This window comes from Peromyscus eremicus, chromosome 4 (genome assembly GCF_949786415.1).
Source record: "Peromyscus eremicus chromosome 4, PerEre_H2_v1, whole genome shotgun sequence".
In the NCBI taxonomy this organism is placed as follows: Eukaryota; Metazoa; Chordata; class Mammalia; order Rodentia; family Cricetidae; genus Peromyscus; species Peromyscus eremicus.
In genome coordinates, this window is record NC_081419.1 from 82,660,303 (window position 1) to 82,732,391 (window position 72,089).

General features: G+C 38.7%; 1 long non-coding RNA gene across 2 annotated transcripts; it reads left to right on the forward strand.

Moving 5' to 3' along the window:
* Nucleotides 1-5,279: 5,279 nt before the first annotated feature.
* On the forward strand, nucleotides 5,280-30,594 carry LOC131908423 (uncharacterized). 2 transcript variants are annotated; one of them, XR_009378588.1, is made up of 3 exons: nucleotides 5,280-5,420; nucleotides 28,231-28,354; nucleotides 30,333-30,594. It is a non-coding gene; the product is annotated as an uncharacterized LOC131908423 (long non-coding RNA). The 2 variants fall into 2 exon arrangements; XR_009378589.1 differs by lacking the exon at nucleotides 28,231-28,354.
* The last annotated feature ends 41,495 nt before the right edge of the window (nucleotides 30,595-72,089 follow it).

Below are 72,089 nucleotides of genomic sequence, written 5' to 3' on the forward strand. Positions count from 1 at the left end.
AAAACCTCAGCATGGTCACTTAATATTGAAAAATCTGCTTAATTCTTTTTAAATGCATCAATTCAATATTTTAAATGGAAAACTATATTATAGAGGCTCTCTGAGTATACCATAACCACAGCAAATAATATAAAAACTACAGAATCAAGTTATCAGGCATGAGCCGGTTGTGGTGGCGCACGCCGGTAGGATTTGCTGAAGGAGGCGGAGGCAGGAGGATCACGAGTTCGAGGCCAGCCTGGGCTACAAATTAAAAAACAAAAACAAAAACAAAAACAGATATTGGTGAAATTATTAAGGCCACTCCACGTAGTTAAAAGGAAGATTTATTTAGTGGGTAACTTATAAATGAAGGGATAGGTAGGTCATGTGGTCTGGGGAAGGTGTATTGCAGTCCAGCGGTGTTCTCTGGAGCTCTGTTCGGTCCACCTCTACCGTCCAGGGTCCAGGAACAGAGAGAGCTGCTCATCCAGCCGTCGGCTCTCCCGGCGCCTCCCTTGGCCCCACCTTATAGGCGTGACAGTTGCCGAAGCCTCAATGGGGGTTGGAACTTCCAGATGAAAGCTGGAATGGCTACCCACTACAAGGGTGTTTATCTGTCATTATCTAGTTGGTCCCAATGTAGTTAAATGAACCTTTAAAATAGAAGAGGAAGGCTGAGAGGAAGGAAAGAGAGGGAGTGAGAGGCAGCGAAGGATGGAGGGAGAGAGAGAGACGGAGAAGAGAAAAGCAGAAGAGGATATAGAAGAAAAGCAACTGATTCAAAACATGTAAATGTCTTGGCTCTTCATTACTGGCTTTGAAAAGGTGTCAAAAATCTAGAGGGGACTTCAGCTTTCAGAGACTGGGAATGATCCCAAGATGGCATTATTGAAGAAACAGGGACCTTGTTTGGTGCTATGACTACATAGCACTGTATTTTGCCAACAACATGAATAATCATGAAAATAGTCTTCTAGAACCTAAAGAAAGGACACAGCTCTGTAGATAACTTTATTTTAACCTCTTAAGACAGACTACAGAGAAGCAATCTGATCCTACAAGATGCTGACCTAGACTGCATGCCACGAAATCAGCAATCTGAAGCTGTTGGTAAATGTGTGCTAGATTGGTAGACAGCAATGGAGAACTAACCCAATAGGCTTTTAATGATTTTTCATCAGAGGATTGATTGGAATACTTGCGTGTCAGTCTCACAGTCCCTGAGAGATTGCATTGCCTTGTTATGAATCAGGGCTATACATAGCTGTTCTGAAGGAGAAAACATGATGATTTGATCTCCGAAAAACAGACTGCAGTAGTCTTTCACCATTTGTGAGCACCCTGTGAGTTCTGCTGCTCAAAGCACAGTTTCTTCCCTCCAAGATGAAGAGGATGAACCTGTTTTCCATGGTGAATAACAGTCTGTCTACTTTATTCCCTCATGCTCTTCTCTCTTCTCTGCCCAGCTGCTTACTGGATTGACTCTCACAGACCTTTCTCAAGCTTGGCTAGGGAATTTCTTTCTCTCCAAGAGGGTCAAAGATAATGAAAACCAGAACTTTGGCATCCCTCTGGTGGCACTGTCCTTGTAGAAAAGAAAATGTGCTGTTGTGCCCATCATGAACATATTGATGGTTGTTTGAATCCAGAAAGAAGAAAGTAATTTGTTTTTATGAAATGGAAAGACATAGCAAGTTTATTATTGTAAAGGGTACCTGTGGCATTTACATCCCTTCAAACATTTGAGCCTGCACAAAAGTCATATGAGACATAGCAAGGTTTATTTTTAAAAAATATTATTTGTTTTCATTTTTGTGCTTAGTAGATGTCCTTTATCATAGCTTTAAATTTATAGAAAATAAAACAGTGGTGCAGAATGCTCCATATACTGACCCGAGGCCCACTTATAACCTCTTTTCCAGTATTTCCATTATTAACATCTTACATTAACGTGGCATTTCTCTTACAATTGACCAATAGCAGCATATTATCATTAAGTTCCATAGTTTAAGTCTTTAGTGTACAATCTTATTTATTTTGACAATGTACTATTGTATGCCCTCCACTGCAGTATAACTGAGAATGTACTAATATGTACAATATGGTCTCATTTGTAATGATATTATATAAAAATCCTTAAGTCTCCTCATATCCCATTGTCATTGAGTCCTTTCATAGTGTTTTTGTTTTTGTTTTTGTTTTTACATTATTGCATGTTCTTTTCCTAAAATGCCATGTACAATGTATGGCCTTTCTGTATTATTTTGTAATATGTTGTTATTATAATATATATATTGAAGGATACTTCATGAATTTTCACGTATAAAGAGTTAATTCATCATTATTATTAAATGTTCCATTCTATGGGGTTGTTTGTTCACTCTTTTATGGGGCAGGGTCTTATCCTATAGCCCTTGCTGGCCTTCTATGTGTTGTAGTAAATATTTTCAGGCAACATTTTGTGTGAACTATCTCTTCATTTTTCAGGAACAGGAACACACTGCTGAGGGAAAATATTCTATTTGTAGATGGTAGGAATTTAACTAGAAATGCTTCTAGCTCTCATTCAATCATAGCCTTCAGACTTTAGGGAGAAGAGAATTATCTGACTAGTAGGTAGCTGGGGTGACTACTCTGGTCTTCCTGTCTTCCTTTGTGATGATAGAGTATTTTGTGAAAAATAATTGGAGTTTGCCAGAGTAAAAAGCCAGTAGTTGGCATTTTCTTTGGGCCACCAATCAGCTCCCAAATGAAGACACAGAGACTTATTATTTAATTATTAACGCTCAACCATAACTTAGGCTTTTCCCACTAGCACTTTTAACTTAATTTAACCTGTTTCTATTAATTTACATTTTGCCTTGGGGCTTATTACCTTTGTTTCATCCTGTATGTCCTACTTTCCTGTTTCTTCCCTGTCTGTCTGGCCCCTGGCGTCTCCCTGGTGTCTATTTTTCTTTCTTCCCCAGAGCCTAAGTTTCTCCTCCTACTTACTCTCCCTGCCCGGAAGTCCCACCAAAACCTCTTCTCTTACTACTGGCCATTCAGCTTTTAATTAGACCAATCTTGTGCTTAGGCAAGGAAGGTAAAACAGCAACACATCTTTACACAATGAAACAAATGCAACACATCTTTGCATAGCTAAAGAAATATTCCAAAACAACAAGCTTCTAGCCATGTTCTAAAGCTGAGCTCTCTCTCTCTGTGTATGTCTCTGTCTCTTTCTCTCTGTCTCTTTCTGTCTCTGTCTATGTCTCTGTGTGTGTGTGTGTGTGTGTGTGTGTGTGTGTGTGTGTGTGTGTACATGTACATACAGGTATATGCATGAGCATTTGTGTGGAGGTCAGAGAGTAAAGTTGACTGTCTTCTGCATTTTCCCTCCATCTTTTGGGTGCAGATATGAGCACACATGTTCATGCATAGAAGCCAGTAAAGGACATCAGGAGTCCTGCTCAACTAATTGCCTTGAAGCATGGTCTTTCACTAAATCTGGAGCGTATGGATTTTCAGCTAGGCTGGCTGTCCAGAAAGCCCCAGCAATCCTGTCTGCCTCTACAGAGCTAAGGTTATAGGTGAACATGATAATACCTCGGTTTTTAGTAGGTGATGAGCCTCTAACTCAGGTCCTACTGCTGTACAGCAGACATTCTTATGCATTCTGTCATCTCATCAAGCCCTTTCCCATATTTTTTTTTCTTGAGACAAAGCCTCTCACTGAGCACAGAGCTCTTTAACTGGCTAGACTGACAGGCCATCAAGCCTCAAAGACTGTGCTATTTCAGCCTTCTCAGCACTGAGATTGCAGATATGTACCACAGTGCCTGGATTCCTCTCAGTGCTGGCAATCTGACTGACCTCAGCTCCTCCAGATTCCATAGCAGGAATTTTACCAAGGACCCATCTCTCCATCTCCCAACTGGACTTTGTAATAATCAGTTAGTTTATACTATGGCTTCAATATTTATATTTAGATATTTAAAAACTTTTCACAGCATTGGGAGGGAATGATATATATTGTGGGACACTCAGAAACTCCAACATAAATTCACACAAATAAACCAGAGAAGCCATCGGGCAGTGGTAGTGGGTGGTGCATGCCTTCAGTCCCAGTACTTGGAAAGCAGAGGCAGGTGGATCTCTGAGTTTGAGGCCAGCTTGGTCCACAGAGATAGTTCTAGGTCAGCCATGGCTACACAGAAAAACTCGTTTTCAAACACACACACACACAGAGAGAGAGAGAGAGAGAGAGAGAGAGAGAGAGAGAGAGAGAGAGAGAGAGAGAAAGAGAGAGAGCCCAGAGAGTCAGATCATTCACACAAACCGCTGGCAAGAAACAGAGCCTACAAATAAGATCTTAAGTGGTGAGAGTCTAAAATCTTCAGGTTTTCAAAGATATCATCCTTTCCCCAAAGATAACTTAACTACTATCTCTGAATATCCATTATTATAACTAAAGGAAAATTGGTATTGTCTTTAAAAATCACTTTGAAATTTTGGACTAGAAAATGGTTGTTTTTAGTATGCTCACTCTTTGGAAAAGCTAACACAGTGTACAAATTCTTGATATTTATATAGCTCTGGATCTTCTTAAAAGGTGGGAATAGTGTCTTAGTTTCTGAAGTTTCAGATTTTTATTCCACAGTCCCATTTGGTTCAGTGGCCACTATCATGCCTACATCACTCTTCCTTTTATACTTGGGGCACCTTCCGTATAAAACCACTTCAGAGTATTATTTCATGCAGTGTGTGCCACAGAGAGTCCTTCAGTGATAATAGGAGTAAATGCAGATACAGGAGTTCATGTGGGTTTGGGGGAGAGGGTGAAGTAAGATGAAGGAGGCTCACTTATTATAGGATTTCTCAGAGCCTTTGCTAATTTTCTGAAGAAGGAATACAAAATAAAGCATTTCTTAAAAAAATGTTTTCAACAGCCCTTCTCCCCTTCCCGCTTCTCCTTACAAAATGATCTCAGAGCCTGTCAAAAACAGTTTAGAAAATGCTGCTTCATGGTGAAATTACCATTTCTCCTGGTGGTACCGTATGTTTTCATCTCTTTTCAAAAGAGAAATGAATTGAAACTCTTAGTCATAGTGACTTTATCAAATATGCTGTAAGAGACAATGTGACCTTGATTGCCAATGCCTGTACCCCCTTCACAGACCATTGTGGACTCAGATAGTTGTGTCTCTAAGGCTATGATGAGGCGAAAGCAGCAGAGAAGGGTCCATTGTCAGGTAACAATGGGAGTAGCAGTTGGGTGGGAGACATGGGAATACAAGCCCACTTTTGATAAACCTTTGTAACTGAGAGGTCACAGCTGAGGGGGAGGAAAGGCATCTTTTACAGCCCTGCTGATATATTCAAACTTTCCTTCATTGCAGCTTCCTTCCTAAGTGAATTGTAAATTCATTTAAAGAAGCCAGTGGGCACTTTACAAGGTATTTTATTGCTTGCTGATATCACTGTCCATTTTCTGTATCTAGCATCTAAAAGCTGGCTTGATAAAGACCAGCATCAATTATCCTGCCAGTTAAGCCTTTTAAGTCCTATCTCTACTGAGCAAGGGGTTTTGAATTTTGTAAAAAGTATTTTCTTCTTTTTAAGATAAAAATTATCCAGACAATATCTGAAAGGTTCTTAAATAGGAAGCCCAATTTGAAGCAGATAAAAGGCAGACAAGGCATGCATTAGGGCTTAGACTTCAATGTCTGTGTTTAATAATTTGCAAACATATTTACTGTCAATATATAGTATTAGGCATGGTGTTGGTATCTGTTATCTGTGAGTGCTGCTAAAGGTCCATGGATGCCCTAATATATGCATAAATGCTCCCTTCCTCCATATAAATCTACCTATTCATACCTAGAACTTTGAAATTGAAAAGGTGACTAAGTTAAGTCATAGAGAAATTTTCCTGGATTGTCTGACTGGGCCCAGTGCAAATCACAGGATCCTCCTAAGAGAAAAACTGGAAGAGAAGGTGATTCAATTATGGAAGTGCAATGGTGGACTGATGCTCCTTTGAGTCCCAACCGAGAATAGAGATGGCTGTTACAAATTGAAAAGTGAACCAAATGCACCAGCTCCACTGATTCTGAATTAATCAGCTCTCACTACACCTTGACTTTAACAGGTTGTAACTGACTCCTGATTTCTAAGTTCTTGAACTTGTTACAGTAGCCACAAGAAACTAAAACAGGTCTCAAGTCAACAAACCCCTTGAGTAGAGAACGTACAGGGATGCAGGCTAGGGATGAAGACCTTCTCCAGAACATACTGTGCCATCTGAAGTCTTTGTCACTATTCTTCAGGCTCTCTTTCCCTATTGTCTAGTATTGCAGAAAATATCAATGAGACCTTAATCACACAGATAAAGAATTAACATAATGCAAAGTAGTTAGTCCTGTTTTAACAGACTAAGGATAAGGACTCAAACATTGTTTTCTTCGTGAAGGTCATAAACATCTCCAGAGGGAGACCCAAAAGACACCCGCTTAGACTTCTGGCTGTTCTCTTTGATCCCCAGAAGTCTCATGTTCCATGTATTAGCCAGATGAGTATTTAGAATGTATCCACACGATGCCACTTCTTTGTTTTAAAACTCTAAAGGTGGTCTCTATTGCCCATTGAGTCCAATCCGAGCTGTAGAGCAGGATTGATAGCTGTTGCTCTTCACAGTGTAGTAGCTGCCCTGAGTCACACCCTATGCGTGGGCTGTTCTTGATGAATGGACTAAATGGAGACCAGAGATTAATAAAATGCTCTGTTTTTCAGAGAGATGTTGGTGAACCCTTTCAATCATTAAAGGAATGGACAATTTTATCCATGGTTCATTTGACATATAACCTCTATAGTGAATAGCTGACATCATCCTGGCCCACCTGAGACATTCTAGTGAGAGAAGATAATAAACATGTAAATAAAAAAATAAACACGATGTGCTAGAGTTATAGAAGAGAAACATAGCACACCAAGATGACAGAAAGTAGCCATTGAATGGTAGACTCTCTGGAGAGATACGAATTTGATGGGCTGACATCTAAAGGATAAGAAGGGTCAGTTCTAGGTAGAAATAGAGCATAGTGGACAGAGGTGAGGACTAATTTAAAGCTTTAGTGATTGACATGTTTGTGTGAAGGGTGAGGTCTTCAGAATCGCTTAAGCAGAGTGAGGGATGAAGGTAGGATTTATTATAGAAGCAGGAAATCTCTGGGGTATTGGGCCGTTAGGATAACAGTTAAAGATTTGGGATTTTCTTTTATGAGCCATAATGATCTTTTGGAGGATTTTAAAAAAAAGAGTTATAATTCATGAATCATATCCCAAGCCGTGACTCTGGTTAACAGACAGAACATTGGTTGTAGAGGGGAAAATGGGGGGAAAAAAAGGAATGTAACTGAAGAAATTCAATTCCGGCCAAAGGAGGATGATTATGGGTTGATCAGTAGTGAGAGGAGCAAATATGGAAATCAATGGACTTTTTCTCAATGTGGTTTGGATGTAGGATCAGAAAACTTCTAGAGGGTAGGTTTATATCAAGTGGAAGCAATAGAAACAGATACTGTTTCCTAGATATCTGTATTGTGCAATAAGGGGAATATTGTTTTATTTTTTAAGACATCAAAACTTTTTAAAACTTGAGCTTTGGAAAAGGAAATTGAGTTCATTTTTTGGTGGGTTTACGTCTAAGGTATTTACTAGATATCCAAAGGGACACAGAAAGAAGAAAATTAAATGTATGTATCTGGTATTCACAGAATTAATATACATTTGATGACAAAATAATGAACATTTATTTAGACTTTTTGATTAAGTATTTAATGGGAAGAAATGTTAAATACAATTTGCTCTCATTGGATATTTTGCTATGATAACAATATGCTGATGTGAGTTACAACTTATTTTAAGGTTGTTGTGAACTTTAGACTGTGTTGGTTTTTTTTTTTTAATGTGTTTTGTGTGGTGATGATATAGTAGTATTATTCTCCAAAACAATGTGCATTCTTAGGAAAAAGAATCCAGTGAAAGATATAGCAGAGATATTATTTTTATTCTACTGCCACCTAGTGGCATGATTCAAATTTAGAAAACGAAAATAAATTCAGAATGGGTATATATGTTTTTAGAATCACGGAGCAGTGAGTCCACTAACCCTTCCTCGTTTCTCCTGGAGAAGTTGTCATTGGCAGAAAAACAGTGACTTATGCCTGTGGTTACTTGGGAGTGTGTGGTTCACTTCTGTAGCAAGGTCTATCCTCAGACATGTGTTGGATTTCCCTAAAATTATGCTTAACAATTTACTCCACTATATATGTGTGCGTGTGCATGTGCGTGCACGTGCATCTTTTTTTAACTACTTATGTGTATGCATGTGAATGTGGATGTGATTTATGTGAGTGAAAGGGCTTTCGGACTCTGAGCTTTTTGCTAGGTGTCTTTCTCACTTGGCTTATATTTTGAAACAGAGTCTGTCACTGAACCTGAATGAAGCTCTCCTATCCAGCTAGGTTAGCTGGCCAGTGAGCACCAAGTATCTTCCTGTCGTACCTTTCTACTGAGAGTTGGGGCTACAAACAAGCACCATCCTATCTGGTATTCCCCTGAGTGCTGGAAGTCCAAAGTCTCTTCCTCATGTTTGTGCAATAGATGCTTAACAACCCAGCCATCTCCTGGGGTCCCAAATTTACTTCTCTTAAACCACCACTTAGAAATATCTTGTAAGCTATTTTGTAATAGTCCTTTAAAATTCTCATAACACTCCTCAGCTCTTAAACCCAAATGGGAAATAGATTTTGTTCGTATTATAAGGAAACATTGAGAAAATGGATACAATCTAAGCAATATCTTACTGAACATGTCTCTTGAGGAAGAAGAGTTGTGACTGAGAAAATCCTAGAGGATGTGCAGATTGCTGGCTAAGAACACATTTTTTTTTGCAAGCAATGCATCCATGGTTTGATTTATAGCTACTGTTTAATAATCATGTAACCTTGAACATGTTCCTACACTGCTATGTGCTATTATCTAATCTCTATAGAAAGCCAACCATACATGGTTACAGTTGAGAGCTTTAGCAATTTTTAAAGTGTATCAGAGAATGCAGAATATCCAAGTATGACAAGGACAATAGATTAGGAGACCACCTGGCAGTGGAAAGATGGCACAATTCATTTACAGATCTATTGAGGAGTGGTGTGCCTCAATACAGAGCAAGCCACATAGAAAAAAAGAGTCAGTCAGGATGCAGGGATAGAGGATAGGCAGAGGAAAATGTGATCTTGAGTCTTTATTCTGAACTCCATTAGAAAGGACAGACAAGACAAAGAAGCAGGGGCAAGGTTGCCCAGTTTGAATAATATCTTCAGTCTCTGGGGAATAGAGGCCACCCATAAGTATTTGGTTCCTGGTTTTCAGGTGCCTGGGGCAGGGAAACTGGGCAAGGATAACATAAAGAATGAGCTTGTAAGTCAAGCCTTGTGGTAAAAGTATGTGATCCCAACTACTAGACAGCTCAGGGATCCTGAGCTACGTAGTGAGTTCAAGTCCAGGTTTAACAATGTATTGAAACTTCCACAAAACATTAAAAAGATGTTGAGGACACCATCCCTCTCGACAAGTATGTTTCTGAGGGATAGTGGTATTCTGCTGAAGAAATAAGTGAAGTTTATGTCCTTGTTTGATCTTAAAGGGTGATAAACCAAGGGCTCTTTCTGGTGCGCGTAGATAGCAAAGGCAAGTCAACCACTTGCTCCTCCCTGTCTAGATTGGCTTTACTGGAAATTACAGAAAAGCCCTTGAACTCTTGGCTTCTGAGTGGCTCTTCTCCATGTGAAACAGAGGAAATTGGAGGCCTGACTAACTACCCAACAATAGAGGGGATGCTTGAGGTTTGTGGTCCTGATTTTAGCCTTACTGTTTACATATTCTTCTCCCACTATATTTAGCTATACTGATGCAATTTTTTAAGATATAAAGTTGCATTTTGCCAAGACTGTGATTATAATAGCAGAATAGAATGAATATACAGAGAGGGCCAAGAAGGTTAAAATATATACAATGCTGTGACCAGGTAGTGAAACTGAATTTTGTTTGTTTGTTTTTGTTTATTTATTTTTTGTTTTCACATCCCAACCAAAATTTCTTCTTCATCCTCTCCTCTCAGTTCCTCCCCTTTCATCTGTTCCTCCTCTATTTCTCTTTGGATATGCAGGCAGGCCTCCCATGGATATTAGCTGGCCATGGGATGATATGTCAAGCTACAGTGGCACTAGGCACTCCTCCTTTTCTATTAAGGCTGGATGAGGCCACCCCCAAAGAGGAAGGGGTCCTAAAAGTATGCAACACAGTCAAAGACAATCCCTGTTCTCACTGTTAGAAGTCTCACAAGAAGACCAAGTTATAGACTTGTCACATATATGCAGAGGGCCTAGGTCAGTCTCGTGTAGGCTCTCTGGTTGTTGGTTCAGTTTCTTTGAGCCCTTATCAGCTCAGGTTAGTTGATTCTGTGAGTTTTCTTGTGGTTGCCTTGACCCTATTGGATCCTACAATCCTTCCTCTCATCTCTGCAGGATTCCTCAAGGTCTGTCTAATGTTTGCTTGTGGGTCTCTGCATCTGCTTCCATCAGTTGCTGGGTGAAGGGTCTCTGATGACAGTTGGGCTAGGTACCAATCTATGAGTATAGAAAAATATCATTAGGAATCATTTCATTGACATTTTTTGCCAGTCATGTTAGGTTCTATCTGAGGTCTCTGTGGTAATCCTTCATCTGGGTCCTAGCCCTTAGGGATGAGCTACCTCTCAGGGTATAGCTCTCTTGTTGGCCAAGATTAACCAGAACCTTATCCAAACCTTCCAATTCAGCATTAGATTTCTCTGATTATATCTTTAAAAATTCTTTGTTCTTAAGATTCTGGAAAGAAAATACTGGGACTTTTTTCCTCCTCAAAAGAAGGATACTGACTAGAAAGATTGCCTTCTTCAATAAGAATTATCCTCTCTATCCTGACAGCTACAATAATACAAGAGTCTGAAGAGCTCTAAATTGATACAGTGGCTTTTGACATTAAGTATATTTTAATATTTTGTGAGATATATTGTGGAGGGCCCCAAAATAGCTTGACCACACAGCAGCCATGACAGGCTTAGGGGCCTAGACACAGCTTCTGTTACAGGCTTACTGGCAGGCAACACCCAGATCCAGGAAAACCTTAAGCTGATACCACCCAGGGATACACCCAGAGGTGAGGAAGTGCCTGACATTCCAAACATTCCAATCATTAGATAAGGTGGCCAGATGCCCTTGAGTTTAGCACACATCTATTTTTTGTTTTACAGATACCCTAGACAATTGTCAGCCAATCAGGGTCCTGGACCCTGGAAATCCCTTCACCCCAACCTCTGCTATGATAAAAACTCTGCCTCACCTGAGCTTAAGGCTATCTGCTCTCACCATTGTGTTGGACAGAGGTAGTCTTTTGTGGGTCCCCGAGAGCGATCTGGGCATAATAGTATCATACTGTTTATTACAGGGAGACAAAAAACAAAGTAAAGACTAAGTAAAAACATTTAAATAATTGAAGATGGAATGATAGATATTATGTAAGTAAAGCTATACAGAGGTAAGAAGTAGAAAGAGCATCAGGAAGTTTTGAGATAATTTCAAATAAAATTCCTAAAAGAAGTGAAGAGGAATAGCTGGAAAATTTCTAAATTAATTGAAAAGTAAAAATTTACATACCTAAGAATTTCAGTAAAACGTAAGTATGAAATATGAAATAAACTATACTAATGCTAATTGTAATTAAAGTGCTTAAATTAGTAACAACTAACAGTATTTGAAAGTAGAGAGAATAAAAATAATCATATATAAAATAAGAAAACAGATAACAAACACAGCAGAGTTTTCATTGGTGATAGTGTTAATAAGAAACAACACTTTGAAAAATTAAAATTAATAAATTTATCTCTTGATTAGAATCATAACTTTGTACTCAGTGGAAATACCCTTTATTGATAAAGACAAAAATCAAGATTTCATGCATATAAGTGGGTCTCTGGGAGTCCAATTAGCGAGAATGAGGAGGGTTTATATGAGAGAGAATTGTTGAGACCAAGGTCGGATAAAGCACAGAGACAAATAGCCAAACGAACAGAAACACATGAAATATGAACCAATGGCTGAGGGGTCACCAACTGGATCAGGCCCTCTGAGTGGGTGAGACAGTTGATTGACCTGATCTGTTTGGGAGGCATCCAGGCAGTGGCACTGGGTCCTGTGCTCATTGCATGAGTCGGCTGTTTGAAACCTGGGGCCTATGCAGGGTCCCTTGGCTCAGCCTGGGAGGAGGGGACTGGACCTACCTGGACTGAGTCCACCAGGTTGATCTCAGTCTGTGGGGAAGGCTCTGCCCTGGAGGAGGTGGGAATGGGGAGTGGGCTGGGGGGAAGGTGAGGAGGGCGGGAGGGGGGAGAACAAGGGAATCCGTGGCTGATATGTAGAACTGAATTGTATTGCAAAGTAAAAATTAAAAAAAAAAAAAAAAACTTAAGGAGTTTATAACTAGCAAAGTTATCATACAAGAAATTCCGTAAGTGTTCAGCAGCTAAGCACTTAGTTAATTTCCATTTCTTAGTTAACATGAAGATGATGCAGTAAACATAGAAGCAGAAATATCTCCTCAATATACTCATTTCAATTAACATTATGCTTTTACCAGTGAGAGAAGGGCATCAAGAAGTAGAATATATGGTGTTATTTGGATAATGGCAATATACCTAAAACACTGTAACCATGGATAGATGTCATTATGCATTGTCAGAATTTCTAGAATACATAAAACCACATTCGCACATTAAGAATATTCCTAATAAAGAGATTCATGGCATTTAGTAAACAAAGACACAGTGACAATACTCACTTCTAACCCAACAGATATAAAGCATTTTATGTCTCATTATTTTTATTATGTATGACTACTACATAAATGCAATAAAGTTAATTTTTCTAAGAACCTGTTTGGAAAGAAGTCATTACTAAAATAGCTACATCCAATGTATAATTTTATAACCTAGTGAAATTTTTGTCTTCTGAACCCAATAAATGTTGTTTTATATAAATAATTGACATTTAAAGGTTTTATGAAACATTTAGTAGACCCACAATCACTATTTTAATGAGTTTTAAGGTGGTGAATAAATATCTTAATTTATAAGTACATATGTATAAGGCTGTTTTATATATTTCCCAAACACTCACATCCACATATAATCATACAAAGTTTTTTTAAAGGAAAAGGGTTTATTATTTTTACAACTCTAGGTTGTTGTCCATCATTACTGTGAGGAAGTCACGCTATGTCAAGAACAAAACCTATCTAAGTGGCTTCAGGTCTGCTACTATTAATTGGGGATGATGGATTTAGGGAACACTGAGTTTTGTTACTGATTACTCCAGAAAACAATGATATAAAAATAAGTATAAACGTATTACACATTTACATCAATGAACTACAAAGTTCCTACTTCAGTCTTTGAAGGGAACAAGGCTAGCTCTTGGAAGACCTGTAATACTCTCTGTAATACTGATCTGTTTGTCTGCCATCCTTTCAAGTACCTTTCTTCCTATGCAGTGGTCATTTCAGGAATGGCTTTTTCAAGTCTCAGTTGTTTAATATCATGAAAACAATGTTCATCAATGTAGTATCTGGGACCTATATATTCTTCTACTAATGAAAGTTTGCGGGCTAATGTAGTTGTTTGGAAGTTTTAGGAACAGTCTTTAATCAGAGGAATAAAACAGCACAGTAGGCCTTGTATGAATAAGACATTTTTATCAATTTGAGATGATAGCAGGAAGTTGAGAAGGAGCCATTGAAAAATGGAGGCAGAGAATCTCAGTTTTTGAAGTCCCATGTCTTATCAAAGTCTTATCAAGACAGAATGAAGATAAGAGCCAGATACAGATGTGCCAGTGATGTTTGGAGGTTCCCCAAAGAAGCTGACTAGTTTTTTGTGCACTGTTGAGAGCCTATGATTTAAATAGGACATGGACTTTAATTATTGCAATTTTCCTTAGGGGCAATGTTGTAAGCATGGAGTGAATTGATCTAAGGAAGCCTTACACATAGTATGGCTTTTCATTATTTTCTCTGCCTAGCCTCTTATCCTAATTGAGAGCCATGGAGGTATTCATATAAAGCACTTCAGGCTATTTCCCCAGATTTCTACAAAATAAGGTCAGTTATGGGGCAACATTAGAATTTGAGGATTTATTTTGGGCTAAATTTTTCTCTTACCCAGTTTTCACTCAGGCCAGTCAATATCCTAGTAAAATTTTCTTCAGGCATTTAGGATCAAACTTATCCTCTCTTGAAGATACTTTGTTAGCAGGGAATCCAAGGAAACGGAAAGCAAATTTTTAAGGAGAAACAACTACTTGAACCTCTACAGTAGAAAAATCATAGGCCCTTCTGCATATATTATACCTTTAAAGAGACCATGCCTTAGTTACTTTTCTGTTGCTGTGAAAAGACCTTGTGGCCAAGGCAATTTGTAAGAGAAAATGTTTATTTGGGGCTTACAAATTCAGAGTCTGTGCCCACCATGTTAAGGAGAATGCTAGCAAGCAGGCAGGTATTGGTGCTGGAGCAGTAGGTGAGAGCACACATATTGAGACTCAACTGTGAGGCTGAGAAATAATAACTATGGCCATGATGCTAGCATTTTAAAGTCCCGAAGCTCACCTGCAAGGATACAGACCCTACAACAAGGCCACACCTCCTAATTCTTCCCAGTTTACACAATGGTAGAATACTTGGGAATCAAGTATTCAAATATATGAGCTATGGGGGCCATTGTCATTGAACCACCACAGACTAGGAAGTTTAGAGTGACATTTTTCTTATCTTCAGATTCTACTCCAGTGTCTGTGGGGAGAAAATCCAAGCATAACCACAAAAGGACTGAAACTGGTTTGTATTTCAAATGTTTGTGGTCTTACTCTCCCCATAGTTAGGATTTGAACAACTGCCACATATTGCTTATCTCTCTTTCCAGGCACTAAATCTAAAATGTTGGATGCAAGTCCCTGCTTCAAGAATCTCTGAGATATTTCTATTATCTCAGGCAAATAAGGCTTCTTCCTTAATATGTTATAGATAGATAGATAGATAGATAGATACATACATACATACATACATACATAATACATAGATAAAACAAATGAGAAAAAATGAATAACAAACCTGCAATGTCTGAAACATGAGGAAGTTAGTTTTGGACAATAGAAACCTTGCCTATGTGGGTGGCTTTGGTCATTTTGTTTTAAATAATCATTCAGGTTTAAATGGTTTGTCTTGTTTAGTTTTGTTCTGTTATTCCCTTTGGATATAATGTTCAAGGGGAACATATTACATAGGGATATTTTTTCAATTATGGATAATGTATAGGAGTTGCAAAATCAATAGGAATAGAGATGAGGAAGCTGGAGACACAGTTATTTTAGTCACTGGCCTAAGTGTTATGACTAGCACAGGTCAGGACCTCCAACTTGTCTGGAAATTTTCAATAGCATGTCCTGCTCATTCCAGAGTTGTTTTGGTAGGAAAGTACCAAGGTCCAAAAGCTTACTAAGAATTAGGATAGCATGTTCTCCCCACAATTCTGTGTTTACCCCACTTAGTGTAAATCAAACTGTCTGACCAACGAGATTCAGAACATAGAAGTTTTCTTGATTGGCAGGGATTAATCTGTAGTCAGACTTTTTATGTCCTGCCATCTAGCTCCCATTTCTACTTTTTGTCACATGGCTGTGGCTTTACCTGTCTTCCAGTATGTCTTGCTCCCTCTTCATCTCCTGGTGACCCTGCCCTTCTTCATCCCAGCATCCTATTTGTCTGATTGTCCTGCCTATACCTCCTGCCTAGCTAATGGCCATTTAGCTTTTTATTAAGCCAATAATAAGGCACTTTGGCAATGACACATCTTCACAGTATACAAAAAGACCATCCCACAACATTTCTCCTTTTTTGTCTAAATAATAAGGAAAGGATTTAATTCTAACACAGTAAAACTACATATAATAAGAACAGTTATCAGGTAAGAATTATATTCACAAAGTCCAGTCCATTTTTATTTTGCAATATTGGAGAAAAGATTCCATTATTTATTCTGTCTTGATTAGTCCAAAGCTCTGTATCTAATTTACCTTCTATCATAACTAAGGAAAACTATAGCTATGACTATGTAGTCTTCAACCCCATCAAAGATCCCAGAAGGATATAATTTTACCTGAGTAAACAGAAAGTGCAGTGCAAGCCAATTCCAAAACAATAGAGATATCTGGCTGCCTGGTCAGTCAGCCAAAGTTTCTCTGTAACATTGAAGCATCCGTTTTCATCTGATAGGCCTATAATATCTGACAGACTCTTCTGTGAAGCCAGTAGCATTGAAGGACTGTCCTATCCTGTCTTTGCAAAGTTTGGCAGGTGCTTTCTTTTGTGTCCTGATTGTTCAATTTAAACAGTATACTGTCAGCAGTCAAGGCAAAGGCAGTTTCTTGCCCAGTGGCTAACTTTTCCCACAAAGAAAGCAAACTCCTATTTAGGTTCTTTAATACCCATCATCTTCTCTGAAATAGATTGGTGCTGCCAGGAGCAGATGTGTCTCACTATCAAGAAAAGCCTTGGGCTGGGCGGTGGTGGCGCACGCCTTTAATCTCAGCACTCGGGAGGCAGAGCCAGGTGGATCTCTGTGAGTTCGAGGCCAGCCTGGGCTACCAAGTGAGTTCCAGGAAAGGCGCAAAGCTACACAGAGAAACCCTGTCTCGAAAAACCAAAAAAAAAAAAAAAAAAAAAAAAAAAAAAAGAAAAGTAAAGAAAAGCCTTATGTTATTAAAACATTTTAAATGCCATATTCTGTAGGTCTTTGAAGTGTTTGAAGACCATCTGTCTACCTAAAATGTATCTCTGTATGACCTTGAAACCATACCTAACATAACTGTAAGTTTGATTGTTATAGATGACTAACTACTGATCTGTATTTTTTAATATCCTAAATAACTTTTAAAGATGAAAACTTTACAGAATCTTTCCAAATGAGCTCTATATGTACAATACCTTAATTAAGGATAGAAACACATACACACACACACACACATATATATAGTATAACAAAAATAACCTTAAATTTGTACAAAAATTCATACCAATATAAAATATTTAAGACTAGTAATTGTTCAAAAGTAGACTCTACAATCAACCCTTTTATCCCATCATTTCTATACTATATCCCCTTTTTCCTTCAGAAAGACATCCTTGAATCTAATATCTTTTTACTTGACCATGACCAGTAACAACTTGTAATTAACTCCCCCTAAATGATGACAAACATCCATAATCCTCTGAATGACCAAAAGCCATCCACCTCACCTCTTGGAAATATGGGTGTCATGTTCTATAGATGGCTTCCTGTTGTCTGGGGATGCTGGCATCTTTAAGAAACCCTGGGAAAATGGAGATAATGGTCAATTCCTGGGCAAGTTAGGTGTATTATTTGTTGTTCAGTCTCTATGTAATGGGAAAATGCAAGGCTTAGATGAAGTCCTGGCTGGAGTATTTTGTGAGGCTATATCATTTCAGCCTTGAAACTGTTCTAGATGCAGAACTCAGAGAAAACCACAACAGAGGCACTCTGAGATGCTGGATTACCCGGGCCACCCATTTTCTGGTCTGATCTCCTTGTTCTGAAAACATATAAACTTTCAAAAGTAACATACATATCTGCACTAACACAAGTATGGAATGTGTGGTGCGCACAAATCAATTATAGTTGATTTTTGTTTTGTTTTGTTTTTTTGAACAGGTAAAAGGCATCTGTTGCCAGGCGGTGGTAATCTTTTAATCCTAGCACTTGGGAGGCAGAGGCAGGCAGCTCTCTGTGAGTTCGAAGCCAGCCTGGGCTACAGAGTGAGTTCCAGGAAAGGCACAAAGCTACACAGAGAAATCCTGTCTCGAAAAACCAAAACCAAAACAAACAAGCAAACAAAGCATCTGTCAACTTTATAAGTCTGTTTGGACTGTATAAACAAAGTGTAATATAAATCTTAGATCCATGCTATATGAAAGGATGGCGTATAATATTAAGTCATGAGGACTCTGTAGCCAACAAGATTTATTATGTCTCATCTCATCTCAGAACTGTTCCCATGTTAAGGGATCAGCTTACAGGTCACCTGTTCTGTAGTATTTTTTGCCTTTCTCCCACATTCTGTATCCAAGGTACTCAGGAGGGCTTCCCAGGTCAAATCTGATGTCTATTATTCTGGAAGAAATCCACAACTTTTCATTTCCTGTGAAAACAAAAGCATAAACTCTTTCCCAACATAATACAATGTCAAGACATTTTTAAAATATATAGTTTAGTTTAATATAGAAGTTTTCATAATCCAATGTCTCTCAGTAGCTATTGTTTTTTTGTACATTAGCATTTAAAAAGACACCATATAGGATCCAGACTCCCTGTGTATTTTCAATCCTTACATGGCTTTTTTAAAAAAATCACTTTACCTTGTCTTTAAGGAATTTATTTTATTAATTTTAAAACTATTCATTTTTTCTATGACTGTCTATAATTATTTCTTAAGCCTACACACATTGTTAAATACACTGTAACCTGTTTAGAGGTTTTTTTTTTCCAATCTGAACATGCTTTACTGCATATTTGTAACCTTCTCTGTCTGCATGAGGAAAACCTTAAATCCACCATGTGTCTTAGCTCATGGTGGACTTGTGGCTCAAGCATTCAGGCAGCTGCCGGGAGATGTGTCTCTGTACCAGGGCCAGGACAGGAGACAGGAATGAGACTAGGAAGCCATGTTTGGCTCCATTTTTGTGGTTAAAACCTTTTTTTTTTTAAAGCTTTCTCAGATCTTAAGTGGATATACATGGCCAGATGTTGGGTGGCATTTGGTGTCAGACATTTTTGTTGGGACTACCAGTTCCCCAGTAATGACATGGAGATTTATTAATTATAAAAGTTCATCCATAGCTTAGGCTTGTTGCTAACTAGTTCTTACAACTTAAATTAATCTATTTCTACCAGTCTGCTTTTTGATTCATGGCTCATGACTTTACCTATCCTCCATCATGTCTTGCTTCCTATGTGTCTCCTGTCAACCCTACCTTTGTTCTTCACAGTGTCTTCTGTGTCTGACAGTACCACTTATACTTCCTCCCTAGCTAATGACTTATTAAATCAATAAGAAGGCACCTTAGTAAAGACACATCTTCAGAATGTACAAAAAGATTATTCAACAACATTAATTTTTACCTGATTTTTTAAAAATAAAAGAAGTACTGTTTTTTCCTTAAAGATATATTACTCTCCTTCCTTTCTTTCCTGTAAATGTCTGTAATGATTGAGAAGAAAAAAGTCAACTGCTTTTTCTGTATGATTTATTGGAGGCACATAGTTGCAAGGGGGGCTCTAAGCTCCCCCTAGGATCCAATAGATGCATTATACGAAATAACTAGATCAAAAACCAAAATAATCCACAATGGAGTTTGATATTACCTCCTTACACTGACATATGTAATTCATTGATCTTATCACATGACAAGAGTGACACTCAGAAAATATGAAATGAATGTAGCAACTCTTTTTGTAAAAGGAAAACTGAGTTAGGTTAGTACAGATGTAGCATGAGACAAGTATTCACAGATCAGGAGAAAGTGACCTGAAATGTGTAGTCTGAAACTAGGAAAGATTCTGTAGCCAGGCACCAGAAGTATGTGCAGAGAGGAGAGTTATAGGAAGAAATGAGTAATGAATTTCACGGTCTCTGTTTAAGAAAGAGAAGTCTGTGGTGACCAGGAGGGATATAAAAAAAATTCAGTGTAATTTGGAACACTGAAGTATGTCATTTGGATATTGCTTTGATCCCTTGTTGGTTTCTAAATCTACTGGGATAGGGGTTCATGGGAGAAGAGAGATGAGAAAGTGTATACAACATACATCAGTGACACTTTTGCTTTGGAAAAACATGGAGAAATTGGGAAATGAAAATTATTCAATTTGATATTTTGTTCCATTCATGGTGGTATTAACTGAAAAAGCTATCAGCAGTGAGCCGGTAAGCTGCATTCCTCCAGGGTCCCTGCTTCAGTTCCTACTCACAGGCTTGTGCCTTTAGCTTCTTCCCTGGCTTCACTTGATGGTAGACCATTACCTGTAAATTGAAATAAACCCATTTTTCTCCAAGTTGCTTTTGATTATGGTTTTTATTGTAGCAACAGAAAGCAAACTAGAACACACCCAATCAGAAAAAGCAACTTCCTAGGGACCTCATGGTCTGAGCCAGTGCCAGTGAGTGCTAGTTTGGCCAGGGGCCTGAGAGTCTAACCACACCAAACCACTAGGTCTACTACCCCTTTATTCCAAACCCAATCTGAGTCTCTTTAGCACTGAGGAAACAGCAATGGTGAAAGAAAAAGAGAAAACCCTGAGCCCAAGTAAACAGCGAGTTTAGCACTATTTACCTCCTATCAGGCGGCCATCAGCCACAGACACAAAGAACAACCAAAGAAAGGCATCACATGTGCACTCCATGTCCAGCCCCCATGCCTGAAGTAAAGAGCCTGGGAGAGAAGAGAAAGATTTCTTTCTCCTGAAAAGGCAAAACATCAAAGCAAACTGCTTATAAGTCAGAGGAATAACAAAAATAAATCCTGGAGATTGAGTTCAGTCAAAAGGAATCTTAGCCCAAAGGTAACTGCTTCAGATGTGAACATTAAAAAGACTTAGCCAAGGTTCTGGAGTGTGGTCATCTGCTGTGGCTCCAGAGGGTCTTCTTTATAGCTCTTTTGCACTTGCCACTTGGTACCAGGCAAGTTGGTGTTCTCTCTTTTGTAATCTTATCTCAGTAATAAAATAATTTAGAAACAGACTTGGAGAAAGCTCGAAGACAATGATTATTATTATTTTTTTTTTTGGAGTTCAAAATACAAGCAACAAGACAGGCAAGGTGCAATGTTAGCAGCTGCCAGGAGAAGGGAGACAAGGAAGAGGCAGATAGGAAGAGTCAAAGCCATGCTATTTGAAATAGATCAGAATGATCAGCTATGGAGGTTGTCAAGCAGCCACATAGTGGACAAACAGCACATGGTGGGAAACAGCGAGGAGAAGAGCATCAGAGCATGCTTGAGAAAGCCCAGAGTTTCGGGGAAAGCATGCCTAAGCATTGGCCAATGTTTGAAAGAAAATGAGGCAGAAAATAAGAAAAAGGAATAGTGACATTAAATGTAGCAAGCTCTGCAAGTATCTGGACCAAGGGAGGGGTTTTTAGGCAGGATAATATCCTATCTCCTAAAGTGGTTATTCAGTCTTTCCCCTTTTCTTAGCTTCTGCTCAGGAGATTCAGACTTGCCTAGGCAGGCTAGGTGGTGAACTCCTGGTCAGGGGATTGACTGTTCCATCTGAATTAACTCTTAAGGGAAGATAGACTAACCAGCATGCAAGGTTCTGGTTAGCTTAGAGTGTCAGGTCTCCACCTAGAACTAAAGGTAGAACTTAGATTTTATTCTTTTGACCAGAGGGTATTATCTTTGCTTTAATGAACCTCAACAAAGCCTGGATCCATCCACCCTTTTCATATGATAATTTAAATCCCAAGTGAGAGTAAATTAGAGCGGTGCTTTTCAAACTTCCTAATTAATGCTGCAACCCTTTAACACAATTCCTCATGTTATGGTGACTCCAACTAAGAAATTATTTTTGTTGCTTTTTTAAAACTATAATTTTGCTACTATTTTGAATCATAATGTAAATATTTTTGGAGACAGAGATTTGACAAAGGAGTTACAGGTTGAGAACTGCTGAATTGGAGGAACATAGTTAGACAGAAAAGTGAAAGCAGGCTCCTAGATTGCTGCTTACTCCCAAAAGACAGTGAGGAGAAACTACTTGAAGGTATGGGCAGTGTGTGAAGAGGACCCATCAGGAAGATAGGAGGATTAAGAAATCTTATAAAACATCTCTGTCAGAGTCCAGTTAGTGGACTTGAAGGCTTAGGGATCATCCCATCCTGACAATATAAAGCTGCCAATTTTCCTTTCTTTGAGGGAAGGCCTTTTGTCTTTGTCTTTCCTAAACATTCAATTCTTTGTCCTTGTCAGGGAATGAGCTTGGCAATCCCCGAGATGTCTACCACCACCCTCATTACATAAAGATAGGCAAAGATGACTTTTACCTTTCTAGTATTATCAAAGAAAATGCAAGTGGGGCTCAAAGTCAACCACAAGGAAGAGTTTATCCACAATGGCCTCCATATAGTAGCCTGTACTACAGTTGGAGAACATGTCAGTTCTGGCCAGATTTGACCATAGGGAAAACAAGGACTATCATTTTATAGTTTCTTTAGTCTGTAATTTTCATTTACAATGTATTGAAATAATATAGAGGAAGTACAGATAATTTCATGCCAATATACTTAAGATTGAGTAGTAAATTCTTTAAAGGGCTCTAATAACTGAAGCTCAGTCAAGAAAAATAGATGCATTATTGTAATCAAAAAATCAATTTTATAGTTAAAGTAGTCACGGCCAATTGGACTTTATATAAGAAATACAAGGTTAGTGTAACCATCAAAATTAATCAATGCATTTTACTGTATTAGGAAATTGCATGAAAAAAAATTATTATACTCAATAGGCACAAAACTATTCAACAAATCTAATTCTTATTCTTTTGGAAAAGTCTTGGCAAAGTAACAGAAAATAACTTCTAACAAAGGACACTCACAAAAGGCTTGTGAGCCTTATGTTGAGAGACTGAATTTTTTCCTCCTTTGGATAGGAACAAAAAGGAGGCCACCTTTAGTGAGTTCTGCTCAACATTGAACTGTTAATTCTCCCTGCATTATGAAAAATATAAAGATACTTATTGTACAAAAGTTTTTATTTGCATGATTGGCTACTCAAAAAATCAGATGAAACCTATAATAAAATCATTAAAATTAATGAATGGTTTAAATGAAGTTGTGGGATACAAGATAAACTGTTTTGTAAAGATTGAGTTTCTATGTACTAACAATACACATTTAGAAATAAAAGCTATAAAATCATCAATTATTATAGCAACAAAATGGGAATAGTTAAGTATAAATGTACAGAAATCATGTAATATCTGTAGACCTCTTAAGCATCCTTGAAAACAATTTACAAAAACTAAAAATGATTCACGAATTGAAAGCCTGAGTATTGTTAACTAATATATAGCTCCAGTACTATCTCAAGCAAAATCATAGTTAGCCTCTTTTGTAGAAATTGAAATGTATTTTCTGGATTTTTATAGAAAGGCAAAGGACTTGGAATAGTGAGCGATCATTAAAGAGAACAACAAAGTTAGAACACTAGTATTATCATGTGTCAGGAAATAAAAATTAAGCTTTAATTATAAAGGCAGTTTGCTACTGCTGTATCAAATAAATCCATAAACAAATAAGTTAAAGCAAAATCAATATAACAGAATATAGAATATATTTTATAGATATAGTGCACCAACACATTATTTAAAAAGGAAGACTATTTTTTATTGTTTTCTTGAGATATAATTGATGTAAAGAAAGTTCACAGTTATCTGGGTAATTTGGCAAGTTTGATATAGTTATATATTTGGGGAAATATATCTGTTTATCATGTCTACCTACCACTCCTATATCTACCTATCTACCTACTCATCTACTTACATTTACTGAGTGAAATTAAAACCAAAATACATCACTAAAATGATGTGTTTGTAAGGGTTTGGAGAATTGCAAAAACACACACAGATATGTGGAAGAAAGTGAGACAGCACAAAGCTTTTATCAAAAGTTGAATAGTTACTTCCAAGTAGTTCAACAAATACCTATCCTGTGATTTAGCTATTCCACTTAATGGCATTTATAGGAAAACACATTAAAAGCTGTGTCTACAGAGACTCCTCTACGCAAATGTTAACAGTCACTTTACTTTCATGTAAAATGAAATATCCCAAATGTTCATTAAAAGGTAAATAATATTTAAGTGAGCAAGTGATCAAGCAAGTGATTGTTTTAGCAAGCAAAAATATTTTAGCATATGGTGAGGGAGCAGGGTAGAAGGCAAATTGAACCCAGTGGCAACTGCTGTAAATTAGTTTTTCAATATTTATTTTTTGAAAATAATTTCAAAATAATTTACAAATTATCTTGTTTCTTTGACAGCTTCATTCATGTGCATAGTTAATTTTAGTCATTTTCACTCCCTATTACTTCCTCCCACTCCTTTCTTCTCCTACTGATATCCTTCTTAACAATACCCCCTTCTACTTCTGTGTCTTTTCTTTGTGTGACCTGGAGTCTAACTGAGGTTGCTTGTATTCACATGGATGGGAAATATTTATAGGAGCACAGACAATTTATAAGAGGCCCACTATTGAACTAAATGATATGTCTTCTTTCAGCTACCATTAACTGTCAATAGTCCCTCATGGAGGGATAGGGTCTCATAAATCTTTCCCATTTCCACAGTAAATATTTGCAGGGTACAGTCCTCTACAGGTCTTGTGCATTTATTCACAGCTACATTGAGTTTATAAGTACAATACTATATCATGTTCTTCCTCCACGTTTACCATGACATTCCTCATGCCTTTGACTAGATGATGTCACATATATGACCCATTTAAGATCAAACACTCCCATCACCCTTATTCTTGGGGGCTTTGACCAGTTATGATGCTCTGCATCAATTTCTAAACAAGAATAACAGTCATCTGGGAATATAAATGTGAATATTTAGAAGGCAGCTTCACCTCATACTCATGAACCAAAGCAATAGTTTCTATATAATCACTACAGCCACCACCTCTTGAGCAGGTTTATAAGACCAAATATGCATTCCCTTCTCTGGTGCTAGCTGGCCAGTAATCCAATAAGAAAGCAGTTGGCTGTGCCCTAACATCCATGCACCTATTGCAACAGTGTGTTCATCTTAGAAAGCTGGTCATTATTATAGCTCACACAGTTCATAGCTAGCTAACATTTAATATTTCTACTCCATCAGCAGCCTGCAGTTAGGCTACTTTGTCATAGCCAAATAATGAACTGTTCAGTTTTGCTACTATGTTGATGAATCTCAAAATAATTATGTTGAGTGAAAGAAATTAAAATCTCCCCAAAAGCATTTATTTAAAATTTGGAAAATGGCCGGGCGGTGGTGGCGCACGCCTTTAATCCCAGCACTCGGGAGGCAGAGCCAGGTGGATCTCTGTGAGTTCGAGGCCAGCCTGGGCTACCAAGTGAGTTCCAGGAAAAGGCGCAAAGCTACACAGAGAAACCCTGTCTCGAAAAACCAAAAAAAAAAAAAAAATTTGGAAAATGAAAACTAATCTTAACAGTACAATCATTGCCAAAAGTCAAGAAGATATCAACCGTTGTAGAAAAACAAAAGAGTCATAAATGAACTTTGTATTGTGATTGATACATTCATTATCTTGGTTATGATGATGGCTTCCTAGGTGCATAGTAATATCATTTAATGACATGGAAGTTTTTATGGGAAATGCATCATCAGGTGATTATGTCTGTTTGTACATGGTGCAGCCTATTGCTTCTGGGCAACACGTTTGTGTAATGCATTTCTGTAGTGAGCATCGTAGGCATTTGTAAGGTGATAGTAATAATTTTCATATCTAAAGAGATCTGAACAAATGTAAGATTCAGGAAAAACATGACATAAAAAGCTGTACACATACACCATGCAATCAGCATTTCTGGAGCTCATGAACAGGTACTTGGCTCTCTGTAGACAGGAAGTGATGATGCTTGAAGGGAGCAGGCTTTTTGGTGTACTGCTATAAGCTCCAAGCACTGTGTTCTCTAGAAACACAACCTTTGTACCAAAATTCCTTTCTGCCATGAATCACTTTTAGCTCATTACAATTTTTACTCAGAAGAGTTTTATTAAACTGTTTGACTCTTTTTGTAACAACTCAGCTTAAAACACAAACACATTGTACAATTTTACAAAATAATCTTTTTTATATCCTTATACTGTAAAATTCTTTCCAATTTTTATCTTTTACATATGTGTTCATATATGAGTGGACATGCTCCTGTGTGAGGGTGGATGTGAGTATATGTGTACACATGTACTTGTATGCATGTGCGTGTGAAGGCCATTGGCCAACTTCAGGAGTCATTCATATTGTCTGTTGAGACAGTCTCTTACTAGTCTAGAACTCACCACATAGGCTAGCCTTACTGGCCAGTGAGCTTCCCTCCAGCATTAGAAATGGAGACAAATGTCACCACTTCTGGCCTTTCTATGTGGGTGCTGGGGATCAAATGCAGGACCTTATACTCACAAGGGAAACACTTTGCTGATGAACCATCTCTCCAATCCTCATTTTTAAAATCTTTAAGTTTTATTTTTAACTTTTAAGTTTTTGTTACATACTAAGATTCAAACATACACTTGACTAAGATTATGTAGGGCCAGAGGTATTCTGGTATTCTTTTCTGTGCCTTCCAACTGCCATCTTGAAAGACCTTTAAGCACAGTAACATGCCTGGGTTGTCACCTCCTGTGATAACAGGGCATTATTTTTATGGAATTCTTCCTGAAGGAGCTGTTTCATGCTATTTCAGAATTAAACTCATTAAAAAAAATAAAGGTAGAAGTACATTCTAAAATAATGCTTAAGAAGGGAAATGTAATGTATGAAATCAGCAAGTTCCTTCTTATCATTACCAAGTGATAGTTCCTGCATATGAATTCTATGTGTCTGTATTTATATGACTTGGGAACAGATTTGTTTCACCAACATCATCACAAGTACATGAATAATTTATCCTCAGATGACACTATGACAGTTCTATTACCGTTCTATTGGGAGACCTTTGTGTCTGTGTGGTTGTTTTGAACAAAACATTCTTATGTGGACAAGGACTGTATTTACTTAAAGGTTATAGGGTTGTCTGCTTTCAATATGTACAGTTTATTGTCTGCCAATAATTCCTAATAGGGACATAAAATCAAGGTGATTCTATTCTGGAGATGGTAGAGTGGTATCAGCACATCTGCAGTTTCAGGATGACATGAGCCCATCTGTGATTGTAGAGTGGCAAAAGCACATGTGTGATCATAGAGTGGCATCAGCACATATGTGATCATATGGTGGCATTAGTAAATGAGTGATTATAAAGAAGTGCTAACACATGTTAAATTGTCTTATAGCATTTAAGCAAATCTGAGTGTCTCCACTGTCTATACCCTCACTGCCTCTTTCTTACTAGAAAATCAAGCACAATATTTTAGAACAGAATGAGGTAGTAGCATAAAGGTCTTATCTCAGGAAGGTGTCTGACTACTATATTCTCTTTCTGACACTCTTGCTGGAAGCCAAATTACTTTTCATGTGGACTCTTACACCTCTTCTGTCACTTCTTTATCACCCTTCTTGGAAAACTGACTCACTAAGAGATCTTAACTCTTGCTCTCCATGACATCAGCCTCCACTTATTTTCATATTACTGTGGCACCACAGCAGTCATAATTATTCATGTTCATATAATTTCTACACTCAATATCACCTGACTCCTCATGATCCTGCTGGGTTTGGATTTTCAGAGGATAGAGTCTCGTTAGCTCTGATCAGGCAGTTCTTCAGAGTCTGAGTCCAGTGTGCACACGTGTGGTGAGACCCAGTTATTTGGATCCCTCTTCCTTTATGGTTACTCTAGAAGCAGATTTTCAAAGAAGGTAAAATAGGCAGGTGAAGAGAAATCATTTGAGGATCTTCTTCATGGGGATTTGACCACTGTGGTTGATTAAACCTACTACAGGTTTCAGAAAGAACACCCTGTTTAACTAACACATTGTACACTATTTTCAAATAACTCCAAACTATGGCAATTAAAAAAGCAAATTAAAACAATTTCAATAATTTATTGTGAGCTGTTAGTGTGCATGATCATTTCTGGTAACTGGTGATTGGGGTTTTACAGAAATAAGTGACTGTGGAAAGAACCCTTAGTTTTTTATGTGGTGTGGACCATGGTTCTGTCATCCTCCTTTCTTCACCAATTGTTAAGGTCTTGACTCAGTGAGTCCTTCCTGGAACAGATTTATCCTAACCATGCTGTGTACCCTGACTTTTCTGTCGCAGCAACTTGCTCTCCTCACCATAGCTATATTACCATTTGAATTTTCTTTGTTGTCTGACTCCAGCTCTAGATCAGAAGGTCTTGGATGGAATAATCCATTCGGGTCTTACTCACTAATGAAACTGACACTTCCTTGACAACCCCTGTTATTCTTGCTGACTTCAACTAACTAATAGGATCTCATGTCAGTGAGTATTCCCTTCTATTTTAAATAATTACTTTATTATAAAACCAAAGAGAGTGTTTTTGAATTAAAAATATGTAGCTTAAAACACAACTTTTCCATGTTACATCCAGAGAGAGTGAGTGAGAGAGAGAGAGAGAGAGAGAGAGAGAGAGAGAGAGAGAGAGAGAGAGAGAGAGAGAATGTCTTACTGAACTTTGGAGTAATTATGTCCCATATTTGTTTTACAGTTTAGATCTTGATAACTTTTGCAACCTTTTTTCCCCTTCTGTACTGGAACTTGAATCCAAAGCTTTGCAAAGTGATGCTAGCTGGCTGCAAACTTATGATCTTCCTGCTTCAGCCTTTCAAGTAGCATCTAACACAAAACTTCATGTATAATCTTTTATTATGTTTTAACCCTGTTTCTGTTCTCCTCTGTAAAATTTCTATCAAATTTACAGAAAAATAAAAAATTCCCAGAAATAAGTAAGGTATAGTAGCTTGTGTATGTAACCTCAGCACATGGGAAAGTGAGGTAGGCAGATTGCCTATGAGTTTGAAAGTAGCTTGGGCTACTGAATGAGACCCTTTCTCAAAAAGGAAAAAAGGAAGGAATGAGGGAAGGAAAGAAGGAAGGAAGGAAAAAAAGAAGGAAAGAAGGAAGAAAGGAAGAAAAAAGAAGGAAAACATGATAGTAATAACAGTGTCTACTTTGGCATCAGGAGAAAGAGGTTAAAATCCCTGATCTACTATACTCTTGAGCTTGCACATACTCAACTGTAAACTGGACACAGCAGTGCTATACAGCATACTCAGTGCCCCTGAAGATCGAGTGCCATGAGGCACAATATGGCAGCTCCCATTGCCTCTTCCTCTTAAGCATAAGACAGATCAGTGACCCAGTGTCCTTGCAGGCACAGAAGCACAGACTAGATTGAGAACATGAGCAGAAACAGTGTGTGAGGCTCCCAGGTTTGATTCCTTGAAGTTTGTTTTCCCATAATTTCCCCCTCATAAACACATTGACTTTGGAAGCATTACCTTGAGGACAGCAGGACCATAAAGTAGGGAGAAATTTTAACTCTAAATACTTTCTTGAATAGAAAGTCATTGGATAGTCATAAATGGCCTTTTTTCTCTGTGAACAACATGAACTTTTATTTCATAGGTCCACTGAGATAGGGAAGGGGAAGATCTGCTCAATAAGTTACATTGATCTGGAGCAGTTGTATAGGTTGCTCAGCAGGCCCTGAGCACATCACTTCCATTGCGCTCCTGATTTGTTTTCTCAGCACATTGTAATAAGGCTTTCAGATATGCTTGCTGATTGAGTTTCTTTTCAGTCAATACTTTCCTGCATTGAAAAAGGGAAGAATATTTTAGTCATAGATCACTGACCTCCCTGTGATCCTTCTCTCTCTCTCTCTCTCTCTCTCTCTCTCTCTCTCTCTCTCTCTCTCTCTCTCTCTCTCTCTGTGTGTGTGTGTGTGTGTGTGTGTGTGTGCCAGTGCACATGTGTATGCAAGCTCTCAGATATCAGATGCCACCTTCCAGACACCACAGGGTAAATACAGGAGTGTACTCCTCATGACTTTAAGAAGTCCTTAGCAGATCTTACCCTCCTCAGCAGTGCTGAGTTTTGTGAATTTGCACCAGGAAAGATCTTAGAGTGCCCTTTCCCTAAGGATTTCAAACATCTTTCAGGGTCAGAAGCTTTTTCTAATCAAACCCATACAATAAATGTGATTAAAACTATTCTCTTTCATCCTTCAACATGACCTGTGAAGAACTGAGCAAGTATTTCATCCTGTGCTGAACATTTTGAAAAATGAGAACAATTACATTCTTCTCCCAAAAGAAAGGTTAAGGATATAGTTGTAGATATTTAATGGCCAAGCCATTAATGGAACACAGGCCTTAACTTCCATTCTTCTGCCTTTCCAAGTTCATCTTTCCAGGACCTTTCCTCCTCATGCTGCCCTTTGCTCCTTCTCTTCTAGGGCTTTTTCTTTCTGGAGCAATGTCACACAAGGAGGGCAGAAGTGCACTACGCCAAGTTCAACATCATTGCCAGCTGAGAAAGGAGAATAAAGAATGGGAGTTTGCAAGGTTCAAAATGAAAACTAACTGACCAGCAAGCAACTTCTTGATATTTAAAGCCCACAAGATAGCACTTTCATCTCCCAAACAAACTAAAACAAGATAAAAACAAAAGAAATTATAATTGCTTTCCTGTGAAAACAGGAAATCTGCCATCCACCAGGAACAGTTTCCAATTTTTTATTCAAGAGAATAGACAATATTTAGCAATTTGCTTCCCGATGTTGATATTTCTCTTCCTTGCTGCAGATTCCTTACAGTCAATGTCTCTGTGATTAACACCTCTTTCTGCTCCACATAGCAAAATCTATAAGTGTTGTTGACTGACTAGCATAAAGTTGATCATTTGCAGCTAAAATATAGGCAATCAACCATTATAGGCAGGTATTTCAATCTCTAGTAATTTGCTTTTCCATTTGCAGGTTGTTCATAGACAGGCATCCAAAGAGAAAAAGAATTAGAATGTAAGGATCAAAACTGTCTTCAATCTCCGATCATTAGTTTCATGTATACATCTTTGAAATGACCTATCTATACACCACATATAGTACTGGTAATCTCTGTCCATATACACAGCACAAAAATCACAGAAAAGCTCAGTCATTGTACTGTTTTATGCTCACAAAATCCTACAAACCCAGGAATAAAACAGTGTATTAAGTTCAATAAATTGTTAGTTAAAATAAAAATTTTATAAACAAATGAAAAAATTAATAAAAATTAAAGATACATAAAATATAAATATTAAATTAAATCTCAACCTGTCATCCTCTAGTTGGGAGCAGCTTGAGCAGCTGATATCATCTTTGTACCCATAAGCCACTTCAGTGTTCACTTCTCCCTTTCTTAATGAGTGTGTAGCATGCAATGCAGCCAGGATATCATGCCATGAAGAGAAGGCATTTACTCTAAGAATATAGAGAAAGAATACGTATCCAGTGCCAGTGACCATGTCAGAGGAGCCGCAGGTGGCAATTGAAGTTTGGGAAGTCAGCCCATCAGGAAGCAAACCTCCAATGGGTGAATCTCAAACAGGCAATTGCTGGGGAGTCTCGGTCCTGAATGTCTCTTGCTATTGCTGTGTCATTGCATATTTGCTGCTGCCCTTTTTCTCTGGTATTTGGCAGGGTGTAAATGGGTGTGGAGAGATCCCCATTGCCTTTAATGTAGTGTGATATCTCATGGAAACATCCCATTCTACTGGTCATTTTAACCTATGGATTATTGTGAAGAAGATTTCTTCTTAAGCTATACTAATTTAAAGTGCCCCTGATAAAACAGGGACTGTAAAGGACAGAAAACAAGAACAAGGAAATGTCATACAGCTAGTTTCTCTTGAGGAGCCATATAGACTGTGGTTTAGGTTAATGATTACGAAAAACAATTGAGTCTCAAAAGCCCAACTACTTCAAGTTCTTTTAATCTTTATGTTGGGAGATATGTTTACAGTTTTCTGTGTGCATCATTGCTTAAAAAAAAGCTTTAAACAGTGACTTAAGGTTAACTTAAGATGTTTTTGTTAAGGGTTTTGAGGTAACAAATCTGGGAAAACAATTTAAAGGCATACTTGTAGTAGCTGAACAAGGGACTCATTGAAGTCATGGAACATGAACCATGACAAACTGGCTATTGCTAGCTGAGGCAACTTTCTTGTTGGGATGGATTGGTGATCAAGGGTGATGATTAATTCCCATTTTTGCTCTCAGCTTCCTGATATAGAAAAACTGTTGATGAGTGAGTATGTATGTCTATTTAAAGTAGAGCTGAGTGATTATTTTTCATATATAAAAGTTTAGGTTTATGATTATTTTAATATTTCTTATAAGATTACCTTTTGAGATAAGTAATAAAGTGATTGATCCTTTCTTTGTAAGCACAAAATGCAGCCTGCCAGTAAAAGAACTGGTGGAGAAAAATACCTTGCTTGCTTACGCTCTGTTAATCTCTAACAAGTTGCTTTGGTAAGAATTCTTTGGATAATTTGTTTTTCATCTGCAGTACATGGGATTTTCAATTATGTAAGGGAATTGGGAAACGTGTTTTGCCTGTATTCATTATAGTCATTCACTTGAAAAATAGACTGTAACCACATCGCAATTTGTATATTGTCTGAAAGACTTTATTGGGATATATAAGCTGTAAGGGAAAAAATAAAGTTATTTAGAAGGAAGACATCAAGAGAGACAGAAGCGATGCATCTGGATAGTGGTATGAAAAAAATAAAGAACAGAGAGAGAAGATGCTGGAGAGACCCTAAAGGTGTGTGTCTTTCCCTTTTCACCAGCCCCACAGAGTTGTTTTACTCCCTCAGATAGAAAAGGCAAGTTGACCGTGTCCTTTGCCCTACAAAAGCTTCTAATCTTTGAAAGTTACTATCACAAACTGTTTATGATAATAAAGAAGTGTAAGTTAGTAGTTAATCACCTATAGAAGTCAAACTTATAGTCATATTAAGTATGTTCTTAAGGTTAAACAGATATATTTTAGATAGGTAGGTGATCTTCAAACACTTCAGAGACCCACAGAAATGACATTTATGGTGTTTTAATAACATAAGTCTTTTTCATAAAAGTGAGATATGTCTGCTCTTGGCAACACCAATTTACTTCAGAAAGGATGATAGACATCGAAGAACCACTATATGGAGTTTGCTTTCAGTGTGGCAAAGCAAGCCACTGGCAAGAAACTGCCATTACCTCTACTGCTGACAGTATGCTGTCCAAATTAGGTAAGCAAAACACAAAGGAGTTGACTGTCAAACTTGTCAAGACAGGGTAGGTCAGTCTTTCAAGATTCCTTCTTCACAGAAAAGTCTGTCAGATACTCTGGGCCTGTAGGTCAAAGATGGATACTCCAAGATTACAGAGGAAACTTGGGTGATTGCCAAGGCATCCAGTTGTCTCTGTCAGTTCTGTAGTTTTGGAAGTTGCTTGCTCGATACTTCCTCTTTACTTAGGTAATAGTTTATCCTTCTCAGGTTATCTAAATTTAGAAAAAAGAAACTCACATAAGAGATGTAAAGTTTATAAAGGTTGAGAGTCTTAAAACTTAAGTTGTTTACCTAAGAAAATGTCTTAAAGTCTAAAATGATATTTCTAGGTTGGTAATACAAGTTGTGATAGAAAATGATTTATGTACAAAAGTTTGGACTCACTAAGATCAGATAATAGAGTACTTTCTTGAAAGTTACCAAACACAAATGGACTGGACATTGTTAATTAACTTTTACCTGATACTTGTTCTTATTGTATTTAGTTTTACTGTGCTAGAGTTAGAACATTTCTTTTTCATTCAAACTAAAGGAGGAAATGTTGTGCATAGTATGTGATGTTGTTTCTGTTTTACCCCATCTGCCCAAAGCACCTTCTGATTGGTTTAATAATGGGCTGAATGGCCAATATCTAGGCAGGAGAGAATAGGTGTGACTCTGGGCAGAGATAGGAACTCAGGGAAAAATCTGAGAGGTGGGAGGTTTGCCAGTGAGATGTGGGGAAATTTGGACATATAGTATAAAGGAGAGGTTATGAGCCACATGCTAGAATGTAAAGGAATACAAATCGATTAATTTAAATTTTAAGAGCTAGTTGGGAACAAGGCTAAGCTAAGGCTAAGCTTTCAAAATTAATAATAAGTCTCCATGCCATTATTTGGGAGATGGCAGTGCAAAGGAAGACCTGCTACAGTCAACACCAGATTTTGTGTGCTTATGTGTATGTATCCAGTATGTGTGCCAATGTGTGGGCATGCTTGTGAAGGCCAGAGGCTAATTTTGAGTGTACTTGCTTAACACATCCACTTTGAATTTTTGAGACAGGGTCTCTCCCTGTTCCACATCTAAATGATTAAGCTAGGGTGGGTGGCCAGGATGCCACAGGGGCCCAGCAGTATCTGCATTCTTAGAGCTGAGATTATAAGCAAACTGCATGTGTACTCTGCAACATGTGTTTTTGTTGTTGTTTTATGTGGTCTTTAGGCCGCAATCCATCATGCATATTGTATATGCACTCCCAACACTTTGTCCGAATACCTCCATAGTCTACCAACAGCAACTGAGTAAATCCCCTTTCAAAAGCCATTTTTTATACATGATAATTCTTCTCACATTGTTATTTCCACATTTAGTTTATAATCCACACAAATATATTTATGCCAATAGCTTATTGCTGGGAAGGTAATCTCATACCATGATTTCTACAATCAGTCGGACAGGATGTCCCTTACTATGCCTAAAACTTGCCTGGTGGTTTATTGGTCTTTCTCAGTACTTAGTGAAATTAGGCATCATCATTTCTTTTTTCTAATTTTAAGTATATTCATTTAAGAATGTATTTTCCTAGTTGTCAAGTTCAGAAAAAACAAACTTCTTTTGTGACTTCCAAAAACTGGAGCAGTATTCATATAGATTGTATGTTTTGAAAATATCTATTTTTAACAGTTTTGAGATTTTCACATATACAATATGCCAAATTAAAATACTTAATCTAACTTGTTTTAATACATTTATAGATAAGTAAAGCCATTGTTATTATCAATTTTATAGTATTATTATCACTTCAAATATAATTGTATACTTTCTGGTCATCTCACCCATATGCTCTATCCTCACCCTATCCTAACTAACCAGTGTATCATGAATCTTAAATGGTCTTATTAATAAAATCAAACCTGGGGCCAGTTATTGGGGTGAAATGCTGGATGGTCAGAGAGACAGAACAAGCCACAGCTAATCTCACCTGGCCAACTTCTCAGCTGGTCTTGTTTCCTCAGACTGGAAGCCTCTGTGTCCTCATATGCAAATACTCTCAGCTGAACTGTGCTGCTAGAAGCCTGAAAGCTTAACCAGCCAAATGCTTAACCAGGCCATATGCTTCTAGTTCCTGGTCCTCACGCCTTATATACCTTTCTGCCTTCTACCACCACTCCCTGGGATTAAAGACGTGAGTCACCATGCTTGGCTGTATCCTTGAACACATGGATTTCTGCCTAGCTCTGCCTCCCAACTGCTGGGATTAAAGGCGTGTGTTACCACTGCCTATACTCTATGTTTAATATTGTGGCTGTTCTGTCTCTCACCCCAGGTAAGTTTATTAGGGTGCACAATATTTCGGGGAACACAATAAACCAGTACTCTACTTCTGTCTCTATAGTTTACTCCAGTAATTTTTAATATAGAATTACCGGATGTAACCTGCTGTGACTGGGTCCTTTTACTTAGTTTACCAAGTTTTAATAGATCATCCATATTTTAGCATGTACCATTAATTTTCATAGCCAAATAATATTCTGTCATGTGGATTACTTCATTTCCTTTTTCCATTCATCTATCCATTTTAACTTTGCCTATTATTGATAATACTGATTTCAGCTACATTGTATAAGTTCTTTTATGTATAAGTTTTTGTTTCTTTTGGGAATAATTCCATTTCAGAATACACTTTCTGGGTAATATGTTAACCCCCTCCTTAATCATTTAAGGAAAAGTGAACTGTTTCTCCAAAGGACCATATCATTTACACTCTTACCAGCTATGTATGAGCTTCAATTCCTCTGCATTCTTATTATACTTGACATTGATTCTAGCTGTACTATTAATCATAAAGTAGAGTCTAATGATGTTCTGAACATTTCTTGAAGACTTACTGAAGTAGAGAATATCTTCATGTACTTTGAGCCATGTATGTGTCTTCTTAGAAAAATAATATATCTATTTAGAATTTTGGCCCTAAACTGAGTTTCATTATTGATATGTGCAAGGCCATTATGTGCCCTAAATACAATCTGTTTATCAAATCTATTATCTGAAAATTTTTTTCTCTTGAGTTAGCTTTTCACTTAACTGACAATACTCTTTGAGGCATAATTGCTTTTCATATATTAATAAAATCCAGTTCTGTTCATTTTATTGTTCATATTTTTCCTGAATTCAACCATCAAACTCAAATTCAGATTGACTTCTAGGTTTCTTTTTAAGACTATTACAGTTTACCACTTACATTTACATCTTTCTGTGGGAAATAGTTCAGATTTAAGACATCACAGGTATATTAACAGAATAGTCTAGAATTCTTGCTTGCCATCCATATACCCAAGGAAGTCATCCAAAAATATTTTACAATATATCCTCGGTGTTCAGACACAAAGATTAGTGTTATAGATCTGTTGGCTTCTCTAAGTAGCTTCTCAACATATTGAAGACACCAGAAGCTAGCCTTTTTGCCTTTCTGATAGATGAAGAACAATTATATTTTAACATAACTCAGGAAGGTTACATCTTAGATATATGATAATACAATACATTGAATGAGCATGATTTAATTGTTCCTCAAATAAAAGTTCTATTTTGACTTAAACAGACTTATGTTGGAGTCATCTACATATACTCATTCAATATTTTAAAATATTCATCCTGTCATCTATAATTATTTTCCCATTCTAATATTCATATAATGTTGTCCATACCTTTAGGAGATTAAAAGACCTGAAACTGATTAGTAGAAAACAGAGCACAGGCTTGCAAAAATCTGATCAATAGTCTTATAAAATGTGCTGCCTCTGAACACCTGTTCACAAATTTGGTACATCAGTCCTGGCCTAGATGGCAAAAATGATGTAATCCCTTAATGATTTTCCACTGCCTATATTTGGAAAAGTGGAGGAGGATGTCTGACTCAGGCCACCCACCTGGCTCCTGTTTCCAACCTCTGGATAAATCCCAATGATTTTTTCTGAAGTGTAAGTTACAGGAGGACGATAGCAGAAGGAACTGGAGGTAACATAACATTGGTAGATTTAGTTGTCTATTTGGCTCTCTCATCTGCTCTATAATTTCCTAAGACTTCCTTGTGGGATCATGTTTCATGAACATGTTTGCAATGGACTATTGCTGTTTTAGCCATCAAATGTACTGCTCCCTATCTGAGACCAACAGTTAATGAGACTGTTTTTAGCAATGTTTACCTCTCTCTTTTCAGATGACTACAGGTAAATGCACTACCAAAAAGACACTCCTGCAGTTGGTATATATAATTGCCCACTAGCCATAAATAAGTTACAAAGCAATAATTAAACTATTAATTCAACCAACTGTATTAAAATTCCAAGTAGGTAGAAACCAGGGCTCTATTGTATCTGTAAGTGAAATGATAGCATTTCTCACATGGGATTTCTGCCATCAGTAAGCCACATTACATCCTGATTATTAAAAAGGCTTACCTCATACGTTTTGTATACTAGAAGTAACTAGATTAATAACACAAAAGCAGTTGTGAATGGGCTCACTGGAAGTAGCTACAAAGCAGGCAAACCACACTTTAGGAAGGAAGCAAAATGGCAGGCTGAAAACTGAAATATTAATTTAATAATATTTTAGGGACTTCAAATAGTAAAGTCTAATAACATAAAAGATGAGAACCTGCAAGCCAATATGAATTGCTAGATTTGAAATCTAGCAGAATGAGTTTATTTGATGTGAAATAAAGACAAAGATCTCAGAATAACTTTAGGGAGGTCTTCGTTACATAAGCAGTGTCAGCTAGCATCCTAATGCATCCCTGTCACTCTTGGGTTGCTAAGTCCATTCATTTTGAGAAATATGTGATGGGTAGATGGATTTGATTCAGGGCTGGAGTGGAAGCCACCAGGTTTTTACCCTGTCACTTTATAAGATACAGTGTAAAAGCCTGTTGGATTGTGGTAACCCAAAATCTGGAGACCTAAGTAAAAGAGATTTTGATAATTAAAAGTCTTTTGTTCTTATTCTCATAGCTGGGAAACCTGGTTATTATTTTTCTTTATGAGTTCAACATCAAATAACTTCTGAGGTCCAAAAAAGGCCCCAATGGCTTTTCTGTTCCTGGGAGTTGGAAGAACCTGAGTGACTTGGAGATGAGTAGCTGAATGCTCCATGCCCTGGGTCAAGAAGAGTCCTAGATTGTTTCTTTTGGCGATAACTATAAGGTGTTGGGCTAGGGAATGCAAAGTTCTTACTAGGTGATTTCATGCCTCCTTTATCTATCTATTGTGAAACCACTTCATACTTTATGGGTAAACCATGTAGGTCCCTGCTCTGGAGCCTTGGGAGGGAACAGTGCACGGGTGAGTCCATTGTGTACCATCCACTACAAAACAAAGCAAACAAAAGCAGAGACTCTGAGATTATTGAGATTCAAAAGAAAGTGTTCTTAAGATTCCAAACCATGAACCACTGGTTATTAGAAGATATTGGGTTAGTAAAGCATAAGGTAATGGGCCTCCAGCTATGAGTGAATACAAGCTTCATTTACGTCATGCAGGACTGTGAGCCTTCTGATAATCCCTATTATGTTTCCACAGAACCTGGACTAGGTTATTAAAGGTAAACATAATTATACTTAAAGTCCATAACAGTGGAATTTATGAGTTAGAGGTGAAGTCCCACCCATGCTTTAGGCTGAAAAAAAATTACTTGAAAGAGCATGGATACTTATTTTAATCTAATGGGAAGGATGGAACCTGTCATTGCCTTATCTGGAATGTAGGTAGCCTATATTTGTTGGTCAATAGAGAGGTCTAAAAGGATAGCATCATTGTCTCATTGGGATAAATGGCAATTGTCATTATGGTGGGATTATTTAGGCTACAGGGATGTGTAGTCCATTGTCCATGGTTTAGAAGGTAAGTTAGGTCTCCATTTTTGTCAATAGGTTTCTATCCAATAAAAAGAGTAGGTATTTAGCCGTTAATAGAAGAGTGTGGGTAAAGGTATTTTTTTGTCCATAAGCAAGAGGAAGCAGGAACAAATCATTTGGTTATAGGAGTCACATTTATTCTCATAACCCAGCACAAGTCAGAAGCCAGTTGACTAAAATACCAAGTCTCTATGTAGGAGGTCACTTGATTAAGGAGCAAGATTCTGGCCCTATCTGCAGCTTCCAGATTTACTAGAAACTCAACTCCATTGATGGTGATGATGGGTGGGAAGTCAATTAGAGCTGACATCTTCCTCATTCTAAGAACAAAATTTGGGGCTCTTACCTATGGGTCCTTTGATCCTCAGGGAAAACTGTGTATTTTTTTTATTGGCCCCATCTAAGACAAGGAGTCTTAAAAAGATGCCTGACATGTAGGCAATCACTCTTCCAGTGATCTGTCTGCAGACTGACATGACATTTGTTAGCCAGTTCATTTCCTAGAGAGGAAAGGCAGCAGCAAACCTTAAGTCACACCTTATAGTGCAAGATGTTCTGAGTACGTTTATTCTCTCTCTCTCTCTCTCTGTCTCTCTCTCTCTCTCTCTCTCTCTGTCTCTCTCTCTCTCTCTCTCTCTCCCTCCCTCCCTCCCTCCCTCCCTCCCCCCTCTCTCTCTCTCATGGCTTTAGCCTGCTTTCATCTTCTTTGCTGTTCTTGTATATCCCATTTATAGAAAAAAAGTTGCTATATTTATTAGGCTATGGATGACAGTCTTATGTGCCAATGACAAGTTTTACAAGTTTTGCAAGACAGATTATGTTACCTTTGTGGGAGGAGAGTCTTACCTTCAGAAGAGAGGGTATTGAACAAAGAATACTCTCTGTAGGTTCTTTAAGGGATTCTGAAAAGGCAGCCATGTTTTCATTAGGTCCCTGCCTAACAGTTTCAGTTGGACATACTTTAATGGTTTTACTTCACTGATCTTTAGTCCCTTTATTATACAGAGAATGGAAATGTCATTATAACAACATGTCATGAGGGTTATAATCCCACCTTAGGGGATCTATGGGTACTGCTTCAGGTTCTACGGAATATTTAATATCCATGGTATGTAGATTTCCTCCCTATCATCTAGCACCCATAGTCTATCTAGATCTCTTAGATTGAGTTAGTCAAGTAATAACACTGATGTTTTCCTAGAAAGTTCATAATTTTGGGAGAATGTAGTGGGTAGCTGTTCTAGCTTTGATCTGGAAGTACTACCCTCATTGAGGCTTCGGTAACTGTCATGCCTACAAGGCAGAGCCGAGAAAGGAGTCCTGAAAACCTGAGATCTGGATGTACCGGTTCTCTTGGTTCCTGGATCCTGGGCGCTGGAGGTAGACCGAGTAGAGTTCTCCAGAGAACACTGCTGGACTGCGCTTCACCTTTCCCAGACCCTGTAACCTATCCCTTCACCTGTAAGTTACCTGACAAAATAAACCTCCTTTTTAACTACATGGAGTTGCCTTAGTATTTCAACTAATAGGAGAGACATCAAAAATCCCTTCACATATTTCTTGGGTCTTGATTAGATAAAAGCTGTCAAGTTCTAATGAACTTAGATGATCCAGTAAATTTCTGTGTGGAGGACTCATCCAAACAGGTAGAACTGGGAAATAGTTAAAAAGATCCTGAATATGCTGGGCTACAGAGGGTTTTTCAGTTAACAACTTTCTTCTAAAGGACTGGGCTTAGTTCCCAGCATCTACACTGGGTAGCACACAACCAACAACCTGTATCTTCAGCTTCAGGGTATCCAACACCTTCTTCTGGCTTCTGGCTTCTGCTGGTACATGCAAGTGTGTGTGTGTGTGTGTGTGTGTGTGTGTGTGTGTGTGTGTGTGTGTGTGTGTACTGGCCTTGTTTGTCTGATACATAGTAATGTTGCCAACAGTTTTAGCTCTTTTGCTATATCAGAAGACTAAAATGGGGCATCTCTCAAATGTGAGGCAATGTCTTTTTGAGAGCTATTATTCTTTAATCCAATTTTTATGGATTCTATAAATATAAGATTTGTCAAAAGAGGACGTTTGCGTATAAGGTCTCTTTGACCATTTGCTTAGTCATTTATAAAAATGATACAATGCAGTGTTACAATAAGTGTAAAAACGAAGGCTTCCGTGTTTTCTATTCAGATATATACTTAAGGCATGGGGGTTTGCAGAAAAAGACAAAGAGTAGGAGGAAAAACAGCAACAACCAGAATAAGAAAAACACAGCAAACACACACACACCAACAAAAAATACAAACAAACAAAAACAAAAACATGTTTTCTTTTTGAAGCAATGTTTCCAAATTATAAAGAATGTGTCAGCAAATAGATTCAAAGGGGTTCTACTTGTCTGAAAAAGAAATAAAGCACAGATCACGGGAAAAGATTTCCCATCTATTTGAGTGTTATTAAAACACTAGTAAATAACAGGGCTGCTCCCTTTTACTCAGGAGCCGGAGAATCAGGTGTGTCACACTTGGTCTATTTTAAGCAATGTTTTGCTGATGGGAGCCAAATTTCACAGATTTTCTTTCAAATATGTCTCTACTATGGATATCATTGGCTTTCTCAAATATGACACAGGGTTCCTTTCTGCAAGGACCTAGAGAGATGGGGAGGACATACATAAAAAAGCCTGAAGGTATCATAGACTCATAAAGGCTGATGGGGCAATTTCCAAGTCGTTGCAACATGTAGAGTACCAGGAGAGTAAGAAAAGGAGATCTTGGGCAGATATGAGTTCCTTCAAGCATGAAAGACTGTTTGTGTAACACTCAGACTTGTTCCTCTATGACTATGTCGGATCTCCTTGTGTCAAATAATCTCTTCTCAAGGAGAAAAATGTTGTATCACAGAGGAAAAGGGCAGCTTACTCAAGTTCATACACTCTAGAACTTTGGGGGCTAAGCTAGATCGCTAGCCTTTTCCCACTGATTCAGTTCAGTGCTTTCCCCCAGCAGTCTCTCCAAGTGTCAAATTAAACACACCTGCCATTAAACATACTTGACCTTTCCCCCCAATGTTTATTTCATGCTTAGACATTTGTTAAGCCTGCAGCCACATCTCTATGGTGCCATGTCTGTGCTGTGTCTCTGAGATGACAGAACTCTCTTTGTATGTCAGATGAATCTAAAAGTTTTTCCCAAACAAAATAAATAATAGGAGAAAAGGCTAAGCATGCTAATTTTATCTTTCCTTTATTTAAATTGAAACAAAGAGATGTCTGTTGTCAGTATAAATACTCAAAAATAAAAGATTGTCAAAGAGATAGGGTATTTTCTTCAGGGCAGCTTGTAAAACAGACTTCAACTTTAGCCATTTGTTCAAAAACACTGAAAATTAAGGTCATCCACTTACGATGTTCTCACCGACTGTGATCCTGTCCAAAGAACTTAGTCTAAACTCAGTGTTCTCTATAATTTGAAATGTTTGCCAGGATTAAATTCAATAATGCAACTCAAGAACTAAGCCATTATATGATATTTTAAAATCTCACAGTAAAGATAGGAAAGCAGGGTGGAAATATGGTGATGATAGCGTAGACAGTGGTCTGAAAGTCATAGGAGTCACGATTTAAGTACCACACTAAATCAAGAAGCTGGAGATTCTAAATATTTGAACATGTTCATCAATGTCAAGCTATCTTTCATGTGGATATTTTGAATTGTCTCAGACTGTATGTGACATGGAACAAACCATGAGTTAGGAGCAAGGCTGTGGGAGTATGAAAACAGCACACCACTTTAGTTACCAACTCTGAGGTGCACACACACACACACACACACACACACACACATACATACATGGCTTCCAAAAGTTTTTTATCTTTTAAATTTTTCATTAATATATACTAATTTTACAAAGTAATGAGTTTTTGTTATGACAATTTCATATGTGTATAAAATTCACTTTGATTATTGTCATACCCTATGTTCCCCTCCCTTCTACTGGTCCTCCTCCAAAACAAACACCATTCTACTTTCTCTGATTTTTTGTTTAGAATCCACACATGAGAGTGAACCTATAATGTTTGGCTTTCTGAGACTGGTATATTTCACTTAATATGTAGATTTCCTATCCCATTAAATTTCTTGCAAAAGACATATTTCATTCTTTATTATGGCTGAATAATACACATTACTTCAAATAAATTTTAAAGGCTCTAAATCAATTAGCATTTTAAAATATTAATGTATTTACATGTTTTGTATTTGCTACAATTAAAAAACAGTTATCTATTATATATGTATATATCACATACACATGTAGTTCAGTTTCCCAACCAGTCCTACGTTTCTCCTTTCCTCAGTGATTGGTGGGTTTTTTTTGTTTTTTGTTTTTTTTTGAGATTTATAAAACCAGGTGTGGTTTCCTCCTGTAGAATGGGCCTTAAAACCAACCAGAAAGCATCTGGTCGCCCTCATAATATTTGTGTCACTATTTCATCCATGAACATATCTCATAGTAGCTTCCAATATTCAGCTGAAAATTACTTTTGATGATTTGAGCGTACAAACTGGTGCTACTATGGAGATAAGTGTGGCGTTTCCTCAAAAAACCTGAAACTACATCTACTGTATGTCCCGGTATATACACAAAGATGTTGTTTTGTCTGCATCGCAGAGGCTGCACCCAAGCCGACTGCCGCCTCAGCTGCTGACTGCACCTCCACATCACCCCTGCCTTGCTGCTGAGGCTGCAGTCTGAGGGAGCCCTAGAGTCCCTGCTATCACCACCGCCTCTGCTGCTGCCTCAACCACCTCCACATGTTGTTTTTGACTAAGTTTCTATCCTTCTATTTTACCAATAAAGACTCAGGAGCCAGATGCTGGGATGAAAACCTGCTAGCTCAAAAAGTCAGAAAAAAAAAAAAAAAGCAGCCAGTTAACCTTCCTTCTCTGCAGTGGTCCCAGAAAAAGAGCTTTCCTGCATTACTATCTGAAACAAACTCCTTCATCTGATGTTACTTCCTTCTATTTCTTGTGCATCCCCCTCTTCCGCATCCTTCTAACTTCTTACTCTATGATTTGTTCCTATCAACTGGTTGTTTACTCTGCCTTTCGATCTATAGTTGATTTTATTTAATTAATGAAATCTCAGGGTTCACAGTGTTATGGTGATATTTTATTTGTATTAAAATGTTATTTGTATGTTAATAAATAAAGTTGCCCGGGGATCAGAGCTATTAGCAAGCCATAGGAAAGCAGGGCAGTGGTGGCGTATACTTGTAATCCCAGCACTTGGTATGCAGAGCTGGGTAAGTCTCTGTGTGTTCAGGGATACAGCCATTATTGGACACACATGCCTTTAATCTCAATACCAAGCAAGAAAAACCTGGAGGCCTATACAGACAGGCCGTGACGAGGCGGTCATGTGGTTGGGTTTACAACCAATGAGAAGGCAGAACAGGAACACTATATAAAGACATTAACACAGGGGTAGTGAGTTCGGAGAGGTAGGACCACTGCAGGAGGAAGGGTAAGGTTTTAGCTCTTAGCTCTGACCTCTTGGCTTTCTTCTTTGCATTGGTTCTGTGTTTCTTATTTAATAAGAAGGTTGGTTACATCTACACAGTGTAATCAAATATCCTACAACACAAAGGAACCTTTATTCTGCCACAGATAATGATCATTCATATTCATTAATCCCTACCCTCTCATGCTCAGAAATTTAAGAAAGTTCTAAGAGGACAAAGTCATGCTACTATACATTCACAGAATATGAAAACCTGATGAAGAAAATTCCTCATTCTAAATCCTGGCAAAAAAGTCATATTTGAGAAAATTACAAAAGAGTAGTTGAAGAATATGTCATGACCTATTCCATTCCCAAAGGCCTACCTCTAAATATTATCATATTAGACATTATGTTCCAGCATAGGAAATTAGGGAAGACTCAAGCATAACTGATGGGAATCAAAGGTCACCTTAGGTCCACACAATTGGTCCTTAGAATTCCCCTCATGGGGAGTAACTATATATCTCAACACAGCTCTCTGAAATGTCCTTGTTTTGTGGCTCTTCCTTCTTCTGAAAACTCACCTAATGGCACTAGTACACTGAAGAGAAATAAATAAATATGCAAGAGATTTCATTAGCTTCATTTTAAAATGAGTGTATGTGTGTGTGAGTGTGTATGTAGGGCAATTGTATGTGTGCATGTCTCTGTGTGTGTGTATGTGTGAATGTGTATGTGGGATGAGTGTATGTGTGCATGTCTATATGTGTATGTGTGTGTGTGTGTGTGAGAGTATGTATGTGTGTGAGTATGTGTATATGAGTCTACACGTAAACATGTGTAGGGCTGTATGTATATAGCGTTTTAGAGGGGAACTAGGAGCAAGTAGAAGTCAAAACTCAATCTTGCATTTTTTGTAAAAATGTTTTACTTTTTAAACTTATAATGTAGTTATATAATTTTTTCCCTTCATTTTCCTCCCTCTAACCCCTCTCATGCAACCCCTTGGTCTCTCTCAAGTTCATCATCCCTTTGCTATAATTGTTCATTTATAATGTGTACTCATTTTATATATATATATATATATATATATATATATATATGCATATATATTCATAAATACACAAATGTAATCTGCTCAAAACGTAATGTTATCTGTGTATATCTATAGCTATATCTACGCCTACGTTGATCTCAAGGCTGAGCACTTGGTATTGGATAACCCATTTTGGAGCTTTTCCTATGGGGCAAGATCATTTCTTCTGCTCTTAGCACTCCCCATTTGCCCACAGTTCTTTGTCTAGGGTTGAACCCCATAAGCATTCACCTTCCCATGTCAGCATCTGTAGAGAGCTGCGTACAGCTGCGCCTTAAAGATGGCACTGGCTTCCACCTTCCACCCACCCGATGGTGAATGCTCTCTGTGATAAACAACTCCTTATTTGGCTAAGGCTAGGATCTGGCTTGCTTCCATGTACCTGGACCTATCCGCAGTACCCACGTGGCAGACTGGGGTTGGCTACCCAGAGGCTATTTAGGTTGTGGGTTGGCTCTCCCTGGGGTCAGAAGATTGTCTCAAGGTTCCTGAATAAACTGCTTGGAGAAGAGCCTGGTGTTGCATCTTCCTTGCTGGTCGAGGCGGACTTGACAAGTGGTGGCCCGTACGGGGAACCTTTAAGGCTCAGAACTCTTCACAGTCCCCAGGTAAGGTGGGGATCCACGACGAAAGTAGGGATACTGCTCTTCTCTGTAGACAAAGAGAGAGCGAAGAAAGTTCGTGCTGCGAACCGAAAGTAAACAGGTCGCTGATGAGCGAACCAAAAGGTAGATAAATCTTAGAACTAATTATGGGTGCCTCTTCTTCCCACCCAATTTTTTTTTGGCTCTTAATGAGCTGCTCAGATCAAAGAACTTAAAGGTTAAGAAAAGTACTTTAGAGAGATTCCTAGAGGAGTGTGACGTTGTATCTCCCTGGTTTGCAGTTTCGGGCAGCCTCACCATCCCGTCCTGGGAGAAACCTGGCAGGGACTTAGACTTCGCCTTCGAGAAGGAACACTTTGCTTTCAGATAATTGAAAATATTTCCCAACAGGCCCAGTGCATCCCGCTTTATAATCAAACTGCGGGATGGTTCGATTTGCCTGAAAGTACCTCTGGGCCTTGCATTACCACAGGCTGCCTCGCTGGGTGCCTGTACCTGTTGATGCCCCGCATGCTATGACCTTGTTCAGGAATAAGAGAGACTTTGGTATTACTGCCGCTATCGCTATCATTACCACTATTTCCCTCGCGGCTGCAGGGGCAGCCACAGCCGCCATAGCTATGCGTCATACAGTGCAAACAGCACAAACTTTGAATAATCTTTCTGCCAATGTGGCCCAAGCCCTGGATTTCCAAAAGGAGATAAATGCTCAGCTAAAAGGAGGCCTGATGATCGTAAATCAATGCATCAATCAGGTCCAAGAACAGATGGACGTGCTTTGGCAGCTCACCCAATTGGGGTGTCAATGGAAATATGCTGGCCTGTGTGTTACTAGCATACAATATCATAATTTCACATATGCAGCGAATTTATCTAAAGAATTGTCTAGCTATCTTTTAGGTAATTGGTCTGGAGAATTTGACAATATGATGGAGCAATTGAGGATGGCCATTGTCACCGTGAATTCTACCCGAGTGGACGCTGGACTGGCAGAGGGACTGTCCTCGTGGATCTCGATGGCCATGAATCATCTTAAGGAATGGGCGGGCATAGGGGCTTTTTGCCTTATGGTGCTGGTTTCTCTGGTTTCCCTATGGTGTATCTGCTGGCTTAGGATTTCTCAGCATCGCAATGCAGCCATGATCATTCAGGCCTTTACAGCTGTCGAGGCGGGCCAGTCCCCTCAAGCATGGTAGGCCACCATGAAGCATTAAGTTCCCTAGCATGAGATGCGAGGCTTGAGCACTGCACTTGGGGCCCATTGCATATCGGATCCCAAGGAGAACACACCTGATTGCATGTGAGTCGATACCTCATGTCCCACCTCTGTGAAAAGGGTATCAGACAGGTCTGGCACTCCTCGGGTGGCTGACGCCTAAGTGAGAGTCAGTACAATGTCCCTGATTCAATCTTACAGAGATCAGGCCTCTACTCTTGCCTGTTGCAATAAACAAAAAGGGGGAACTGTAGAGAGCTGCATACAGCCACGCCTTAAAGATGGCGCTGGCTTCCGCCTTCCACCCTCCTGACAGTGAATGCTCTCTGTGATAAACAACTTCTTATTTGGCTAAGGCTGGGATCTGGCTTGCTTCTGCGTACCTGGACCTATCTACAGTACCCACGTGGCAGACTGGGGTTGGCTACCCAGAGGCTATTTAGGTTGTGGTTTGGCTCTCCCTGGGGTCAGAAGATTGTCTCAAGGTTCCTGAATAAACTGCTTGGAGAAGAGCCTGGTGTTGCGTCTTCCTTGCTGGTCGAGGCGGACGCGACAAGCATCTTCACTGGTTTTGTTTAAGCAGCCATGTTGCTGAGACTTCATGGATATAGCCTCTCTGACATTTCTAGGACACACAGTATCACAGCAAATTTCATATTTGTTTGGCTCTTATAGTTCATTGCTTCCTCTTCTGCAGTGATCCCTGAGACTTGCTGGGGTTGTGTTGCTTTTTAGGATTTAAAAGAATATTAATCACATCTGAACCTTTAGCCAGCCATATTTACTCAGTGATTTATTAGTTTTGCCAATATTACAACTTATCTTAGACGGATGTGAGGCAGATATTGCCAATATAGGGCCAGGGACTGGAGTACCACATAGAATCTCACTGGAAAAAGCTTTCTTTGAAATCCATTTAATTGGAACACCAGGGATGAGAACCTGAGTCTTGAACAGTGGAGGAGAATGGTGACAGGTGATAGACTTTATGATATACTCTACTGTTGCCCCCCCAAAAAAAAAATTGGAAGCAACATTAGGATGAACACTACAGTGTTTTTTCTTTTTCTTTTTTTTTTTATTAAAAAAGAACATTTTCTTTCTTTTTACATACCAACCCCTGTTCTGGCTCCCTTCCCTTCTCCTGCTCCCCTCCACTTACCCCCACCCCCCATCCCCTCCTCATAGAGGATAAGGCCTCCCTTGGGTAGTCAACAGAGGCTTGCATACCAAGTTGGGTCTGGACCTAGCCCCTCCTCCTTGCATCAAGGCTGAGTAAAGCATCTCTGTAGTGTAGTGGCCGTCACACTCACCTAACACCATAGTGTTCTTATTGAAAAAGATGGCTCTGCTTTTGCTTAAGAACTTGGTAGCTGGGATGGTTGTATTTTTCTGTTACAACAAGTCATTGTCAACTAAAACTAGAATCACAATGGAAACACTTCTCCAGTTATGTCTTTGATGGTGTTTCCAGAGAGGTTTAACAAAGATGGAAGACTTAACCTGAATGTGAGCAGAACCATTCCATGGCCTGAGGTCCTGCTCTGAAAATAAAGATGGGAGCAAGCTGAGAACCAGCCTTTACCTCTCCCTGCTTCCTGACTGGAGGCAATAAAAAAGGCAAAAAGAACTACCTTTCTCTCTTTCTCCCTCAAATAAACAAACAAACAAACTAAAAACAAACTACATCTTCTGGTCAATTATTTGGCCACAGCGATAAGGCAAGTAGCTAACATAAATACAGAGGGAAGTACAGACAACTGTCGCCTGAGCAGGAGCTCAGGCAAACCATCTGGTACTCAGCCCCATTTCAGTGTGTGTTGACTTCCCTCTTCCCTCCAAAGACCAATCCCAATTTCTCCCACACTACAGTTCAAGAGTATTATAGTGACCAGGATGCCCAATGTGTCTGTTCCCTATAATCTCTGACTTTATCTTTTTTTTTTTTTATAAAAGTACTACTTATTTTATATGTATTGATATTTTCCCTACATATCAGTTTGTATAGCATGTATGTGCCTGATGCCCACAGAAGCCAGAAGAGGGCATCAGACCCCCTGAGACTGGAGTTACAAATAGTTAGGAGCTGCCTTGTGGGTACTTAAAATTGAACCTAGGTCCTCTGTGAGAGCAGCAAGTGCTCTGAACCACACAACCATCTCTCCAGCCCCTGACTTTATCTCTTAAATCTCTCCCACTCATACTTGTTTTCTTGTCCTGCCAGGCCAGACTCTTCCCACTCTAGCATTTGCAGTAACAACCATCTTTCTTTCCACTGCCAGAGACACCCACGTGGCCAAGTCCCTTATCATCATCAGGTTCTCCAAGAGCTTTGCTATAATCTATAATTGCTGTATTTATAAACTCAGATACCAGCATCATCTCCTCCTTGGTAATAATGCCTATCATCTTCTAAAATACCATAGAACTTAAACAAAGTGTTTAGAATTGGTTGTTTCTCCAACTTAGCATAAAAAGCGCCACAAGGGTAGAAATTTTGGGTTGTTTTATAATGGATATAAGCTAGGAGCTTTGAGGAATCCCTAGCCAACAGTAGATAGAAAACAAATATTTGTTGAGAGGAAATTAGTTTCCATATCCAAGGCCTTTTCTATGACACCCCAGCTGCCTAGGATAATAATGAGGATAATTGAAATACTAATAATTGCATGTCATGCCTAGTCACTTAATTTTTTTTTCATGACAGTTTCACATCAGTAGTCTAAGTAGGTCAGAAATTGTGTGGTGTTTCTCTGCTTAGTTTATTTTTAATATGCAGGCTTTCTTGACTGGAATGTTAAGTGTTAATGGAACAGTGTTATAAACAGCCACACACTGTAAACTGTGAAGCAACAAAATTAGTAGCAACACTCTCATTCTCGGAGAATTTTAAATACATTAGGAACCTGTAATTACTGACTCCATCTGCCTACTCTGTCTTCAGCTTAATTATGCATTTCAGAAGGAATGTTCCTCGTGTTTTCATTTTTGTAGATATAAATATTTAGCTACATCTCTTATCATTTTATGCTTCCCTTTCTCCTTGCTTTTGCCATTTACAATCTCTGGAGCTATTTTTATTTCCCAATACACTGTCTTTCCTCAGAGCCAACATTCAAGAGATTGGCTCAAAGATGTTTAGTTCTGCCAATGCCCTCACTGCGTCTCTGTACAGAGACAACCAAGCCTGAGATGTATTTACAAATGATGGGGAGCCATCCTCAGTAGCCCTAGTATCTTTTGCTACTTGAAATAGTCAAAGTAGAAATCAAATCTTTGAAATCAGAAAGTGCAGGCTTATCTCTGGGGTGCAGAGGTCACAAACCATGTTAGAAAAAAAAATGGACCCATGAGTACCTGAAGGAATTGTCCTTGAAACATGACTATGTCTCCACAAGAGAGGAATGTGCATGGTTCCAAGAATTATTTGAACAGGAGAAACAAATTGGGTTGAGGAAGGAGACATACCTAATATTTCTGCAAACAACATTTTGGACCCCGATAGTCCTGTAAAAATGGGGTCTATTGTGGTAATATTTTGTTTGTGCTTTAATAAATAAAGCTAGCCTGGATATTAGAGGAAAAAACCAGTGACAACACAGAAGTCAGGCAATGGTAGCACACGCCTTTAATCCAGTCACTTGACAGGCAGGAATCTGTCTGGATCTCTGTGAGTTCAAGGCCACACTGGAAACAGAGCCAGGTGTTGTGGCACATGCCTTAAATTCCAGCACTAGTTAACCAGGGAGGTCTGGAGATCTGTACAGACAGACAGGAAGTGACAGAGCTGGGCAGGAAGAGGAAGTCATGTAGCTGAACAGAGAGAGCAAATCAGACGGCAGAACAGCAAGGCATATGTGCATGGGTAGACAGGAAGTAACTCTCATTTGGAAGCTGCAGAGTTAGTGAGGTAAGGTTAGCTGTGGCTTTCCCTATTTCCCTGATCTCTCTCAGGCTTTCACCCATATATCTGGCTCCGTGTTTTTTATTTAATAAGACCATTTAGAAATTCATCTACAGTCTATGATACAAACAAATTGGTTCTATTGACAGAGTATTGATGGACATTGACTGTTTCCTTAGGATTTCAGCAATTCCTTCAACTTGCATGAGGTACAGATAACTACAAATACAGTTTTTATTTAAATGTGCCAAAAAATATGCAGTGAAGTCAAATCTTGTTTCTCGAAAGAAGAAAAAGATACACAATTATTTTACTTTTTATTCCCTCCCCTCTGCTACAGTCCAGGGAAGCTAAGCTGCTTTTTTTTTTTTTTTTTTTTTGAGACAGGGTTTTTCTGTGTAATACCCCTGCCTGTCCTGGAACTTGATTTGTATATCACGCTGACCTTGAACTCACAGATATCTGCCAGTCTTTGTCTCCCAAGTGCTGAGATTAAAGGCATGTTTCACCACACCTGGTATAAGTTCTTTTTTCTATTACTTTAAATTTTATTTTATGTCCCTCCAACCAGTCCCTGTTCTAAACAAAACCATAGTCATATCTCTGTTCAGAAATTTAGAAGCTAATGATAAAGTTGTCTCTGGTGGCAGGGGAGAGTGACCAGGATTTTGACTTCCCCTAGTATTTCACCTAGGAGGAGTGAATGACAGGAAGACTGTGTTTACTTGGTTTTCATTTGTGGGTGAAGGGTGCTCATAAGGAAATAGAGATCAGAACCTGCCTATACTCTCTGTCCCGTGGAAGGAGGAAGTCATCTGTGTCACATTCAGGTAAAGAAAGGAGTGTCTTTGTTGTTGGTTCTTTTTCACTCTTTACTCTTTGCGGGGCTGCCACCCAGTGCCCAAATAAATAACATGGAGTCTTATTTGTTCTTATACATGCCCTGCCTTAGCTTGGCTTGTTTCTATCCAGCTTTTCTTAACTTAAATTATCCCATCTATCTTTTTCCTCTGGGCTTTTACCTTTTTCTATTTCTGTATATGTTTCTTTGCTTCTTACTCTGTGGCTTGCTGTGTAGCTGGGTGGCTGAGTGGTTGGCTCCTGTATTTCTCCTCGTTCCTCTCTCGTTCCTTGATCTCTTTTTCTTCTTCTATTTATTCTCTCTGCATGTCAGCCCCACCTATTCTTTCTCCTGCTTTGCTAGTGGCTGTACAGTTCTTTATTAAACCAATCAGGTTTTTTAAGCAGGCAAAGTAACAGAGCTACATAGAGTTAAACATACACAACATAAAAGAGTATAATACATCTTTGCACCATTAAACAAATATTCCACAGCATAAACAAATGTTTTCTTAGTTTTTTTTTTTTGTTGGTTTGTTTTTGGTTTGTTTAGACAGGGTTTCTCTGTGTAGCTTTGTGCCTTTCACTCTGTAGCCCAGGCTGGCATCTGCCTGCCTCTGCCTCCCTAGTGCTGGGATTAAAGGTGTGTGCCAATACTGCCCAGCTGCATAAACAAATGTAACACACCTTAAAATAATATTCTACAACATGTCTTTCTTTTGCTCCAAATAATAATGAAAATGATAGACTTTACTCCATCTACTTGGCTAAACTTATCAGGAAGTGGCATGAAATATGGTTTACCCAAATAAACACCTTTAGTTCTACATTTAAGATTATACGTTGCATATTTAATGTGACTAAGCAAAACTCATTTCTACTTAATTTTTACTATAAGTGAATTATGACATCATCCAAACAAGTACTAAAATCCCACTATTTGTACTATGACTTCTAAGAAGAGATTAATATAGAACCCTGGAATTGCAGGACAGGGTCTTAGGAGTATGTCTGTGGCAGCAGCTGATACTCACTGACTCTTATGCTTAGAGTATAAATTAACTTGGCCTTGGGATCCAGTGAGTTAGGTCAGCTTAGAGGCAGGTCTCAATCCAGAGAGAAGGTAAGGACATTCATTGTAGGCTGCTGCCTGCAGATGCAGTAGCAAGGAGGTATGGTCAGGGAAGTGAGGCTAGGAGATTCTGGGAGGAATAAGAATGGTGCCTTAACGTAGTTCTTTATCAACTGATGGTAAGTGACTTGGATAAGATATATTATACAGTATTTTATGAGCAATTATATTTACTACTTGGTAGTTTCTGATTGTAGGTGTTTTCTCCCAAAATATATTCATCTTGCAATTTATGGAGCAAGGAATAAGCTAGGGTTAACTGATTGGTGAAGTAACAGAGCTAATATCTGTCTGAGAAATGGTTCAAATTCATATTTAATTCCAAAGTAGGTAAGTTATTTTCTGTCTCTAAACCTTTGATCATGATAATCCTAGATATATATTACAAAATATTAATGACTTATGTCTAACCACTTTTATGTGCTCTGACCTTGAGTAACTGTTACATGCAGACTTATCTGTGCTAATTAGTGTTTGAGAATCTCTGGCTTACTTTCGCTATCTCTGCAAAGGTTGTAGAAACCTTATTTATAGACAAAAAGAGGAAGAAAAGAAACAATAGCATAAGAAAAAATAAAAGCAAGCAAACAAAAAAATTAGCAATCAAAAGCAAAGCATCCTGGCTTTACCCAGAGTCATCAGTCAGTTTCTACAAAGACTAGGAAATGAAAGGCTCAAGAAGCCAGGTGCAGGCAGCAGTCCAAGGCAAAGAGCCAGGGACAGAGGGAAATCATTATTACAACCGGTAGATGACTGGGAACAGTGAGACATTCAGAAAGTAGTGACTGATGGATTACCAAAACAGAGAGTCAGGGGAGTGCTTGATTGGTTGGAATGATTCTCTTCTCCAGCAGATAGGACACTGCCATTTCTTTATTCCTGAATACAGTTCAGAGATTCTTTGATTCCAAAAATATAAATTGAGTACCTCGTACAAGTTGGTGCTCTGCCAGTAGATGCTACAACACTCAAAACAGATGTGACAGATGATTTGTGGTGGGGATAGGAAAGTGGAGATGATGGCCAATAAATAATAAATAATTGGTCTTCATGGTAAGTGTGGTGAGGTAGGTAAGCGAACTGGAAGCAGTGATGAGAGGTGATGAGTTGGAGTTGTAGACAGCAAGCGTTAGAAAGGAAGGGATAGATTCTGGTAAGAGCGTATTTTAGGTATGGTGGCAAAAACAGGCAGATTTCTCTCTTAAGTATGCAAAAACCTGGTACTAACCCAGAAGTAACGTCTTTTTAACAAAGGGGTTAGGAAATTAGACTCTCAAAAGAGAAAATGTTTATTTTTTAACACAAAACAACTAACTCTTTTCTATTGTAAATTATGACATAGAACATCAGTGAGAGATCACTGTAACTCAGATTCCTGTGAGGGCCCCTGCTCACAAGTAGCTACCTGTGAGAGTGCCTTGGAGGAAGTTTTAACTCTGAAGGTCAAGGATTAGGCACAAATATAAAAACTGGAGGTAGAAATGAAAGATAAAGATGATGAAATGATTTCTGTGAAGCCTTCCTATGTCTGACTTCTTTCTGTGAACTCAGATCTTGTGAACTTCTGGGATATATTTGATGCAAGTCATTTCAGTGATGCTAAGTAGGTTTCACTTCAGCTGCTAATTCTCAAATGATGTTATGTCCTCAGGTGTTGTGCTGAGGCCCTAACTTGAGCTCAGCAGGAAAGAACAAAAGCATCATGGGAAGGTGTGGCAGTGAAGACCAAGCATTAGTAACTATCATTTTACGTTTGCTTGCCTATACACAGTGAGGCCTAGAGGGAAAGACTTGTGGTCGTTTAGAGGAAGATTAGGAACCCACACAGTTCAGCAAGGAACAACTCTGTTTTGTTATTTTGAACTCTGGAACTCAGTTCTCAGTTTCCTCATTTGTAAGGGAGTATAGTGGCCTGCTGCACAGACTAAGCAGATAAAATGAGATATTTAATGAGATTGCTCTTTGAAAATTCAAACAGTTAATAAAAAAATCAGAGTAATTCACCAGCGGAAGCAATGTAGTGTGGTGATACTGTGTTCCCCAAAATATTGTGCACTCTAATAAACTTATCAGGGGTCAGAGAACAGAACAGCCACAATATTAAACATAGAGGTTAGGCAGTGGTAGCACACACCTTTAATCCTAGCATTCCAGAGGCAGAGATCCACCTGGATCTCTGTGAGTTCAAGGCCACACCAGAAACAGCCAGGCATGGTGACTCACGCCTTTAATCCCAGAAAGTAATGGCAGGAGGCAGAAAGGTATTTAAGGCATGAGGACAAGGAACTATAGCCTGGTTAAGCTTTTAGGCTTTTGAGCAGCTTAGTTCAGCTGAGAGGCATCCAGTCTGAGGAAACAGGATCACCTGAGGAATTGGTGAGGTGAGGAAGCTGTGGCTTGTTCTGCTTCTCTGATCTTCCAGCTTTAACCCAATACCTGGCCCTGGGTTTGTTTTTATTAATAAGACCTGTTAAGATTCATGCTACAATGTACCTGCTCAAGGCAAGGGTAAAATTAAAATTGGCTTCACAGCCTCTTCTACATTCTACAAAATAATAATAACAATAATAATAATAATAAATAATCCAACATTTCTTGATGTTCTGGAAAAAATCTTCATTTTCTATCTGGCTTATAATTATGGCATGTACATCTTACATCTGTCCCTCTGTTCCTACCTTGACATTGACACACATCCTCAAGATATAACCTAATTTTTTAGCTCTTTACCTGTAAATTCATATCCTGTGAGGTAGGCATGTACAGATACTCACCCAGGCATTAAGGATAAAAGCTAGGGGTCTATTTGACTATGGCAATAAGAAAACCATTTGTATATTGGAGTCCATAGATCTTTAAAATCCCTTTAATTGTTCTCTACCAATTCACTTTTTATATTAACCTTTCTACACTTATTCCTCTCAATTATTTTCTCTACATCTAAATTATTCCTCAATGAAAGACTGTAATATACTAGCTAAAATAAACCTTTTTTTTCCCCTAAGTTGTTTTTGGTCCTGGTATTTTTCATAGTATGGTGGTTTGAAAGAAAATGGCCCCTGAAAGGTGTGGCCTTCTTGAAGTAGGTGTGGCATTGTTGGAGGAAGTGTGTCACTATGGGGATAGGCTTTGTGGTATCTTTTGCTGAAGCTTCTTTCAGTGTCACACTGAGACCACTTCCTGTTGCCTGCAAATCAAAATGTAGGACACTTGGCTACTTCTTCAGCACCATGTTTGGCTGTACACCACCATGATGATAATGGACTAAACCTCTGAAAACGTAAACTACCACATTAAATGTTTTTTCTTTATAAGCACTGCTGTGGTCATGGGATCTTGTCACAGCAATAGAAACCCTAATTAAGACACATAGCTGTGTATAGAGTTGTAAAGTACGGACAGATATCTAGAGAGCTCTACATTCTTTGGCTAACTTGGCTCTAGAAAATTGTATGCAAGAAGTTGCTTTTATGTATATCTTTTTCTTTCTGAGAAGAGAATGTGTAACTCATAGTGCTCATAAACAAGTGTCTTGTCCAAAAAATGTACATGCTATAGTAATACAGCATGTTCTTTAATTAGAGAACAACATTACGACATGCTAGAGAGAGAAAATAGAACACTCAAACCTACACCACACACAAGAGCCTAAGCTTTACTCGATAAATGGAGGGCTGATACACAAGTATTTGTGTCTACGAAAAGGAGAAAATAGAATATGGGTTTCATAAACTCAAAGTAAGTTCTGCTTCAGTGAGTGATTACTTTGGGATTTTCTTTAAACGATAGCTTTTATTTTGTAAGAGAAACTTTACTGTGTATCAGTAAGTAATTGAGTATATAGAAATAAGAGTTAACATTTGATCAGTGACATATAGAGTAATGAATAAAAAAAATACACCAGCTATTCAGACCACTTGAATTCTATCAGACATAAGAAAAATGTGTAAAACAGAACTGAATATTTGGAAGCATGAGTTACTGTGGCCTTGGTGATTTCTGAATATTGATACTATGCAAAAGTGATAGGGCTGGTGATGGAGCATCCTGAGAAAGAATGGAAATAACAAAATACGGGGCTTTAATTTACAAGAGGCTTTTAAGGAATTGGGACAGTGTAGCTTATCTCCCCCTGCAAGAGAGGGGCTGTGAGAAACAGAGCAGGACACAGGGAGGCTTTTTGTGAATGTTTATTGCTGCTTTAGCAAGGAAGGGTAGATTTTCACAATTCTTTTAGGCAAATTGTTCCTAGTATGGGTCCTTCCTGGGACTGAATTTTACTTCTAATAGCCTCCAAACCGCAGATTAATAACACACCTTGGCAGTTAAGAACAGTAAATGACTCTTGCTAATTTTTTTTGGGAAAGTGTAACCATAACACTTTAAAAATAGAGAGTAATTGTTGGCTGACATTTTCATCAACTGAGAAATAAGTCTTTGTTCCCTACTTTCAACAATACTCAAGAATAATATTATGACACTTATAATATCAGTGATTTCTGCTTTCTTACTCAGATATTTCAGAAAAAATATTGTTTATGGCATATGGTGCTTTCTTATTGCTAATATATATTAAATGTATAGATAGATGAAAACAGTTCACTTCAAATGTAACATTTCATTCATTTTTATGGCTCAAGAATGCTCCATTGTGGGTTTTTAAATTATTGTATCTGTTCATGTATTGTTGGACACCTAGGCTGATTCCACGTTTCAGCTGTTAAAAATAGTACCACAATCAAAAACACGGGCATGCAGATATCTCTTCTATATTCTAGCTTCTTTTCCTTTGTATAAGCACCTAGGAGTGGGATGGCTGGTTCACATGGCAGTTCTGTTTTCAGAACAGTAAAATCACTCCATCCCATTTTGCATTCTGCTTTACTGACTTATATTCGCCAACAATTAAAATTTTTTTCTCCCATCTCTTTTGCAGCCTTTGTTTATCTTTGTTTTTGGATAATAGTCATTTTACCTGAGATAGGGTGGTGGTATTTGTTGTAGTTTTGATAAACATTTGTCGGGTGGCTAAGGATATTGGGCACTAAGTACATGTCTGGTGGCCAAGGAGGTCAGAAGAAGAAACCTGATCCCATGGAACTGGGGTTATGGAGGTTCTGAACCACCCCATGAGTTTTGAGAACCAAACCCAGGTCCTCTGTAACAGCAACACATGTTCTTAACTTCCGAGCCACCTTTGCATTCTTTGCCAAAGCTTTAATTTGATGATACCCCACTCATTGATACTTGCTTTTGGAGTCCTAGGTAAAAAGCCATCACTTATGCCAGTATCTTAACAGTGTTTCCTCTATATTTTCTCTAGTAATTTAAGTATCAGACTTTACATAAGGTGTGTGATCCATTTTTAATTTGACTTTGAGTAGGATGATACACAGGGATCAAGTTCCACTTTTATAAATGTCTGTCTCCAACTTTTCCAGCACCTTTATTAAAGGTGTATGTTTAAGTAGGTACCACATTAAATAAAAAAAAAATAGACACAGTTTGTTTCTTTGGGGCTTAAATACTTTAATTGTTTAAGAAATTGCATTGTTAGCATTGAATATAATGTGCTCTTTGTCAGCAAGGGTTACACCTAGGGAACTTCTACATCACCTTTAACTTTTAGAGTTAAACAGTGAGACACAATGTGATCTTTGAATTACATAAAAAACAGAATATGTAAGAAAGAGACATAACATGCCACAGAGTTTGTTATGCCTAGGAAACATTTGTGAGAATAGGATATACAGATTGTGGTACACATAGTACACACAAATGAGATTCTGGGGGTTTGAAAGGTGTCTTACTTAGAGTTTCTATTGCTGTGAAGACACACCATAACCATGGCAACTCTCATAAAGGAAAATATCTAATTGGGGAGGGAGGCTCACTTATAGTTTCAGAGATAGTCATCATGGCAGGTAGCATGCGGCATGCATGTAGGCAGACATGGTGCCAGAGAAGTAGCTGAGAGTCCTACATCTTGCAGGCAACAGGAAAATGGTCTGTGATACTGGGTGGTATCTTGAGCACAGGAAAACTCAAAGCTCATCCCCACAGTGACACACTTCCTCCAACAAGACCATACCTATTCCAACAAAGCCACCCCTCCTAATAGTACCATTCCTTTTGTGGGCTATTTTCTTTCAAACCACCACAAAAAGGAATATGTATGAACTAGAAAGAGGAAGCTATTGAGAAAGAATTGTTGATGTGGATTCTTTGAGTGCAATGGAGCTTTTGTCAGCTCTTGGTAAGCTTTGCTCTGGGACTAGGGTGCCAAATGAACAATGGTCACAAAGCTACCCCAAGCTAATGGCTTCTAAGTTCATCGCCTCATGCCCAAGGAGAATATGGGAATGCAGACAAGGTGTAGACAGGGCAAACAGATTTATTAAGGAAAAATGAGTAAGAATTCCCTAGAGTGAAAAGAGCTCTAAGGGTTGCTGATGGTGCCTTGCCCTAGTGGTCATTTATGGAACTTATGATGGTAATTAGGTGGTGATTGAGGTAATCTTTATTTACATTGGCATAGTTTATAAAAGTGAGGGCCCAAACAGTGAGAAGTATATAAACTTTATACATATTTTTTTGGACCCAATGTGGGGGAATTATTTCTTCATTTAAGGATGAATCATGTGTTTGAGTGAGTTGCTCAAGAGTCACCACAGGCTCACGTTTATGGCCTGCAAACTTAATTCCTGTCTCAGTGTTTAGAGCATCATCAGAATATCCACTGGGTTTCTTTCTCCCCACACATTTTCTCAATCTGCTCCTCTTGTCACATAGAAGAGAAGGTAAACCCGAGATAACAAATCTAGTTAGAATACATTTTAGGGCAGCCTACTTTTAATAGTTTTCAAAGTCAGAAACATGAGGTCAAAGTTAACATACCATATAACAAATATTTCCAAGTTTAGATAAAATAGAAGTTGCTAAAGATGTTGCTTTGTTTCTAATTCTGACAAATATAGCCAAGTTTAAACTTTGGGTCTTCAAGTCCCTCTTCACTACTTGACTTGGTTCCACTCTTCCTTTTATCTTTTAGTGTCCGTACAGTGAGCATGGAAGCTTGCTTGCCTGCATGTGTGCAGCCAGTTCTCACGTGTCAGTTCATACTCCAAAGCAGACAGAAGGAGACAGCCACTTTGCAAGTTCACCCATGACGGGGGAGGGCTCTCAATGGAACATAGGGTCCAGGCTATTAGAGCAGCTTGCTTTAATGTACCTGGGATGTGGACAGAGGACTTGTCTTGTGGGAAATTACACTAAAAAGGGGCATGCGAGGGAATACCTCAGGGATCCAGGGAAATTCCCTTAAAAATGATGCATTTGCCCCTTCTTAATAGGCCCAAACCCAGCGCCTTCCTTCTTTTTATTTGGGGTCAGGTATTTCTACATAGAAGGACAGATAAACAAAATATTTTTAAACCAGTATAGAGTATAAGCTAATTTGGGGCAAATTTGTCATCGAAGTGACACATTAGGGAAAATTCCTATGAGCAAACACCTATGTACTATTCTAAGAGTATTTGTGAGGGGTATATACTGCTTAAAATTATGACAAGAATAGCCCACATATCATAGATTTCCAAAGTTATATAACAACCCATCTGTCAATCATAGCAAGGATCTACTCATTTCCTGCCCTAAGGATCAGCTCCCACCTCTACCTAAATTTATGAAAATATACTTCTCTCTCTCTCTCTCTCTCTCTCTCTCTCTCTCTCTCTCTCTTTCACACACACACACACACACACACACACACACACACACACACACACTCACTGGGTGTTAAAGACATGGCTCAACACTTAAGAGCACATATTGGAATTGGAGAGCATTTGGGGGTGATGTAAAAACACAGTGAAGTAGAAACTCCCAGAATTCTACGAGGGTTACCCTAGCAAGAACTCCTAGCAGTGGAGAATATGGAGCCCAAAGTGGCCATCTTCTGTAACTAGGCAACTTCCAGTGGTGGGACTTGGACACCACTCAGCCACAAAAACTATGACCTACAGTCTATCTTGCCTGCAAGCAATCCTGTCTCCAAGATGTATTGGAGAAATGGACGCACAGAATTTGTGGGAGTGGCCAATGAATAACTGGTCTAATTTGAGTCCTGTGCCCCGAGAGGGAGCCCATGCTAGACACTGCCTAAATGACAAAGAACCAGAGGCTGGATGGCCCAGAGACCTAGGATAGAAAAAGAAAAATCAATAAAATCAAATGATTCCCAATGATCTGCTATTCTCATAGACTTGTGCCTAGCCCAGTCATCATCAGAGAGGCGTCCTCTGGAATCTGATGCGAGCAGATAACCAAACATTAGCCAGAGTTTTGGGAATCCCTCAGCAGAAGAGGGGGAGGAATGATTGTAGAAGCCCAAGGGATGGAGGGCACTAGGAGACATGGCCCGCAGAACCAACTAAGCAGGCCTCAAATGGGATCACAGACCCTGAAGCGGTAATCACTGTATGGGTCAGCACTAGATCCTCTGCATATATGTCATGGTTGTGTAGCTTGGTGTTTTCATGGGACTCCTAACAGTGGGAGTGGGGATTGTTTTTGACTCTTTTGTCTGCTCTTGGGATCCTTTTACTTCTACTGGGTTGCCTCACCCAGCCCTGATGTAAGGATTTGTGCCTGGTCTTACTGTGTTTTGCTATGTTACATTTGGCTCAAATGCCTGGGAAGCCTGCTCTTTTCTGAAGGGAAATGGAGGAGAAGTGGCTCTGGGGGAAGAGGGACTGGGAGGAGTGGAGGGAAGGGAAATTGTGGTCGGGATGTATTGTAGAAGAAAGGAATAAATTAAAAAACAGAAAAGAAAGATGGAGCACATGTTGTTCTTGGGAGCTAATAGTTAATGTTTACCAAACTTCATTTAGGGAATAATAAAAAATGACCTACAACTGATAATTGTGACGGTTGTATATAGCTGTACATGTACTAAGAACTAGGGAATTCTGTACTTCAAATAGGTAATCCCTATCATTTGTGAATTATCTCAATAAATTTGATAAAGCAACAAGGAAGTACAAGGCCAGTTAACTAAATCAGCCATTTCTAGTCTTGAAGTTAAGTAACAAAACACGTGGGTTGTAGAGTCATACAAAGGAATTTTATTTGCAGTCTCTGTAAGCTTTGTGGTACATGGTATTTGTCTTAATTCTTCTATCCTTTATTTTCTTCATTGACAGGATAAAATTATTTGATTTCATATAGTCATTCTACAAATATTAACTATAATCATCATTATTTTAAGTAATCTCTATTAGAATATATTTTTCACTATCTACTGCTATCATATATGGATTAATTGATGACTAGGGAGTGCCTCTCTGCAGAATTTAAGAGATCTAAGAACAACTATGCTAATAGTAAAATTACTTCATAGACATCATCTGGAAGAGTCCAGGTTTTTTTTTTTCCACATAGCTGAGAATCAGTCACTGTCCACAGCCTGAGAGCAAGAACAGGCATTAGGTTTGCTTCTTCCTCTGGCAGGTGAGAGGACAGCAGGAAGAGGTTGTGTAGAGACAGAATCTGCAAAAGATAATCACAGGCATACTAATGCAAACACAAGAGTAGAATGGGAGGATAGAAGGCTTTGAGAATGTGAGTGTATAGAGGAACTCTAGATGGGAGATGTTGGTGAAACACAGAACCAGAAGCTTTGTGCCACCAGAGTGGAGCTTGTGTGAAGAAGGCACAACATAGCAAAGGCAAGCAGGTAGAAAGCAGGATTGTTTGGGATGCCCATGCATTTCAGGTGTTCCATTGGTGTGGGTAGGTGGCCACAGAAAATGAAGACAGAACAAGCTGGGTTAGATCATGAGGGTCCTGCATGTGAGACCAGCAACTTGAGATTTTATCCTGTGTGATTATAAATTTTAAGTCATGGAAAGATACAACCACACTGAAGGTCTAGGAAAGTCAGTCTGTAGAAGAACATTAGAGAAATTGGAGATTATGGCTATAGGTATGAATTTAAGAACATGGAAAGGATTTGAATTCAATGATGGATATAAAGTGAACAGAAACATATCTAAGAACCAAAGATATTGAAAAAATAAAGAACAACGTTTTTTTTGGCTCAAGTAACAGGGTAAGTTCATTGTACAATATAATGAAAAAACGACATTAAATTAAAATGACTATTGGTTTTCTTATTCATTTCCACTGTAAGAAAGCAAGCAAGGATGCAGAAGAAAATTGCCCAGTTAGAGGGATTTTAAAAGTGAATTTACTTTTATTTTCTTTTGAGTCAAGTTTTATTGATGACTAGATAATAAGGTAATTCTCATATTTATTTTCCCATATGTATTCAGATATAAAATAACAAATACATGGGGTTGCAGATGATCTTAAAACTGTCACTCTACGGATACTGGAGTAGTGTATAGTGATGTTTAACCAGCAACATTGCTTCACAGTAACGAGAATACTTTAAAAGTCACAGTGACTAGACTGCTAATATGAGCAAGAAGGTGGTAAGTAATGTTAATGGAACTTTTATGGGAAAGATACAGATGTCAGTGAAGAGAGACAATATTTGAGTAGGTGTCAATATTGGAGTGGTTACTGCAGAGAATAAATGGTAGACAAAATTGTATTAATAAGCACTAAATAATTTGCACAATCTCTAGAAGGCCAGTGAGCCAGATGCTGAGTCTCAAACCACATAAATATCCCCTCTATCTGACATCCTGAGATATTGATCCCACAAGCACTGTCAGTACCTTCTTGAGTAAATGGCCATATTCACCATTCTTCTCTCCTTCATTTAAATGACCATGATGAATGGTTCTTAGGATATGTGGTTCTCATCATCATTTTATACAAGTGACTTTTATTAGTAGATTCTATGTATAAAATCTCCAATTTTCACTTTAGGAAAGATAGACTTACTATTTCGGATATAATAAAATAAATGAGAGTTTTCAGATATTAAGTAAACTCTAATGAAAACAATGACCTAGTATTGGTCCACAGAAGCCAATAAGGGCACAAATTAACCTTTCAAAATAGACATTGTTTTATTTAATTTTCAATAGTTAAAAAAATGAGCTCATCTACATGCACAGCAAAATGCAAAGGACTAAACCTATGAATTTTGGTTCCATGAGCAGCAGTGTACATTGAAACAGGTTAGAATCAGAAAAAGCCCAGGGTTTGACTCTACACTTTATTGCTGAGACTGGGTCTTCCTAGTTGACTTCCTCATTGCCATCTCCATTTGTTGAACAAGGACCAGAGCAAAGATTTTGCAGTGCTGTTATGAAGGATGCATGAGATCATGCTTGCAAAAGCACCTAGCTGAGAGGCATTGAAGGCAGCGCCTGTAATTGATTTTGTATTCAGCACTCTGCACCTCTGAATTAGCACCAGAATGGGTTTCCATTATTGTGAACATCAAAAGCCCTGTTTTACTCCATCCTCCACTCATCTTTTCTTTCTGATTCCTGTCTCTATGGACGGCAATAAACCATATTTGGAAGTCCAATTAGGCATGCACAACTCCTGTCTGTCTTATCTTAATCCTGCCAGTAATAGAACAGTAATTGTTCAGAGAAACTACAGGGGAAATTGTGAGTAAGGAGCACACACAGTGCTCCAATTGATCTCAATTACTGTCATGAAATTGAGTCTTCTGTCCGACATCTAAATTTAATGCTTCTTTTTCTCTGAGGATCTGTCCCTGGTTGTTTCCTTCTCTCGTATCTGTGGTTGGGCTGTCACCATTTACACTGCCCTCTCCATCAGAATGATGGAATTGTTTTCATTCATGCAATATTTTCCCTCTATATTGTTTGCCTCCTAAATCCCAGCTTTAGTCTTCTGACATTCATATCTGAATCTTTTCATTTTCTCTGGCTCAACACCCAGGGAAGAACTATGTTGTGTTTTGGCACCCAAATAATTGATTTCTATTTATGAGCAAAAAGACAATTTTTCAAAACCTAAACAAGATGAGACTATGCTTTGCCCAAAGGATAAAAACATACTCAGAAGTGAATTATTTCCCTCTTTATTTGGGTGCAATTAGGAAAGTTAATGATGGGTAATTTCCAGCATGCATATGCTTTCACTTTGCTGATTTATAAGTAGGCATAAACATAATTAGGTGTGCATATGCATCCTCACAGTTTAATGGGCCCTGTATTCCTGGTAATTAGGAGACTCAGCGTGCTGTTGATGTGTCATTTTTCAGGCTAAGGTGTGGGAAGCTTTAAGGACTGACTAGCCCCAGGAAGTTGCATGAAAATGCAAGGTATAGAGTTATATAAATTCAGAGATAATAGCATCTTAGGAGACATTCACCATCTGTTTTTCTTCCTAAATAGATTCAATAGATTTAGTTTTAGAAAATACATCTGCCTAAAATAGATAATCTTTAAGTTGTAAAGATTTTGGAAATTAACAGATTTATAGTATTTTAGGACTAGAAGTATGTAAGAGAACATCTAGTAAAATTAAGGATTCATAGATAAAGCTATATAGGCTCTTAGAAACCTACAAGTGAACTGGAAAAGGATGGAAGAAATAGAATATTTGGATGTAGAACCTGCATCTCCTTGGAATTCTAGCTTTACTTCTAGTAGGAGCAGCTGAGCATATTATAGGACCCCCCTGCAACATAAAAATTCAGGGTTGCTTGCCTAAACATTAAGAAATTAAAGACATTGATTACAGAGCATTGAAACAAGCACCGGGCCTCTCTAAACATGTTTCCCCATTTGATTGAACAGGTGACGTGTCTACAAAAGTGGCACTTAGTGTTGGAAGGCACATAGTGACCGATAAAGCAGTAAGCATAACAACAGCAAGGTAAAGGGTACGGTGAAATAGTTACAAGCAGAATTGCTATGAGCACTTACTAAAGAACAAGGAAGATGACATTTAGTTATAACTGAGACTGTCTATGTAGTTATTTCTGAACAAATGTTTAAATATTATAAATGTGACATGCCTAAGAAATGAGTATACATTGATATGTAAGTAATGCTTATAAGAGAAAAATACACTTTAGCTTCCTGTTATTTGAAATTTCTTTTCTTATTTCCCTATTTATTGAAATTTCTATTTTAGAAAATAAACAAAAGCAAGCTATCAAGCAGACAAGGAAAGCATAAAGTATCTTCAGACAGGTCCAGGGGTAGTAATGGCGTATCTCTTTATTGTGGGAGTATGTATCATATTGCAGTACTATGTGCAGAGAGCAATGTTGGAACCAAGTCTATTTTCCTGAAGGAGCTCTCTGTGAAGTAGATAAGATAATCTTAAGAGTTACTTTTACTGGGGTAGCCAATATCCTAAAGAGGAACAGGCCTGGGGTTTATTGTGACTACTGCAATGCCTATTTTACCCATGCAACTCCATCTCAGAAAGAGAGAATGGTGGTAGAAAACACAAAGGGAATGTGAAGGATTACTATCAGAAATGGATCAAAGAGCATTCTTAAAGTCTAATTCTCAATAAAACAAAACAAACAAACAAAAGGTTGGATTTCAACATTCTTTCCCGCTCTCCTTCAGGGGACATGATCACAATTCCTCCAAGGCTACTGGGTCCTCCTCATCCTGGTGTTAGATCAAGACCACATGTGGGAGAACCTCCTGTGATGCCAATGATGGATCTTCATCCTCCTGGTATGGTATCTATGGGATCTGCTCCTTGAATTAGGCCACCCATTGGAGACTGCATGTCTATGATGCTCAGACCTTCCAAAGGTGAATCTTCTTGTTCATCCTATAAAGGTGCCAACTTCTACCAGGGTTGGCTTAACCAAACGAATAATGTTCTGGAGTGTGTGGGTGTGGGTGGGATGGGGGTGGAGAGGCTCTTTAGGAGTTTTGCAAGCTCTGTAGGAGGTGTTTTGCTTCAGCAGCAGATCATGGTGCTGCACCCTGAGTGCTTTGTAGCCACAGTCAAGGAAGATTTGCTTCCATTTCTAACAAAGAGAACCGCTTTGGAGGGGGAGATATAAGACAAGAAAGTACAGATTTCATTTGTATTGGGAAATGTGAAAACAAAATGGTCATCTATTGCAGTTTAAAAAAAAAAGAAGCCGGGTGGTGGTGGCGCACGCCTTTAATCCCAGCACTCGGGAGGCAGAGCCAGGCGGATCTCTGTGAGTTCGAGGCCAGCCTGGGCTACCAAGTGAGTCCCAGGAAAGGCGCAAAGCTACACAGAGAAACCCTGTCTCGAAAAACCAAAAAAAAAAAAAATAGTATCATAAAATTATGGATTGTTAACATCTTCAGAGAAATGAAGACAAATTCCAATGCAAGAGTTATTCATTGCTCTTTTATTACATGGAAAACTCTACTACTAGTGAGGTCACTCGAGAGGGTTTTGTGAAATGAACTGAGTTTCCTTCAGGGAAGTTTTTTTTTCTTTTTACAAAGTGATTAACTTTGTTCTTGCTCCATAAAGATGTCTCAACTGGTAACTTGTGACCAGGCCTGAAGCCCCGAGTTTGATCCTCAGTGCTCATATGGTGGAAGAAGAGAATTGACTTCTGCAAGTTGTTTTCTGACCTTCTGATGCAATGTAATTTGTGCATGTACGTATGCATGCATATGTGCACATATGTGCACACACATACTAAATTAAAGATATTAAGAACATTTTGACAATGTCATATGTGTTGTATATAATATAATATAATATAATATAATATAATATAATATAATATAATATAATATAATATAATGTAACCCTCCAATTTATCTCATTTCCCCTCTACTTTTGTCAGCCCACCCATCCTTCCTACAGGTCCTTTTTCACATTCATATAATTTGGGGCAGGGTTTGTGTGTGAGTGTACCACTGACTTTAACTGGGACCATTTGTGTGACCATAGGTTTGGAAATATCAATTGAAGCCTAGTGGACTCACCACTAGGTACACAAATAAAGACACTGACTGTCTCTCTCCCAGAAGCCATCCATAGCCAATGGTTCAGCAGAGAGAAGGTGTGCCCTCTGAACCCACCCCTGATCCTGTTTATATTTTTCTCAGTTTTGAGATGTGTGATTAAAGGTGAATAGGAGTTATGTTCATTGCTTATGACAATAGATGCCATAAAGAATATCTTTGGAAGGAAATTGCAACTATTTTTCTTTCAATAAGCCAGTGATTCTCACCTGCACTTCCTGGCTCAGCAGCATCAGTAGGGAACTATGAAGACCGCAAATCCTTGGGTACCACTCCATTCTACCGAAAGGAGGATCTGTGGCAAAGTTCATCCATCTGTCTGATGTGCTCTCCAGAAGGACCTGATGAGCTTTAGAATTTTAAAACCCAATGCGTGCACAAGACTCATTATCCTTTTTTTATTAAAATTTTACATACCAACCACAGTTTCCTTCTCGCCTCTCTTTCCGTCCCCCTCCCACCTCCTTTCTACCTTCTCTCCTCCCATCCACTCCTCAGAAAAGGTAAGGCCTCCCATGGCAGTCAACAAAGCATGACATATCAAATTGAGGCAGGACCAAGCTCCTCCCCCTGCATCAAGGCTGAGCAAGGCATCCCATCAGAGGGAGTAGATTCCAAAAAGCCAGCACATGTGCCAGGGACAGATCCTGATCTCACTGCTAGAGGCCCCACAAACAGACCAAGCTACACAACTGTTACTCACATGCAGAGGGCCTAGGTTGGTCCCATGCAGGCTCACTAGCTGTTGGTTGAGAGTCCATGAGCTCCCACAAGCTTGGATCAGCTGTCTCTGTGGGCTTCCCTGTCATGATCTTGACCTTCTTTGCTTATATAATTCCTCCTCTCTCTCTTCAAATGGATTCCCAGAGTTCAGCCCAGTTCTTGGCTGTGGATCTCTGCATTTGCTTCCATCAGTTACTAGATGAAGGTTCTATGATAGCAAATAGGGTAGTCACCATTCTGATTATAAGAGAAGTCCAGTTCAGGCACCCTCTCCACTATTGCTAGGAGTCCTTGTGGATCCCTGAGAGTTTCTCTGGTACCAGGTTTCTCCCTAACCCCATAATGGCCCCCTCTATCAAGATATTTCTTTCATTGCTCTCCCTCTTTATCCCTCCCCCAAATTGACTATCCTAATCCCTCATATTCCCATCCCACATTCCCTCCCCTCTACCCCCCCCCCCCCAGTACCCAGTTTACCCAGGAGATCTCATCTGTTTCCCTGCCCAGGATGATCCATGCATCCCTCTTAGGGCCCTCCTTGTTACCTAGTTTCTCTAGGGCTGTGGATTGTAGCCTAGTTATCTTTGGGTACATACTATGTTTATCTTTCTGGGTCTGGGTTACCTCATCCAGGATGACTTTTTCTAGTTCCATCCATTTGCCTGCAAATTTCATGATGTTATTGTTTTTACAGCTCAGTAATACTCCATTGTGTAAATATACCCCATTTTCTTCATCCATTCTTCAGTTGAGGGCCATTTAGGTTTTTTCTAGGTTCTGGCTATAATGAATAATGTTGCTATTAATATAGTTGAGCAAGTGTCCTTGTGGTATGAGTGAGCATCCTTTGGTTATATGTCCAAGAGTGCTATTGTTGAAAGACCTGTATGACAAGAACTTTAAGTCTTTGAAGAAAGAAATTGAAGAAGCTATCAGAAAACGTAAAGATATCCCATGCTCTTGGATAGGTAGGATTAACATAGTAAAAATGGCAATCTTACCAAAAGCAATCTAAAGATTCAATGCAATCTCCACCAAAATCCCAACCCATTTTTTCACAGATCTCAAAAGAACAATACTTTTAAGCAGATCAAACTACACAACTGTCTTGCTTATTCAGAGGGCCTAGCCCAGTCCTGTGGAAGCTCCACAGGTGTTGGTCTAAATTTCATGAGTTCCCACTAGTTTGGTTTGATTGTTTCCATGGGTTTCCCCATCATGATCTTGATGCCCCCTGTGCATAGAATTCCTCTTCCCTCTCTTCAACTGGACTCCTAGAGCTTGGCCTGGTGCCTGGCCATGGATCTCTGCATCTGCCTCCATCAGTTACTAGATGAAGGCTCTATGATGACAGTTAGGGTATTCGCCAATCTGATTACTGGGGCAAGCCAGTTCAGGCACCCTCTCCACTATGGCTAGTAGTCTAAGTTGGGGTTATCCTTGTGGATTCCTGGGAACTTCCTAGGCACCGAGCCTCTTCCAATTTCCATGTCTCCCTCCATCATGATATCTCTTTCATTTCTCTCCCACTCCATACCTGTTCCAGCTCAACCATTCCCTTATGTCTTCATCCCTCATCCTCTACCCTTCATTGCCCACCCCTCATGCCCAGTTTTAAGGGGTCCCCTGGCAGTGGGATCAGGATCCATGCCTGGAGCATGAGCAGGCTTTTTGGAACCCACTACCTGTGGTGGGACACCTTGTAAAGCCTTGAGTCAGGGGGAGGGGCTTGGACTGAATGTACCAGGTCTGCTGACTCCCCATAGGAGGCTCTGCTTTCTTGTAGGAGGGAATGGGGGTAGGTTGTGGAGGGGGGAGGCTGGAGGGGGCAGGAGGAGAAAAGAGGGAGATCCTTGACTGGTATGTAAAATGAATAAATAAATATAAATATAAATATAAATCTTAATAAAAAAAGAACAACACTCAACTTTGATAGGAAAAACAAAAAACCTAGGACAGCTAAAACAATCCTGTACAATAAGGCCACCTCTGGAGGCATCACCATCTTGGACTTCAAGCTCAACTATAGAGCTATAGTAATAAAAAAAAAAAAAAACAGCTTGGTATTGGCATAATAATGGGCATGTGGATCAATGGAATTGAATTGAAGACCCTGACCTAAATCCATGTACCTATGAACACCTGATTTTTGACAAAGAAGTCAAAATTGTACAATGAAAAAAAAGAAAGCATCTTCAAAAATAGTACTGGCGTAACTGGATGTCAGCATGCAGAAGAATGCAAATAGATCCATATCCATCACCATGCACAAAACTCAAGTCTACGTGGATCAAAGACCTCAACATAAATCCAGCTACACTGAACCTGCTAGAAGAGAAAGTGGGAAATAGCCTTGAATGAATTGGCACAAGAGACTACTTCCTGAATATAAACACCAGTAGCACAGGCACTGAGACTGACAATTAATAAATGGGACCTTCTGAAACTGAAAAGCTTCTGTAAGGCAAAGGACATTGTCTCCATGCCCTCTCAATGTGGGAATGTATTCTTAAACTATAAGCTTAGATGAATCCTTTCTCCCTGAAGTGGTTTCTTGTCAAGTACTTTGTAACAACAAAACTAGCTAATAAATTTGGGGTAAGATTTTAAAAAGCCATGATGGAGACCATTCATAATATAGGAAATAAATGGGCTTCTTTAATTTTAGTCACCATTAATGTGATCTCATTTGTTTTTATACTTTGATGAGACATGGGTTACCATGTACATTCAGGGACTCACAGAAGTCATGAGAGGGCATTGGATTCCTTGGAATTGGAAGTTATATGTGGTGATATGCCGTATAGGATGTAGGAATGAAAACCAGGTCTTTTGCAAAAACAGTGGGTGTTCTTAGGTGCTAAACCATCTCTCCAGTCTCATTTAATGATATTTTAATTTCCATGTATGATCTTCATGTATCAGTCATTAGTAGTAAGTATTCTTGGTTTAGCATCAACTGATACATTTGTGCATATAGCAACATCTTGTGGTGTGACAATCAAATTGAGTTTTCTAGATATCACTGACTTTAAGA